Source organism: Ahaetulla prasina, chromosome 1 (assembly GCF_028640845.1).
Source record: "Ahaetulla prasina isolate Xishuangbanna chromosome 1, ASM2864084v1, whole genome shotgun sequence".
In the NCBI taxonomy this organism is placed as follows: Eukaryota; Metazoa; Chordata; class Lepidosauria; order Squamata; family Colubridae; genus Ahaetulla; species Ahaetulla prasina.
The window spans coordinates 113,809,947-113,882,035 of record NC_080539.1 but is presented as its reverse complement, the minus strand read 5'-3'; the positions used below and the strand labels follow the sequence as shown (position 1 = coordinate 113,882,035).

The 72,089-nt window shown below is 38.4% G+C and overlaps 2 protein-coding genes and 1 non-coding gene across 5 annotated transcripts in view; 1 reads left to right on the top strand and 2 right to left on the bottom strand.

Moving 5' to 3' along the window:
- KPNA5 (karyopherin subunit alpha 5) overlaps nucleotides 1–29,221 on the top strand; it is a 30,358-nt gene extending 1,137 nt beyond the window's left edge. For 2 of the 3 annotated variants that reach the window (XM_058173261.1, XM_058173270.1), the window contains exons 2-14: nucleotides 5,320–5,453; nucleotides 7,630–7,731; nucleotides 7,816–7,915; nucleotides 10,526–10,620; nucleotides 11,247–11,378; nucleotides 14,906–14,994; nucleotides 16,305–16,404; nucleotides 18,460–18,623; nucleotides 20,280–20,358; nucleotides 22,323–22,448; nucleotides 22,972–23,099; nucleotides 25,461–25,639; nucleotides 25,932–29,221. In XM_058173261.1, coding sequence (XP_058029244.1) covers nucleotides 5,320–5,453; nucleotides 7,630–7,731; nucleotides 7,816–7,915; nucleotides 10,526–10,620; nucleotides 11,247–11,378; nucleotides 14,906–14,994; nucleotides 16,305–16,404; nucleotides 18,460–18,623; nucleotides 20,280–20,358; nucleotides 22,323–22,448; nucleotides 22,972–23,099; nucleotides 25,461–25,639; nucleotides 25,932–26,119 — 1,616 coding nt within the window. In that variant the 3' untranslated portion in view covers nucleotides 26,120–29,221. The remainder of the gene's footprint in view (nucleotides 1–5,319; nucleotides 5,454–7,629; nucleotides 7,732–7,815; nucleotides 7,916–10,525; nucleotides 10,621–11,246; nucleotides 11,379–14,905; nucleotides 14,995–16,304; nucleotides 16,405–18,459; nucleotides 18,624–20,279; nucleotides 20,359–22,322; nucleotides 22,449–22,971; nucleotides 23,100–25,460; nucleotides 25,640–25,931) is intronic. The other variant, XM_058173279.1, reaches the window with a different exon arrangement.
- Nucleotides 8,443–8,549, bottom strand: LOC131189431 (U6 spliceosomal RNA). Its single transcript, XR_009153036.1, has one exon. It is a non-coding gene; the product is annotated as a U6 spliceosomal RNA (small nuclear RNA).
- Nucleotides 29,222–35,783: 6,562 nt separating the features above from the next.
- Nucleotides 35,784–66,812, bottom strand: GPRC6A (G protein-coupled receptor class C group 6 member A). The gene is made up of 6 exons (XM_058163855.1): nucleotides 66,619–66,812; nucleotides 60,077–60,380; nucleotides 51,773–52,603; nucleotides 44,489–44,701; nucleotides 40,415–40,538; nucleotides 35,784–36,916 (listed from the first exon to the last, which is right to left on the bottom strand). Exons 1-6 carry the CDS (start codon nucleotides 66,810–66,812, stop codon nucleotides 35,784–35,786), a joined length of 2,799 nt encoding a protein of 932 aa, XP_058019838.1.
- Between the last annotated feature and the right edge of the window lie 5,277 nt (nucleotides 66,813–72,089).

The window sequence follows — 72,089 nt, the reverse complement described above, 5'->3', positions numbered from 1 at the left end:
AATTGAAGTAGTCTTCAACAGGAAGGACATTGCAATAGATGATTCTATGAGTTAAACACGGGTCCTGTCAAAGGCAGCGGAATTCTAAGTTTTCTAAATTCAAGATTTCAAGTCTGGTGGCATAAGGTATTTTGTTGTATTCAGAGGAATGGAAAACTCTTCTTGTAAAATATTTCTGGACACGTTCAATTGTATTGATGTCTGAAATGTGGTATGGGTTCCAGACAGGCGAGCTGTATTCAAGAATTGGTCTAGCAAATGTTTTATAAGCTCTGGTTAGCAATGTAGTGTTTCTGGAGAAGAAGCTACGTAAGATTAGGTTTACAACTCTTAAAGCCTTTTTTGCGATGTAATTGCAGTGGGCTTTGGCACTTAGATCATTGGATATGAAAACTCCAAGGTCTTTAACAGGGTTGGGTCATCTGTAAGGTAATGACCATCAAATTTGTATTTAGTGTTTAGATTCTTTTTTCCAATGTGTAAGACAGCATTTGCTGGTTGAGATTTGGAGTTGCCAAGTTTTTGACCATTCTGACACAAAGTCAAGGTCTTTTTGAAGGGTAGCTGTCTTGTTGTTAGTGTTAAATATTTTGACATCGTCAGCGAAGAGAACACAATTACTTTGAATATGGTCACAAAGATCATTAATGTATAATATAAAGAGTGTTGGTCCAAGAACACTGCCTTGGGGAACGGTGCTATTGACAGGAACAGGATTTGATAGGGCACTGCCCATTTTGACTACTTGTTGTCTGTTTGAAAGGAACGCTGTTATCCAGTTGTGGAGGGGTCTGGAGATGCCGTAGGATTTTAGTTTTAGGAGAAGTTTATCGTGTACTACTGAGTCAAAAGCTTTGCAGAAGTCTATGTAAATTGCATCTATTATTTTGCATTGATCAAGATTTGTAGTCCATATGTTTTTGCAGTGAAGAAGTTGTAAGTTACATGATAATTTTTTTCTGAACCCAAATTGTTTATTAGAGAGTAGATTGTTTGTTTCTAGGTGTAGGGTAATGGATTGGTTAACGATAGATTCCATAATTTTACAGGTGACACAGCATAGAGAGATAGGTCTGTAATTTTCAACTAAGCTGGGGTCTCCTTTTTTGAAGACAGGGATGACCGTGGCTAGTGACCAAAGTTTGGGAAGGGAACTGGTCGTGAAAGCTTTTCCAAAGATTATGCTTAGGGGTTCTGCTATATTAAAGGAAAGCTTTTTTAAGAAGTATGCACATAGTCCATCAGGTCCTATAGATAGCTTATAACATAACATAATAACAGAGTTGAAAGGGACCTTGGAGGTCTCCTAGTCCAACCCCCTGCCGAGGCAGGAAACCCTACACTATTTCAGACAAATGGCTATCCAACATTTTCTTAAAAATTTCCAGTGTTGGAGCATTCACAACTTCTGCAGGCAAGTTGTTCCACTGATTAATTGTTCTAACTGTCAGGAAATTTCTCCTTAGTTCTAAGTTGCTTCTCTCCTTGATTAGTTTCCACCCATTGCTTCTTGTTCTACCCTCAGGTGCTTTGGAGAATAGTTTGACTCCCTCTTCTTTGTGGCAACCCCAGAGATATTGGAACACTGCTATCATGTCTCCCCTAGTCCTTCTTTTCATTAAACTAGACATAACGAGTTCCTGCAATCGTTCTTCATATGTTTTAGCCTCCAGTCCCCTAATCATCTTTGTTGCTCTTCTCTGCACTCTTTCTAGAGTCTCAACATCTTTTTTATATTGTGGCGACCAAAACTGAATGCAATATTCCAAGTGTGGCCTTACTAAGGCATTATAAAGTGATATTAACACTTCACGTGATTTTGATTTTATCCCTCTGTTTATGCAGCCCAGAACTGTGTTGGCTTTTTTGGCAGCTGCTGCACAATGCTGGCTCATATCTAAATGGTTGTCCACTAAGACTCCAAGATCCCTCTCACAGTTACTATTATTGAGCAAGGTACCACATATACAGTACCTGTGCATTTTGGTGTTTTTTTTTTGCCTAAATGTAGAACCTTACTTTTTTCACTGTTGAATTTCATGAAGAGCTTTTTTAACGTTTTCTTCAGTGAAATGTATATGTGTTAGGATGTTGTTGGTGCGGTTAGGGAATGTCGGGTATGAGCCATTACTGTTAACAAAGACTGAGCCGAAGAATGTGTTAAAGAGGTTTGCTTTAACTCTTCCATCATTATTTTCTTTGCCGTTTGATTCTTTAATGGTGGGATGGTTCTCGAGTCATTAAGTTTGTTGTTCACAAAATTATAAAAAGCACGATTGGAATTTGTGCACAGAAGGTCGTCTTCTTGCTTGGTGTGGTAATTGGTGCATTCACTTTTTATTTGGTTGCATCTATCTCTGTAGCGGTTTTTGAAATTAGCTACATGTCCCTTTTTGTTTTTTCTCCAAAGGGATTTTTTTTTTTGGATTGAAGCTTTTTTATTGATACGGGTAATTTGTTTTTCCTGATTTTGGTGGTGGTTTGTGGTACATAGAGTTTAATGACTCTATTGACTTCGAGTAGGAAAACTCTGTAATGGTCTTCAGCAGTGATACAGATTGAGAATAGATTTTGCCAGTCAAGAAATGAGATGTAGATGTTTATAAGATCATAGTTGGCTTTTTTGAAATTGTAGTTTGGAATACTATTATTATGATGATTTTTGTAAGGGCATACATTGAGACAAAAGTATGGTCTCTGTTGGAAAAGGGTTCTTTTATTTGTAGTTTATTTATTTGTATTTATTTATTTATTTATTTATTTTTATTTATTATTTATTTTATTACTTTATTTTTTATTTGTAGTCCATAAATTCTCAGCATACCTAGAAAGTATAGCCAAAGCCAGAGGGATGTTGGGAATAGTGGTTTAGCAGTAATCTCTTTCCCCCCCCCCCCCAAGGGGAAAAAAAATACAGATAGTCCTTGATTTACAACAGTTCTTTTAGTGACTAAAGTTACGATGGCATTGAAAATGGTGACTTATGACTGTTTTTCCATTGTTTTCCATGGTTGGTTAAAATGAGGACCCAGATTGTTGGGGTTAATATGCTGACACTGTAAACTGCTTAGAAAAGGGCTGTAAAAGCACTGTGAAGCGGTATGTAAGTCTTAAGTGCTGTTGCTATTGCTATGACCTGTGTAGCATCTCCATGATCATGTGGATCAAAATTCAGATGCTTAGCAACTGGTTCATATTTATGTCCGTTGCTGTGCCCTGAGGTCACGTGTTCACCTTTTGCGACCTGTCAAGTAAAGTCAATGGGGAAGCTAGATTCGCTTAACAACTGGATTACTAACTTATCAACTGCAGTGATTCACTTAACATCTGTGACAAGCCAAGTTGTAAAATGGGGCAAAACTCACTTAACAAATGTCTCACTTAATAATAGAAATTAGGGGCTCAATTGTGGTTTTAAGTTGAGGACCACCTGTACTAGCATAGCACCCTTCTTTGGAGTGCCTCAAATTCAGCTTCTATACATAGCATTCATAGACACAGGGAAGAGTTTTTAATGCTCCACCAACCCACCTTTCCTGCTTCTGCTTAACACTTTCAGGGAGCAGTACCCAGTTCTGTCTAGTTTAGAGAAAGGAAGACCAGTTAGGGAGAGAAGAGATTGTATATTTCATTGTAATGACAAAAGTTGTTCAAATGCTTTAGTCAGAATTTCCAGAGAAACATCCGACATACCTTCTAAATTTGAAAACAGTGAGCCTTGAAGACTGCTTCAGACTTAGAAGGGAGCATGACTGTTAACATTGAGGGTTGCATCCTTCTTGATTTTGAGAATTCATTTGTTGAAACTAGTCATACATAGATTGCTGTACAAAAGTTTACTCCAGCTTCTGTTGCTGTGCCTCCTAATCCAGAATTAATTTACGACATTGTATTACAGATATTTCAAGTCTATGCTTCTGGTTGGTGTAACATTGACCACTGTAACTGTGCTTGATGATTAGTTTCTGAAGTTTTCAATTGATTCAGTTGTATCTGATGAGATGCAAACATTTTCTCTTTATTTCCTATGCAAATAATAAAAAAAAATGAATTTCAGATAATCCTTAATTCTTTCATGGAGTTTTGCTGAATGTGCCTCTCTCTATATGTAGCATAATTGCTTCTCAGGAAGAGACCAGAATTGTAGAATCTGATACTTAGGGATGTGCACTTTGTCTTCATAATACTTCTGAACTGCTGATGCCCATTGAAAGTTCTGTGCATCAGTTAATTTGATTTTGTGCTGTATAAACAAGTCTGCTCTGGTGTGTTTTGATTAGTTTCCATCATGCTGATCAGATTGTTGTTTCTATGTTTTAAATATCAGTACTTTTTAGACTTTGCAAGGTGAAGGTGAATTGATGTTCTAATAATAATAGGTTTTTTTCCAATTATCCCATGGATTTTAAGAATTTTACATACAAATTAGGTTAATTAAGTATGTGGACAAGGTGAACATGTTATGTGGTCCCAGTTTGGATTTATTTAGAAGATGCATTTAATGGCACTCAGTACTGTATTGGTATGCTTGTGCAGAACTGAACTAAACAAGGGAAATAATTTGTATATGACTATACATTTTTGTGTCACATCTTTGACATACAATTTTATATCCATTTACTTGGGAGAAGACTCATTAAAAACTTCTTTCTTAGGAGCAGATTTATATAATATAAATAGTATTTGAATAATTTTTTATCAATTCCACAAAATAAAATGTTAGTATACATATAAATATTTAGAATATGAACGAATACCAGTGTTGCTGTGGCATTGTTAGTCATGAGGACAAACACAAAGTGCCATTCAAATAATAACATCAGTGAAAATTGACGAAACAGTTTGGGTATTGAGAGAAATTTAAGGAGTATTAATTGAAACTTTTTTTGGTGGGGGGAAGTATCTAGTTCAGCCTGTACAAGTAAGCACAATAGGGCAAGTGACATTTTCTGCTTGACATAAAAATCGATATAGCAATAGCATTTAGACTCATTTACTGACCTCGGAAGATGAAAGACTGAGTCAAATTTGAGCTGGTGAGACTCGAACTGTGAAACTGCAGGCAGCCGTCAGCAGAAATTCGAACTCTATGAAGCAGTTGCAGGTGCAGATGCAGTCTTCACATACTGTCATTTCATTTTAAAAAAATGTGTTCATATTTTGACATTCCTCTATTTATCCCATTTTACTTTGCACCTTTGCCATTTTTCAACATTTACAACATCGAATGTTTCTTTTCATCATTATCAATAAAAATTATTATTTTGTTTTTCCAGAAAATGCCATTGGAGATGTAAACCCTTTTGTTCTTTATTGCAGATAACATGGCAAGCCCAGAAAAAGATAATTACAGAATGAAAAGTTATAAAAACAATGCCCTCAATCCCCAAGAAATGCGAAGACGAAGAGAAGAGGAAGGCATTCAGCTTCGAAAACAAAAAAGGGAAGAACAAGTAAGTCCTCATTTAAATCACAGCTGAGCAATGACAGTCATAAAGCCCGTTAAATTGGTCATATTGGAGAAATGATTTAGGGTCCAACGCTGATCCCTGGCTATCTACCTTCCTTCCTTCTTCCTTCCCTCCATCCCTCCCTTTATTGTAAATAAAATGCAATATATTTTATTGAAAACAAGTTTAGACTTTAGGAGAAACTCTTCCATACTTCCACCTCTCACAATACTAGACAACACAGTATCAACAGTAGAAACCTTTAAATTTCTAGGTTCTATCATATCGCAAGATCTAAAATGGACAGCTAACATCAAAAACATCATCAAAAAAGGACAACAAAGAATGTTCTTTCTGCGCCAGCTCAGTAAGCTCAAACTGCCCAAGGAGCTGCTGATTCAGTTTTACAAAGAAATTATTGAGTCTGTCATTTGCACCTCTATAACTGTCAAACTATTTACTAAATCTGCACTACTATTAATTTTCTCATCGTTCCCATCACCAATCTCTTTCTGACTGTATGACTGTAACTTTGTTGCTGGCAATCCTTATGATTTATATTGATACATTGACCATCATTTGTGTTGTAAATGTTGTACCTTGATGAATGTATCTTTTCTTTTATGTATACTGAGAGCATATGCACCAAGACAAATTCCTTGTGTGTCCAATCACACTTGGCCAATAAAAAATTCTATTCTATTCTATTCTATTCTATTCTATTCTATTCTATTCTATTCTATTCTATTCTATTCTATTCTATTCTATTCTATTCTATTCTAAAATTCTTTTCACAAGAAAGTTGAGTTCGTAGTAATAGCCCCCTTGGATGATGCAGAGTGGTTAAATTTAACCTTTTCTTTAGAGATGTACTGTCATAACTTTTTTTTGCTGACAGAATAATTTTGTTTCTTATGTATATATGTTACTTTTTAACTTGAAAGGTTCTGAAAGTGCCCTCAGACTTAAAAGATACAATATAGAAGGAAATGAAGATGTAGAATGAAAAGAATTTAGGAAAAAAATAGATAATAGAAAAAGGGAGATTTTTTTTTTGTAATCATCACGTTAGCAATAACAATAGTACTTAGACTTATATACCACTTCACAGTGCTTTATCGCCCTCTCTAAGCGGTTTACAGAGTCAGCCTATTGCCGCTAACAATCTGGCTCCTCATTTTACCGATCTCAAGGATGGAAAACTGAGTCAACCTTGAGCCTAGTGAGATTCAAATTGCCAAATTGCAAACAGTCCTCAGGCAGCAGAAGTGGCCTGCAGTACTGCAGTCTAACTACTGCACCACCACAGTTCTTAACTTTGTATTTTTACTTGCATTTGCGACAAAGGGAATCAGAAGCTTCTTTTAATTTTTTCTTTTCTTTCTGAAAAATTGTTTTTTTCCCCTCTTTTCCCCTTTTTTCTTTGTTCTGTATTAATTTTTGGTAGTTTTATCTTTCCTTTAAAACTTTGATTAATAATAATATTACAAAAAAGAATGAAAAACATGCTGTGAAATGTATCTAGATGTTACTTTGCTTGTATTAGGCTATACTGAATTGGTTTTTCTTTTTTACACAAAGTATTATTTTAAGGGATATTTTTAGCCTTGCGTGTGAAAATATTAGAGATTAAACTGATTCTGCAAAAAATGAACACTGTTTAACGTATTTTAGAAACCCTTGTTTCTGCAGGAGCAGGAACAACTTTTTATGATATAGTTTTGACAAATTGATCTTTTTCAGTAACAATGAATAAAGATCAATTTGTCAAAACTATATCATAAAAAGTTCTCTCAGGTTTTTTTTAATCACAAAAGCACTCTTTTTTCTCTTCCACAATACTTCTCATTGTACTTATTTGTTTTTCCTTTGGTTATATAATATTGTCTGAAAATGCCATCATACTGAGTTAAAATAAACCAGTATTTACAATATATTACTAAATTTAGCACGTATTCCTAAATATTCATTAAGCATCTTGTTTGTAAAAGGATTCCCAAAGTAGAATTAGAGCTAATAGTAATGCATTGTTGATTGAGTTTTCATGTTTCAAGAGAAAACTTGAAGACTTGATCAAAAAGTAAGAAAGTAATAGAAAAAAATGATGTGTGTGATTGATGTAGTATCATCTCCTCCCCAAATAATTTCCAATACATGTTTTTCTTACATTTCTTTTCAGTTATTTAAACGTAGAAATGTTTCTCTGCTGTCCAGCGAAGAGTCAATGCAGGAGAGCCCAATCCAGGATCCTGATGTAAGCTCTACTGTACCAGTTCTGGAGGTAAAAAATTCTATCACATGCCTTAAAGCACATTTACAAATCTGGCTAAACCTTTAGGAAATTACAATGGTTTTCCATTTTTAGGAAGATGTGATTACGTGTGACATGGTTCAGATGGTTTTCTCAGATGATCCTAGTCAACAACTAGCAGCAACCCAAAAGTTCAGAAAATTACTTTCTAAAGGTAAATCAGCAAAACATGATTTTCTTCTTAATACTTAATAAATTTTAGTTTCAGTATTTGCGTTAAATTGAAAAATATTTTTTTTATTGAAAGAGTTTTAAAAAACAAAAACATTTTTCCCCCTTTTTTCCCCTCCTCCCAAAACCCTCCCCGGCTTCCCGGGTCAATCACAAGGTATTGTTATACATAAACCAAACATAGAATAAAATTTTCCCTTCCAATCCAAATAACCACATCCACAGCTTTTCATCTCCCAACCCCCTCCCCATTACATAAAATAACTTTCTAATTATTCAAAGGCAATCTGATATTTCTTAATCTGATATCTGTTTTGTAGATAATCAATCCATTTTTCCCATTCAATTAAATATCTTTCCTGCGTATTGTCTTTTAAAAAAGCTGAGATTTTAGCCATCTCAGCCAAATTAGTAACTTTCAGTATCCATTCTTCTATTGTAGGTATCTCTTCCTTCTTCCAGTATTGTCCAATCAACAGTCTTGCTGCTGTTATTAAATTCAGAATCAATAAAAATATGGAACGCTTCACGAATTTGCGTGTCATCCTTGCGCAGGGGCCATGCTAATCTTCTCTGTATCGTTCCAATTTTAGTATATGTGCTGCCGAAGCGAGCACTGATTGAAAAATAATTTTTAATAATCCATGTTAAGAGTTCTTAATTTGTTTTTTAATCTTAAATGATTGTATTGGTACAGGAATAATTTAATGTCAAATGTCCAATTACAAAACAAAAACGACACACACCCTCAGATGGAAATGAGCCACTTTGTACATTGTATGGGTTTCTCTCTGTCGTCCCACTAGTTTAGCTAATATGACAAAGCTGCTAATATCACTCAAAGTTGATTGTTTTTTGTGTTAAAATGGAAGCTAAAAGTGATTAAGGAACAGTTTTTAGAAATGTATAACTTATCCTGCTGGAAAAGACAATATTCTCTACCAGTCAAAAGATGAAGCAATGTATATTATAATTTATCATGTATTTGATATAATATTTATTGATATTAATGAAGCAGTGACTATTATCATTGTGCCAAAGTTTAATATGTAAGATAGAGTTTTATTTTGTTTAGTTTGAGATTTATTTTCTTTCCCTTTTCAGGTTACTATCTCTTGTTTTTAAAGAAAGAGTAATCCTTTTTAAGGATTCTTCAGTTTGATTTTTAGCTACTTTTTAAAGAAAAGATAAATGTGCTTGTTCCATGTTACATCTGTCCAGTGTTTTCAAATTATTTTTTTGATAAAACAAGCTATCAGCAAGCCTAGTTTGGAAAGAGGCTAATATAATAACGGCTTGATGGAAATAATTAAGGTTTTCCACTCTAGTAGGTATAATTATGTTTTCCCCGTCTAGTATGTACAGCAAGAGAGAGAGAGACTCTGCTTCTTCCCAAAAGTTCAGACATCTCTGCAGTACACTAGAACAAGTTCATTTTGGATTTAGTCCCCAAACACTAAGCCTAAAAGGTAATTTAAAAGGCTGAAGAATCATTGTCATTGTTTAATCATAAGTGCTTGAAGACACAAGTGCTTTAGTCTCTATAAAGAGTTTGGCCCCAAAGGGCACAATATATTTATGTCTATTTTTACAAATTAACCTACATGCCCTTCCTTATTTATAAATACAACTAGGAAAGTAAGTAAAATGTCTTTTCATTTTTAAGGCTTTTGTGTAAGTTGGAACTTGGTTAAAGGGAAGCATCTTTTGATTGCTTTCTTCTTTCAGCTGTTATTCAAGTTATTAAAGCATAGTTTTGATGGTGGTATACCTTCTAAACTGCTCTTGGTGTCTGCTAGTTCTTGAGGTTTATATGGAAAGGCTTGAGTGCATCATCCTAAGGCTTTCTTGTATCCTGCCTCTACCCTCAGTTTATAATTCTTCATTCAATAATGATTGATTTGTGGCAACAGGGCAACAGATGGCAGTAGCATTGCCTAAAAGTGAATTAGAAGCTCTGCTTTCATAGCTGTTATCATCATACCAAATGAAATCTTCCTAATCAAAGTTAATATGTTAACTGATTATTAAAGTTGGGAAGGAGCAACACAAAAGGAGCTATTGCTTAGGGACTTCTTAGAAGCATCACTGTAAAGCATCTAGGCTAGATAAATCTGTGGACTAATTGGGTTCTTACATATGAAACCATGAGAAACTATGCAATTCCTTAGTAAACATTTTTTGTCTGACAGAGAGCTTTGGTTTATTCCCTATGTATTGCAGATGGTTTGCATTTGTTTTTTATATTATTTCAGAGAGTTTTTCACAGCATTTTAATGTTGCGATACATCAGTGAGTTAGGTTAGATTTAGAAACAGAGTAACTTCCCTAAGAGCAATCAGCTTTCAAAGTTTAAAATGGGGTCTTTAATTTCATTCATCTGCAATATTCCAGCAAGTTCATTATGGGAGCTGTGCTGTTTTGTTTTGTTTTTTTGTTTTTTTTTTGTTTACATTTATACCCCGCCCTTCTCCGAAGACTCAGGGCGGCTTACAATGTTCAGCGTTCTTTATACTTCCTTCTTAATTGTTTTCCATTGTACTAAATTTACACGTAACTTATTTTTATTGGAATACTTTATCTTTCATTTCAGAACCTAATCCTCCAATTGATGAAGTTATTCAAAAACCAGGAGTTGTGGCGAGATTTGTCAAATTTCTAGAAAAAAATGATAATTGCACTCTTCAAGTGAGTTCCTGAAATAATATGAGATACATTTGGGAGGAAGGACAAGGAATTAAAATTTTATATCTTACCTTTGGAATAGGAGGGATGGTTTTGCTGCTCTCTCCCCTTCATTTGTTAAATATTTTAACAGTTCCATAAGTTAAATGGCCCGAAATCATAAATATTATGTCTTGTAGGAAGAACACAATTTAAATTTGGTTCCATAGTGAACATGTTATTCCCACAAGCAGATATTTTTTTAAAGATATTGAATAATATAAGAGGTAGATAAATTAAGGCAACACTAGATTGGGACTTTTGTTTGCTTGTAGTGCTGCCGTAGTTTTCCATTGTTTCTCCCAAAGTTTCAACTGTAAATTTTTCTCATTTGTTGAAATTATTTAAATTTTATTGAAGTATAAGAATATTTTACTATTCTGCAAGACTGCATTTAAACTCTTGCTAAAATCATGTGAGAATGATTAATTTGAATATTCCACACAAATACTAAACTGTTATTTCTCTGCAGAGATGTACACAATACAATTGAAGGCTATATTCTTGTATGGAAAAAAAAGGCCCATAAAAATAAACATACAAAATTGATTGTAAAATAAAATCTTAAAAACCATATTTTTACCTTCTAGTTTGAAGCAGCATGGGCTCTTACAAACATAGCATCTGGAACTTTCCTGCATACCAAAGTGGTAATTGAAACTGGAGCGGTCCCAATTTTTATTAAACTGTTGAATTCTGAACATGAAGATGTCCAGGAGCAGGTAACTTTTTGTGAATTTTTTTATTATGCAGATTCAATTGCACTGTAAAATGTTAGCCTCGGAGAATTTTGAGAAGGAAAAAAATAATACATATTTGAATAAAAACAAATTTTAATCTAGATGTAATTCTAAACTATGGTTAACATTAAATACTTGAATCATATATTTTTGTGTTCTCCACTGTTTTGTCTTTAGATGGCACAATTCAGAAGATATCAGAAGTTTTTGCTTCTGTTGTCAATTTATTAATGATTCACAGGAAGCTAGAACTGGGGATTAAATATGTTTAGGTTTAGAAACGATACTTTGATAGAAACTGTTCTCCTAACCCAGTTGGGGGATATGCTACTCAACTCTCAATTACTTTGGGTGGCTTGTAAGCCAGGCAATGTCTATATCCATCACATGAAGGTTTTTGATGTTGGCCTTCTCCAAGTGTGTCCTTCCCTATAACTGTTGTCTGATGGCATCCAGCTCACCAGGATGCAAGATGGAAAGAATCTGCTGCTTGGTCATCTAAAGCATTTTCCCATTGTCTCAGATAAGCATTTGACTTAACCTCAAACGATGACAGTTTGGAGATACTGTGGCTAGTTTAAACTGGAAGCAAAAACTTTCAACCTCCTATTTGTAGTGTGCCAAAAGTTAGGATACAGCATGGGACCTTTACAAGTTCAAAATTCATACACATGATGTTGAACATATAATATTGTACGATCACATAAACTTTCAACCTCCTATTTGTAGTGTGCCGAAAGTTAGGATACAGCATGGGACCTTTACAAGTTCAAAACTCATACACATGATGTTGAATATATAATATCGTACAATCACTATTTCAACATCATAGACAAGTGCAGTACCGTCCCTATTTTAAAAAGTAAATGCTATTTTAGTTACATTGTTTGTGCATTGTATTTTCTTATTTCAGATGATTAGGCTGCAGTCCCATGCTGGCTTACTTGGGATCAAAACATACAGAAATCACTGATTTGTGTAAATATTGTTAGGCTTGCATTATTAGAAATTTACAGATGTAGCAGTAGTTTTGGATTTTGATATGAAATATTATTTCAGTATATTTGTTTCATATCAGTGACTGTGTACTTAGTGTGATTATTTCTTATGCAGATAAATTCATGGACGAGAATGAATTTATACTGTGAGATGGGCGACCATACAAATAAATACATGTTATATTTACTAAGCATCTCATTAATCATCTTTATATCCAAAAGATTAATAATATCCAAATAGAGTAAGTGAAGGTTTTCAAGTATCAGCAATTTTCCTAAAAATTTGAGTCTTCAAATGTTAAATTGCAGGACCAAGAAGCTTTTAACACAACAATCCGTTTATTCAAGCTACAAGGAGATAACACAGCAGTAATCCCATTATTCAAAGCCAAAGTTCCAAGCTTTCTGTTCTGTGACTAATGTCCGATGTACAAATATACTGCTACACTAGAAGCAGTTTGATCTAAATTTTGGAGATCTGCTTTTAATTACTTCCCCAATTAGGTCTTAAATGTAGGTCTTTTGAGGCTTAGCTGGTTAAAGTACTTGCTCAAATAAAGGCACAAATGTGAGACCTTGGCCTAGTTTGTATTGAGAGATAGTTGCATTTCCAAAAGGAAAAAAACAAATTATGTGCTATTTGCTGGTACAGCGAAATTATGTATTTGTCCCTTACTATCTCTAATTATAGGTAGTCCTTGATTTATGACAGTTTGAAGTTATGATGGCCTTGGAAAAAGTGACTTGTGACCAGTCCTCAAAGTTACCCCCACCATACCACTCACACAGTCACATGATCTCAGTTCAGACCCTCTGCAACTGGCTGGCGCTTATGATGGCTGCAGTATCTTGGGGGGGGGGTGTCACATGGTTGCGATTTGCAATGTTCTCAGCCAGCTTCCAACAAGCAAAGTCAATTGGGAAAGCTGGATTCACATAATGACTCTGTGATTTACTTATTGACTATGTGATTTGCTTAATGACCACAAAATGGTTGTAAAGTCAGACCTGGTCATGTAATGACTCAGTGACTAAAATTCTGGTCCCCATTGCGACTGTAAATTGAGGACAACCTGTACTTTTATCACATACTTATGTTCTACAGAAAGTTGCCTATGTAGGTGCTTTCGAATATGATGTTGGTACTATATTCCGTATCAGGAGTTTTAATGTATACACTCAGATATTGAAATTAAGTCAATTTGCACGGGTATTTTTGGATTGCCATCCGTGACAGTTGGAGCTAATGTCCCCTATAATTATAGACTATTTAGGTTGGTCTCATTAGGTAAATATTTCATACTTAATTATCAGTATTTTGAATTTCCAGAAAAGTAGCTGAATTCTGCAATAAAAAAATTGCTATCACTTATTTATTAGATTATTTTATTGGATTTGTAAGGCACTTAATCACCAAATGACTCAAGAACAGAACAAGTTGCAATTGCGATATAACACTAGAAGACAAATATCAGCTATCTAAGAGATACAGATATTAAAATAATCATAACCTATTAATGGATTCAGTGGCCCTGGGCCTGCTGAAAGAGCCTGATTTTCATAGTGTTCCTGAAGGATAGCAGGGTTTGGGTCTTGCAGACCGTTTAGAAGTCACCCACTCTGCACAAAATCCAATTATGCTTATTTTATATTAAGAACAGGGCTTTTATACTGGTTGCTTTGTATGAAACAGGTTTTTTTTTTTTGCTTCTTCCACTCTATGAATAAAATAAATCACTTTACTGTTATATATTGTTACAGATAGTCCTCGACTTACAACAGTTCATTTAGTGACTGTTTGAAGTTACAACAGCACTGAAAAAAGTGACATGACTGTTTTCACATTTACAACCGTTGTAGCATCCTCTTGGTCACATGATCAAAAGTCAGATGCTTGGCAACTGTCTCATATTTATGACAGTGTCAGTGTCTTGGAGTCATGATCCCCTTTTGCGACCTTCTGACAAGCAAAGTCAATACAGAAGTCAGATTCACTTAACAATTGTATTACCAACTTAACAACTGCAGTGATTCACTTAACAACTTTGGCAAGAAAGGTTATCAAATGGGTGAAAATTCACTTAACACATGTCTTGCTTAGCAACATAAATTTGGGCTCAATTGTGGTCGTAAGTTGAAGACTACCTGTATAGATATTTCCATATCTATAGCAACTTAACAACTATGCAGAGAAGTGAGAATTGGCAGATGGATTATTTCAGTGATTGCTCCTATCCAGGCCCAAATAGCCATTATCTTTTGCAGGGGTTCTAGCAGTTAACAATACAAGATGTTTGTAGGCTCCGCTGCAAACATGAATTCTCATGGTAGTAGTTTCTTTCATGTTAACATTAGCCATTTCAGTAATAGGATTATTTTTTTCTTTTGCACGCAGTTTATATACTTCCGCATAAATGATCATGTTGTTATAAACTAAGCATAAGAATTACGGATAAGTATTTAAAAGTCTTAAAATAATTATGAATATTAATTTACATCTTTGTTTCTAAGGCAGTGTGGGCCCTTGGCAATATTGCTGGAGATAATGCAGAATGCAGAGATTATGTATTAAGCTGTGGAATCCTTCCTCCACTCTTACAGTAAGTACAGATCATCTCAGGTAGTTAACTGAATGGTATGCATAACTAACCAAAGCATCCAGGTTATAACTTATAAACAGTATAAGTATTAACAGTATTGTTAACTTATAAATAGTACGTTAATAATGATAAATTCAGATTCCAAAAAAGGTGTTTTGGAGTGGGTGGAATTAGAAACATAGCATTTATCTGCAAATCTTTTTAAACATCTAACTCATTTCCCAGAATAATCTGGTAGGCATGTGATCTTGAGAAAAGGCACAATTGCTTTACACAATTGCAAATATATTGTATTATTTCTAAAGCACTGCCCAGCCCTTGTAATTATTTCTTTGGAGTTAAGCACCATTGGACTCAATAGAACGTCTGAATAGAGATGCATAGGTTTGAAATGTCAGTTATATACTTTTGGTGTTAGTTTGCTGACATAAAGCTTCTTGGTGCTAGAATATGCCTATTTTAAATAACAGTTTTTATTTGAATAAAAGTTCTAATTATTTGTCTAAAAATTATAAAAACACGTTTCTTCTAATTTATTCTCTTTTTCCAAAAATAAATGATTTCTATGGATTATATCCAATTTTGTATTCACAAAACAGCTACTCCTCTTCTTTCTCAATTCTCTTCCATGCATTCCCCCAATTTGCTCAGATAAGGTCACAAGTAAACCAGTTTGACTGGCCAGGAGATACAAATAAAAAGAATCTGTTCTGCAGCTGAAATGCTACTCCATCATTACATGATTACATTACACAAAAACCACTGAATCGGGTGAAATGCTCTCGGTTCGGATCGGATCGCCTGATCCGGTAACGATGGCGGCAGGTGGTTTGGAGAACCAGTAGCAAAAATCCCCCCCCCATGCCCAGCTGAGTCGCGCGATCGTCAGAGCCTTTTTTTTACTTTTAAAAGCATTTTTTACAACCTCTTTGGCCAAAAAAAAATGCTTTTAAAAGACTGATGATACCAACTGAACTGCGTGATCATCAGAGGCTTTTTTTTTTACTTTTAAAAAGCAATGCTTTTAAAAGTAAAAAAAAAAAGATTGCGCGCCATAGCTGATCACACCCCCCCCCACGCGCTGTTCTACTTATTGCATGCCTCCTTTTGGCATGTACTGCGTGCGCGCACCTCGCATTTGGTGCATGGTGCGCACTGCATATGCACGCACAGCACGCATGCGCAGCCAGCGAAACAGTAGTAAACTTGTTCAGATTTCACCACTGCATTGAATATTAATTAAAATGAAGTTATTTTCATGTACATGACAAAAATAATCATTCAAATTATTGTTGTTATTGTCTTGGCAGACTCCTAACACATTCTAACAGGCTCACAACTACCAGAAATGCAGTCTGGGCACTTTCAAACCTCTGTAGAGGCAAAAATCCACCTCCAGATTTTAGCAAGGTAAGGCCCATGATTCACTCTATAAAAATGCTATAATAATAAAATGCATACGTTGTGTTGTTCCAATGTATCTTCTTGTATAAATTAAACTTTTTCAAATGTCAACTATTTATGTCCAGATAAAGATTTCTTTTTGTCATAGAGTGGAACTGAAAATACATTAACTTTCCTGATGATATTCGCTTTCAGCGTAGACAATCAATGAAATTAAATTAACATTTGGCTGTAACAGAGCAAAGTAGTAATGGTTCTGCACAGTATCTGCTGGAAATGCATAACATAAAAGTCAGTTCAATCAAAAAGTAATTTAACAAGTTATGCTATACTTGAAATATCCTTAAAGTGGCTATCTATAATATTTTTTTGGTTCAGTCCCAGCTAAAGTTATTTTACACTGGTCTCCGTTCAAGAAAATTCAGATTCAGCATGTATGTTCATGTGTGTGTGCACGTGCACACACACAAACCCAAAGCCATCTCAGTTCCAACATAACATTATTACATAATTGTAATAATGACCATTTGTGAAATAGTAGAATATGCTCATAGGTTTTTAAAGAGGTACAATAATATCAAATACCCTACGGTTTTCAATTTACTGATTCCTCTTTTAGGGAATCAAATTTGAAATAATTCCTTACTGTGTTGACTTGTTTCACACCTATTTGGAAATGGGACATGCCATTGATCTGTAATAAGCAACAGGAAGAGTCCAGTATGTTCAAATGAAAGAGCCATATCTTCCAATGGGCTCACTTTCCTATTGCAGACTGCCCACAAACTGTGTATGTATGTAGATATGTTGCTTCATGGTCCAAGTTTCCCTTGCTGTCAATCTCACATGCCCTATTTTGGTCTTATATTAGAGATACCTCTTTCAATTAGTCTGTATTTAGCCCAGAGCATTATACTATTCTGTGACATAAGAGAGTGTTCAGAATATGTTTAAGCTCTTAGGAATTCTTTTTTTCTTGAGCCAGATGGATCCCATTTTGACATTGCCCAACTAAGGTTTGCTTTGGGCTTCCTGAGCCTGGAAAAGTTTTTCATAGCTTGTATTTTCTCAAGGTATAATCAATAGGCTGTAATCTGCTCTACACATACCACACAGACTTACCTATCACAGAGAAACTGCCATTTTAAAAAACTTCATGTTCTAGGTTAGAGAAAAAACATTTGAATTCAAATCAGCAACATCTTCAAATAATCAAGCCTTCTCCAAGGTGGAATTTTTCAAATATAGTGGATTTTTAACATTAGAATTCCAGTTTGCTAGCCATGTGTCCTTAAGAATTTTGGAGAGTTGAACTCCAATACTTCCTACAGTTTAGGGAAATGTAATACCCAATTTCAAGGATTTAAACCTACAGTAGAAGAGTGTTACAGCAATAGTCTTATTTATTTGTGTGCTCTGCTACTATATAACTAAGTGCCTTAAAGAGGTGGCTGGTGCATAATCCAGTCCCCTTCCATTGATTTTCTTAAGACAGGAAAAAATAAAGGTTTCTAAGCCAATACCTTATAAGTCCTATCAGATATTGGATTTAATTGGAACTAACCATTCCATTTTATCCTGATTTTGGTGCATTTAAGTAAAGTATCTGAATTTTGTTAAATTGCTATTTTGAACTAGTAATCTTTTCTTTATCAATGTATTCCAATTGATACTTTAAAGGTGTCTTTAATTTAGAATTAAAGATTCTTTAAATTAAAGAATGATGCAGGTTTTGCTCCAGGTTTTTTTTAAAAAAACAACCTTTTAAGGTTTGTTTAATTTTTGTTGTAGTTCAGTTCCACTTTCATTCCTTTTTTGTATATGGTCAGATGCTCTGACTATATTTTAAGAATATTTTAGTTGACATTAGTATGGTTGCTGTTGAATAAAGTGTTGTGTAGATTTGGCATATGTATCATTGTGCAAAGAGACACGATTACAGGCATATTTTAAAAAGTATCGTATTTTTAATTTAATAGTTTTTGGTTTCCATCTTTGGAAAAATGCTTGCAGTAAAAAGTAAATTTACAATTTGCAATTCTCTCTTTCTAAACTCTTAAGGTTCGTCCTTGCTTAGGTGTTCTATCAAGGCTGTTGTTTAGCAGTGACTCGGATGTATTAGCAGATGCTTGCTGGGCCCTCTCTTACCTTTCTGATGGACCAAATGATAAAATACAAGCAGTTATTGATTCTGGGGTCTGCAGAAGATTAGTAGAACTTCTGATGTAAGTCTCTTTAAATCAGATAATTATTTCACCAGCAGAGTGCTGCAGAAAATAGTAGAAGACGTTAAATTAAATCAGTGTGTCAGATATACTTTCTTCATGCCATATCAGCACTACAAGTAAGCCTGCAGTGATATTTGTCTTTCTTGCCTCTATTCTCTTCTGTGAGACAGCAGGAATTCTACAATTGGCAAATTCAAGACAGGCCCAAGTATCCAGTTCAACTTATTTTTATCTGTCAGTTTAATTTGTGCCTGTATTAAGTAGTATATAGATACAAGGAGTCTGCCACCAAATGTTGCCATTCAGATTGTTCCAGTGTAAAGGTCTAGTCAGGGAATGATAATTAATTCCATTTGAACATTCTGTGTTATTCTCCTACCCCAAACACACGGGCACACTCTCACCGACACAGGCAGACACACCTGAAGCAATATTTTCCATTTTCTCCCCACAGCATGGTTTGACTTTGTGCCAGTGGAAGTGATTAGACTTTATTGAACAATTTAGAGAGATTCACTTGGTTTTCTTTTGGAGTTGATTTTATTGTTGATTTCTTTTTCTAGTGTAGAGGTCATACTCTTGACCATATAAAAAACATATTACTAAAAGCTCACTTGAATTATTTCAAGCAGGTAGACGTTTTCCATTTCATGTTATTCAGTTTCATTCTTTTTCCTTTCCATACAACTGGTACATTCAGTAGCATTCTGAAGGCACTGGTCACATTCCTTGTTGCTTATTGTTATTTTTCTTACAGATTTAGTGGAGGTAGCCTTTACTTTAAAAAAAAATCTATAGGTTCTGAGGGTTCCCCCACTTTTTTCCTTTTTTTTTAATTGAATAAAAAAGAAAGAAAAGACAAGCCATAATTCAGTAGTCCTCACAGCTAATCTATCAATTCAGACTCCTAAATAGTTGGAATCGTATGTTTGTCTCTCCAGAGTTGAATAGTAAGCCTTTTGGCTATACGTGTACAAAAAAAAATATCATTTTTTTTCAGATGTTCATTTTTATATAATAAAAATGAACTTCAAAAGAAAGCAAACATCTGAAAATATTAAGTTTCAAAGTTGAGTTAAGGCATATAATTTATTTCCAAAAAGAAACAATATATTTAAATCATTAATTTCACTCTATCTCTAATATTAAAGAAATGCAATGAGCTCATTTCTAAAATATTACATCTTGTTGAAAAAGACATACGTAAACTGTTGATTTCTGTTTAACATCAAAAGGAAAGAAAAATGCTCATGTGCAATCATATTTTGTATATGAATTTTGAAAAATGCATATATAAAATTTTGAAAAAGCTTTAAAAAGATATATATATTTCAGTTCAGAAGTGCTTCATGTAATACATGAGCACAGCATTTCTCTGCATTTAATTAAAGGAACCCAACTTTTTTTTCAACTTCTGTACCACAGTTTTAAGAAGTCAATTTTATCATTAAGTCCTGCCTCTTCAATACGATGATGCTGGGCTTTTGTTCTGCCCTGAGATAAAATATGGTGGAATTCTTTGATAAGCTGTATGAAAGAATTATTAGCATAGTGTCCCCAAACCCATATGAACAATTAAAAAAAGGTGATTGTATCAGGAAGAATACATCTATCTTTCTGTCTTTAAAATACTTCAACAATTCCGTTGTTTAGGCACAATGACTACAAGGTCGTGTCGCCTGCATTAAGAGCAGTGGGAAATATTGTGACTGGTGATGATATTCAAACTCAGGTAAGCCGATTTTTAAACTTATTTCAGTGATCTTTCTGAAAGATACAATAGAATCTTGTCACCTGAACTTATCAGATATAGGGGATATCGTAGCCTTATTCAGGCATTTACCCAGATGTTAAGAAAGTTCTTAGTGCATGGAGTCCAGTTCCCCCTCCTCTCCAATCTCTTTCCACCTATGAAGTCTGAAAGTCGTAATCCCTTGGAAGCGACTACAGATTCCCATGTAATCTGGAACTTCAGTAAAAGAGGGTCTTGGCTTGTTCTGACAGTTCTGCACAAACTCAAGCACACACACATCTCTGCCTGATTATGTAGAGGTTGGAAAGAGGTTGGAAAGAAAGCAGGACTATATGGATAAGTCCATTCTACTCCTATTTTGAGCTGTTTTCAACTTTGATTCCAGCATTTGTGCTATCCAGGTTTGTATATTGTGGAAGAGGAATATTTCTCTGTCTGAAAGCTCTGTTTTGAAATAAGCAAGTCTTTCAAATAGCGGAAATGTTTACAATATTACTTCCCTGCTTTGCTGACTTTGAAACTGAAGGAGAGCCAATGAACTGATACGATGAAGATCAGTTTGAAAGAAATACGTTGAGATAACTTGATCATATAGAGAGAATGGGTGAGGACGGGTCATAGAGAGAGAAATGGGTGGAGGAAGAATGTGGATTGGACTTTCTTAACAAAACTGATGGACACTGTGTGTGTAATAAACTTATTATTTTCGACCAGAAGACAACTGTTAAGAGATATTGTAGTTCAATTTGTATAAAAACCTTCTGAACAATGAGGTCTGTGGAGATCTATGACTTTGGAGAGTGAGATACAACTTTTTGGAGAGATCTCAGTTATAATTTTAATGAAAAGTTTTATTATTAAGAATCAGTTGAAGATATTTGATCCTGGACATACTGAGATAATAACTGCAGTGGTTTATGGTAAATTATGAGCTGTTGTGGACTTTCCACAAATAATAACTGCAGTGGTTTATGGTAAATTATGAGCTGTTGTGTGTGAAATTTTTCACACTATAGAACGCACTGGACCATAAGATGCACATTAGCTTTAGAGGAGAAAAACAAGAAAAAAAAATCTGCCTCTGCCTCCCAGTGTCCATCCAGTATTCATCTGGCTAGTATCCTTTCAGCAAACAGCCTGGTCAGCTTCAGCACATTATCGCAGCCCCAGCACATGGCTTGTCAGGGCTCTAGTCCATTGCGCCCACCACCGGTTAATTGAGCTAAGCTGCTGCGGCCCAGAAACACTGAAACCTTCGCTGCTGAGCAGCTGATTAACGGTTGGATTTGCCTCCCGGAATACCGCCGATCAGCTGTTCTAGGTAGCGGGGATCGCCTTCACTGCTGATCACTGTTCGCCGCCTATCGCCACCGCCATGTGCCATAGGTGTTATCGCCTATAGTAGTGTGCAATAATTCCTTGCACTGCAGGACTGCCTTTTGAATGTAGAGAGTATCTTTGGTACTCATCGTTAATTGGTTCCAGGAGGCACAATGAGAACCAAAAATGATGAGTACTAAACAATTTTTTCCCATAAGGAATAATGTAGTGACTCACAAGGCAGCCGACACTGACAAGTTCTAGTTTGTGTGTTGGGTACCAAAGTAACGGTTAATACTGGGACAAAATATTCATGTGAAAATGCATTGAGTACCAAATTCGATGAGCTTCAAAGCAGTTGAGTGCCAAGGTACCATTTTGTTTATTACAGTATTTCTTTTCTTTTTCTTCTGTTCCTTTTGTGTTGCATCTGTGTATCTTCACGCTTAGTTTTTTTGGGGATCTAGAACATATTTTTCAGAAAACATAACATGCCTTTTTTCTATGAATACGCTGTTCACTGAATAATAATTCAACATGTAAATACTGTTATATCAGCTATATGCAATGTACCTTATTTTACATTGTTTAGGCAGAACTTTTCATTTTTCAAATTATTTTAGGTAATTCTAAATTGCTCTGCATTACCCTGTCTCTTACATTTGCTGAGTAGTCCCAAGGAATCTATTCGAAAAGAAGCATGCTGGACAGTATCTAACATCACTGCAGGAAACAGAGCACAAATTCAGGTAATGTATTCAGTTACCTTTGTTATGTATTTTTACCCTTAACATTTTTTTTGGTCTTGTTCTGCTCCTCAACCTCATTTATTTTTGTTTAATCTATTCAGCACTCAGTGAATAGTGCTGGGTAGGTGGGAAGGGATGGGCAGCTTTATCTGGAGGTTACGCATTCAATACAATCTCATATCCATGCATTTAAATGTCCATTAAATGCATATGTATATTGCTTGTATGTATAATTACTGCAGATTTCTTATTTTTTTTCTTGTTTTCTTGTTTTTTGTTTTTTTTTACATAATTGAGGTAATTGTATCAATTTACATTATTTGTATGTGTTGCTATATAGATGATATAAATCCAGGCATTTTGTTATTTGGTGATCAAGTCCATTTTTTTTTCCTGGTACATCCAGAATCCATTGAATGAGTGTCTGCGAAATTAAGAGTTTATTGTAAGTTCAGTATTGGGTTAGTCTGTTGACTTAAAGAATTTCAGAGTTATTACAGTATTATATATTTTTTTCCTTTAGGCTGTTATAGATGCAAATATATTTCCAGTATTGATTGAAATTCTCCAGAAAGCTGAATTTCGTACTATAAAGGAAGCAGCATGGGCCATTACTAATGCGACATCAGGAGGGACTCCTCAACAGATTAGGTAACAGATTGCAGTTGTTTCAAAGCAATGCTGGTAGTTGAAAGAAACTTTTTCAATTAGTAAGTCAACGTTTCCCAACCTCATGCTCTCAGATAGTTAGGACTATTGCGTACAAATGCATACAAATTCAAATGATAACAATAGTTTGTTAAACTTGTATGCCACCGCTCCTCACTTTCAGCACCCAACACTGTAATGACTGAGAATTCTGGAGTCAATCTTGAGGGCACCAGCTTATGAAAAGCTGCATGAGGGAATCATAGTATGCCTTGAATATCTTTTCAGCAGAGTGTGTGTGTGTGTGTGTGTGTGTGTGTGCGCGCGCGCGCGCATATACACACATATACTTACACACATATATACATACATATAGGTAGTCCTCAACTTGCAATCATAATTGAGCCCCAAAATTTATGTTAAGTAAGAAATTTGTTAAGTGAGTTTTGCCCCATTTTATGACTTTTCTTGCCACATTTGTTAAGAGAATCACTGCACTTGTTAAATTAACAGCATAGTTGTTAAGTGAATCTGGCTTCCCCTTTGACTCTGCTTGTCAGAAGGTCACAAAAAGGGGATCATGTGACTCCGGGACCGTCATAAATGTGAATCAGTTGTCAAGCATCTGAATGTAAATCATGTGACCACGGGGATGCTGCAACACATATGTTTGAAAAATTGTCATAAGTCACTTTTTTTCAGTGCCGTTGTAAATTCAGTCACTAAACGAACTGTTGTAAGTCGAGGACTATCTGTATTGTATACTCACATTTCTTTATTCTAAATACCTGCAAGTAGCTTGTAACATAATTATAGTATAAAAATAATAAGTTTAAAAAACCAAAATAAGAAATGATGTAAAATATAAACAATTGACATAAAAAGTAATCAAATAAAATAAAATAAAAATAAAAAGTAGCAGCACGTTAATGAAAATGTTTCGAATGAAACATCTAATACTCAAACTTGCCAAAACTGCATGTTCTTAGATTTACTGATCTTAAAAACATTTTCAATATATGTCTGAAAACAGTGAGGCAACTGGTAGCCTGAGGACATCCTAGGAAGAATATTTTTGATGCTATCCAGTATCATGAAGGTCTGTCTGTTCCTACAATTACAGAACAGAGGACTTCTCAGATTACTCCTGTTGTTTCTCGGGAGTTCTGCTGTATAACAGTACAATATAAATAGAGTATTTTTCGGAGTCTTAAGACGCTCCGGACTATAAGATGCACCTACCTTGTTTGGGGAGGAAAACAAGAAAAAAATCTGCCTCTGCTTCTGCCTCCCAGCAATTTCCCTCCTTGCAGCAAACAGCCTGCTTTAGTTTCATTTTCATTTTCAAGACAGCCTGATTAGCACAAGAAAAACAAAAATCTGCTTCCCAGCAGTTTGCCTCCTTGCAACAAACAGCGGAGTCCCATGCAGCAATAGGCAATGTCAATCCCTGCAGCCTGAAACAGCTGAGGGTCGGGAAGCCGATCCAACCGATAATCAGCTGTTTGTCCTAGTTAGGCTGTGCTGAAGCTGAAATGGGCTGTTTGTTGCAAGGAGGTAAATTGCTGGGAGGCAAAGGCCAAAGGTTGGGGGTGAACAGGGCTACATTCGGTGTATAAAATGCACCAAATTTTCACCCTCTTTTAGGGGGGAAAAGTGCGTCTTATACTCTGAAAAATACACAATCCCCAATTGGCTAGATTTACACATTTTCTAACTCATTATTCATTTAAACCTGGAATAGAAACCTGGCCCATATGTAGTTATCTAAAATGCCATAGTTTACAAACCATAGTGCATCATATGAACCCAAAACCAAATTTTACCACCCTATATTTTGGAGAATGTGTGAATCAAACCTGTATATGCGAGTAGCCACAAAGAAAAGAAATCTTGTCTTTGGGTAGGCAAATGCTATTTTTCTCCTCCAGTGTTTTCATGAACAATAGTTTGGTAAAACATGTAATTTCAGAAAAAAAAATACGGTAAATGTTTTGTTTAATTTCTCACCTTTACATGCTTGATAATATGTTTATTCATTTGGAACAGTGTTAATGTGTTAACATTTTCATATGAATAGAAATTATATAACATGAGTTCATGTTGGAAATGAAAGTTTGTTCATAGATCATTCAGATTTCAGATCATTCAGTTTTTTAAAAAATTCATTGTTGGTGTTTGGGATGAAATTATACGTAATCATATAAGGAGTGTGTTTCTTTTGATAGCATAATGTTTTCAAAATTATATTTTAAATATTGTTTATTGAAAGCATCCTATATATAGTTTATTACAGTCAACAAAAATAAAAACCTGATTAGTTATTTTCCATCCTCTTCCCCCCCCCCCCTTTCTATATAAAAGTTACTTAGTGGCATTAGGTTGTACCAAACCTCTATGTGATCTTCTGACTGTGATGGACTCTAAAATAGTCCAAGTAGCCTTGAATGGACTTGAAAACATATTGCGACATGGAGAACAAGAATCAAAGCAAAATGGAATTGGAGTGAATCCTTACTGTGCCCGTATAGAGGAAGCCTATGGTAAGAAGTGATAACTTAATGCCACAGCAAATATTTGCAACATTTCTATTGAAAAATTGTCAACTCTGCAATGCAGTGCTGTAGACTTCTATGTAGGCAAATGATTCCTAATAAACATAAGATATACTGTTAACTAACAAAATATATGTCTCTTGTTTGCTATTCTGGGAGTTGTCAAGAAATGTCTTTCTTTTACCTGTTTATGGAATTAAGAGCTGTGTATTACTGAGCAGTGCTTGACTATATATTGATCACTATAGATCTTACTTGTCTTTCTCTCTCTTAATTCCAGGACTGGATAAAATTGAAATCCTTCAAAGTCATGAAAACCAAGAAATCTACCAAAAGGCTTTTGATCTCATTGAACATTATTTTGGTGTGGAAGAGGAAGATGCAAACATTGTGCCCCAAGTGGATGAAAGCGAGCAGCAATTTGTGTTCCAGCAACAGGAAGCTCCCATGGAGGGGTTCCAGCTGTAACCCTTGGCTCATAGGACAGGAGCGCTTTTGTGTTGGCCTTCATTTGCTGCCCTGAGGGGGAACGTTTTGCTGAAGAAGATAAAGGAGCAACTCATGAACTCAACATGTGCTTATTTTTCCCCCTATTGTGTGTTGCCATTGTCTCGTTCCTAGAAATACTATTCACAAGTTAAAAAATAATGTTGCATAGCTTGAATTCTCACTTCAGAACAGACGGCAGATTCTGAGTTTTCAAGCAGTGGCTAAAATTGCACCATTATCCATAAACAGCTGTGATATTTTGGATTTTGGCAGTGTGGTTTATATGCCCGAGCTACACTAAAATCTACCTCTATTCCTTGGAGCAAAAAAGGTATTTCAGAACTTCAGACATGAGCTCCTAGTAAATGTTAAACTTAGAATGTGAAAATTATTTATTTAAATAGTGAAAATATAGTTTTGTGTGTGACACTTTGAGACAAACTGGTGAAATATATTTAAAAACAACACTTCTAGGAGCAAATTGCTGGTTACATACCATAACATTAAACGTTATGTCAAAAGTACAGTTTTTGTGCTGTTTGAAAAGAGGTAGCCAGTTTCAATTTGTAGTTTATTTGAACTTGTTCCTAGTTATGTAAAGGAAGTTCCTTCATCCATTTAATTTCTGTGGAATTGCAAAAGTTGCCAGTGCTTGAACTAATTACTACAGCTGATTTCTTTAATGACAGGTTGATGACATGATGTGGAAAGCTTTATCTGCTGATATTTGTCCATTAAATTGCTGGAGCTTTTTTTTCCTACCTACTATGAACTTCTCAATTAGAAAAGTATGTTTATATTGTATGTAAAGTATGTAATGATTATTGTAAGGGAACTTTCTATAGTTGCATACTAGGAATTCTGAACTGCAATATCCATGTTTAACTTAAAAGTACTAAAATGTGTGAGGCTGCAACATACCATTTTAAAGAACAAAGTTAGATTATTTATTTACACAGTGTATTGTGTTTGACCAAATATATGAATGCATTATAAAACCCCTTTTTTAAACGTTTGGCAATTTTTCTAACTTATTGAAAACAGATCACCAAAAGTATATTTTCTAACAAATCAGCAGTAGCACTGGGAAAAACCATTTTCCAATTAATTGAAGGAAAGCACTTGAATATACTATTATTTGTGACAACATATGTAAAATAAGTTTATATAATACTGGTTAATTTTATTTTACACTAGAATGAACACTTGAGACCATTTGTTTTAGAGTATGAATCTTATATGAATTGGGAGAACTATAGCCCAGTTCAAGTACTCTGATAATTTTGCTTATCAGAAATATCTTGATCTGTATAATACTTTTTAAAAAGTGATGTATAATACCTACAAGTGATTGCCTTTTTAAAATACTGTGTAAATTTCAAATTCATGTGCTCAAATTTTCAAAAAGGAGTTTGCATTCAATGAAATACATGTTCATTCACGAACATGTATTTGAGTTAAAACACTGCTCTTTTTGTCATATATATTCAAGTTCTCCAAGAATGATCTGCCAAGGAAAATAAGTCATAATTGGCCATTGTGCCATGCATCTTATGTCATTGTTATAGACACCCCTTTGTTTCAGTGCTAGATCAATATTAGGGTTTTTGGAATGAAGCTGTTCAATTACTTAGTAGTTTCAGTGTGGGTCAGGAATAAAAGGCTAAAGTGTTCAATATAGCTGCTTCCTGTATTAACTCTACTGTCATAGCCTGTGGAACTTGTTCTGTATTTCCATTGTAGTAGCTGACATACATATTTCTACTACGTACAAGGTTCACTGCAACATGGCCCATAGCCTTCACAAAGGCAATATAACAACAATATTTACTCACTAAGAATTGTGGAAGTGCTGCTTGCCTTGGAAAATATAAGCTTATTAGTTAAAAATAGGTATGGATGAATAGAGGATCATAATTGAAGAAGCCACCTCATTTGGAAATTTGCTGGAAGTCCAGTGCAAGATATAAGACGTCTATTTAAAGCTAGATGTCCTATATCTATCAGTGGCTAATGGGATAATGGAATTTCAGTATTGGGGAACGTTTTATATTTATACATCATTCATTCCAAGTACAGTTTAAATTTGCCAATTGAAAACTGAATTTTATCGGAATTACTCTAGAATGTTAAAAAAAGAGAGAAAAAGGTAGTGACAGGGTATAACCATTGTTTGTTTGTTTGCTTGCATTACACAAATTACCAGTTGTGCCTGCTCTTAATTTCCGAGTGAATAAATAAATGCTCTCATCAAAGCATTTTTATCTGAACAAAAATGTAAGATTACATATGATTTAGAAAAAAACATAAATCTCAAATGTGAATTAACACAACTGTTTTGAAAGGATAATTTCATCGTATAAATCATGAGTATGATAATTTCTGTATATTGCTGAAGACATAATTTTGACCTTAATTTTGAATGCTTAAGTATTAGTATTGGGTCAAATTCTATTGCAAATGAGATTTTAAAATGTTGCATGATTTAGAAACATTTCAGGAGTTGGCCCTTTAATAGACTTGATATCAACAGCATCTGCAGGATGTGTAGGATTAAAGAGAAAAAACAGTCCTAAATAGTACATCTTTGAACAATTTAAAAAGTAGTTCAGATTTAAGAATTCCTTCCTAATTCAAGTTGACATATTCTCATGTAATGGCCTGAATTTGACAAGACTTTAAACTATGCAACTATGCCAAGTATGTATTTCAGATACAAAATATAATGTGCTTTTACTCAAGCAGGTTTACATTTAGAAAATAGATGGATTATGGTCTTAAAGCAAAGTACAATTACTTTTACTTATTATCTCAGTTGGATTTATTTGCTGACGCCTTATTTACATTTTGTTATATTAATTAACGAAAAATGTATTTAGAAGATGTGTATTATGAAACCGCTAAAAGAATTGAGATCTATAAAAACACCACATTTTTTATTGTGTTTCAAATGATCATCTGTAATTTATTGCATCTTTGACAAACTACAGACTCCAATCTGCAAATATCAACAGTATGCAATATTAGGGAATGTTACTACTCAACACTACAATGCAAAATTAATAAATGTATTTTACATGATACACATGGCGTATATTTATTTTGGCTGGCAGACTCAGATTCCTGTGCAAACTTTTGTGAGAACCCCTGATTGATCTTAGTAGAATTTAATTGCAGATACATGAGAAAAGAATTTCTTACTCTGCAGAGCAAGAGTAAGAGTAACTGCACAGTTTTCCAACCCAAGTCTTCCTCTACCTTAGAAACTGCCTTAGAATCAGGCTTGCGGTTGGCAACGCAAAACTTTCCAAATTAGATTGGACACCAGGTAGCAAATATCTCTGTCTATCTCCCTTCCCCTCCCTCCCTCTCTAAAAGATATATAATTATATTTGTTGTAGAATAGAATAGAATAGAATTTTTTATTGGCCAAGTGTGATTGGACACACAAGGAATTTGTCTTGGTGCATATGCTCTCAGTGTACATAAAAGAAAAGATACGTTCATCAAGGTACAACATTTACAACACAATTGATGATCAATATATCAATATAAATCATAAGGATTGCCAGCAACAAGTTATAGTCATACAGTCATAAGTGGAAAGAGATTGGTGATGGGAACTATGAAACGATTAATAGTAGTGCAGATTCAGTAAATAGTCTGACAGTGTTGAGGGAATTATTTGTTTAGCAGAGTGATGGCCTTCGGGAAAAAACTGTTCTTGTGTCTAGTTGTTCTGGTGTGCAGTGCTCTATAGCGTCGTTTTGAGGGTAGGAGTTGAAACAGTTTATGTCCAGGATGCGAGGGATCTGCAAATATTTTCACGGCCCTCTTCTTGATTCGTGCAGTATACAGGTCCTCAATGGAAGGCAAGTTGGTAGCAATTATTTTTTCTGCAGTTCTAATTATCCTCTGAAGTCTGTGTTTTTCTTGTTGGGTTGCAGAACCGAACCAGACAGTTATAGAGGTGCAAATGACAGACTCAATAATTCCTCTGTAGAATTGGATCAGCAGCTCCTTGGGCAGTTTGAGTTTACTGAGTTGGCGCAGAAAGAACATTCTTTGTTGTCCTTTTTTAATGATGTTTTTGATGTTAGCTGTCCATTTGAGATCTTGCGATATGATAGAACCCAGAAATTTGAAGGTTTCTACTGTTGATACTGTGTTGTCAAGTATTGTGAGAGGTGGAAGTATGGAAGGGTTTCTCCTAAAGTCTACCCCCATTTCTACGGTTTTGAGTGTGTTAGTCACGAAGTCATGTCCGACTCATCGCGACCCCATGGAGAACGTTCCTCCAGGCCTTCCTGTCCTCTATCATCCATCGGAGTCCATTTAAGCTCACACCAACTGCTTCAGTGACTCCATAATTATCATATATAATTATATGTTCTATAAAATACAAGATCTGCCATGGGCAGGGGATTGGACTAGACTCCAAAGCCCCTTCCAGCCCTATGATTTTATTCTATAGTTCTCTGCGCTTTCTAAAGTGTAAGATAAGAGCAAGGGTATTTCTTTCAGCCTTTTAAAAGCCTTGCAACCTATGTTGGACTCAGATTCTTCCCTGAAAAAGCTTGTGAGTAAATTTTTTTGCTACTGGTTCTGTGGGTGTGGCTTGGTGGGCATGGCATGGCTTGGTGGGTGTGGCAGGGGAAGGATACTGTAAAATTTCCATTTCTTCCTGATCAGCTGGGACTTGGGAGGCAGAGAATAGATGGGGGCGGGGCCAGTCAGAATGTTTACTACCAGTTCTCCAAACTACTCAAAGTTTCCGCTACTGGTTAGAACCTGCTGAAACTCACCTCTGATCCCCACCACAGATTCTTTTTTTTATTGCCTGGAGTGAAATGCTGGGATACCCATAGCCCTAGAACTATTGAAAGCAGTCAGTTCTCTGCAACTAACTTTCAATTCCACCCTATTTGATTTTTTTTCTTCATTGTTTAAGGTTTAATGTATACCCACTGCTTTGCATCACCTTGGTGTTGCCTGATGCATTTTCCAGATATTGTTTGGAAATAGGAGCATAATGAACCATATCTACTTGCAAGATAAGGTAATAACTTTCTGTTATTTGTGGGTCAAGAACAACCTCATAATTTGAGACCCATCTTGGATGGTTCTTTGATCTAAGAAATAAAGGCAGCAGACTTTGAGGAGAAAACCAAAGGGGTATATAATCCAGAGCAGGGGTCTACAAACTTGGCTATTTTAAGACTTGTGGACTTCAACTCTGGGAGTTGAAGTCCACAAGTCTTAAAAGAGCCAAGTCTGCAGATCCCTGATCCAGAGGGTTTATCAGGGTCTTCCAAGTCTCAAATCCAACAACCTTTAACACTGCACCACACTGAGTCATGGGATAGTTACTATATAAGAGTAGATAAATGTGCAGTTATATATGCAACTTCATCCAATTGTTGCTATTTCTTATAAGCAATGGAAGTCCAATATTATTGTGAGCCACTAGAGTTGTGTTGCATAAAATAGCATAAGTCAATATAAGTCTATAAAAACACCACATAACTTTTTTTTTTTGCATTTACTAGGAATGTAGATGGAACCACAGGCCAGATTTTTACTTTTCATGGAAGCTTCTGTCTCAATGAAGTACTAGAAAAGGGATAGCTGAGACTGAAATACAGTAGAATATTATGACAAGTATCTATAAGCATAAAAGACAAGTGGCAACACAGAAGTACAACTTTTTCCCACCTCCAACATAGCAGCAAATTTGTGCTTTGACCATAAGAGGGCAGTGTTTAATAAATCTTGCAGTTCTTTTCTGCTACAGCCCTTCACTTTTGGGTTGTAGAGAGTTGGTTGTGTTTTGGTTTTGCAAACCAGACCTCACTGTTTCTTACATCTGAAGACATTAATGAAATTCCTGTTAAAAAGGAGCTTGATATTAAATATTGACCCATAAAAAGAGAACTATAGTTAGTAGCAGGTTCAGCTTGCACTTGTATTGGCTGCTGCAAGTTTGTATGGGAGCTAGGACAGTTATTGGGGTGTGGGTAGCTGTCCATCCACTGAAACGGTGGCTATAGTGGGGAGGCCATTTGGAAACAAATCCATCAGGGAGTGTGACATCAAGAGACGTACCCCAAACAGTAATGAATCTGCACAAACATTTTTTGGGGGGCGGGGAATTGTGTGAACAACCTGTACAACCCATTCTCTTCTTACAACTTAAACCTTCTGCTATAGCTCATTTTTTCTAGTGTGAAAAGACAAAAAATCCCATTGTTGACCCATTGGACATATAGCTCTTTATTGATCCTATGCTGTCCCCTTATGGCTCAATCAAATTCCTTGATCTTTCAAACATCTTGCTTTTAAAGAGATGCCTATAGAACTCCCAACCACCGAGTTGCTCCACAGACATTTCCAATTTAATCTATTTTTCATCCTCAAAAGAGATGGGGATAAAAACAATACATCATCTCTTCAGAGTAAAGTATTCCAGAAGAAGATAAATTCAAATCTTTAAGGGGCGTGTAATTATACTCTTTCTTTTACAACGAGAAGTTTCTGTTCACAAAAATATCCATTCCAACATTGGTGAAAGAATAGCCATTTTATTAAACATGAGGCTCTGTTCTGAAGCCCTGTTCAGATTTCAGGCAGGTTAGCTTTCAACAGCAAATATTTAACACTGAAGACTTGTGAAGTATTGGTAACAGCATTTACAAATATTTACAAGCATGTACATTCAAATGTTTCTGTTTATGTATCTGTATGTAGAGATAAATAAAAACATACCTATGTATGTGTACCACACAAATGGTACACATTATGATTTATATTGATATATTGATCATCAATTGTGTTGAAAATGTTGTACCTTGATGAACGTATCTTTTCTTTTATGTACACTGAGAGCATATGCACCAAGACAAATTCCTTGTGTGTCCAATCACACTTGGCCAATAAAAATTCTATTCTATTCTATTCTATTCTATTCTATTCTATTCTATTCTATTCTATTCTAAATATGTATAGAGAGAGAGAGAGAGAGAGAGAGAGAGAGAGAGAGAGAGAGAGAGAGAGAGACCTTTTCAAAGGTGAAAAGAATATGCTGACAGATATTCACAGTGTAATCCTTTCCAAAAGTAAATCCCTTCGACCTCCATCCATATCACCAAGTAACTTCTCAACAGAAATTATATAAATTATTTTATAAATATTAATCTCTCTGTGTGTGTTTGTGTTTGTGTGTGTATTCTTGACAAAAAAGAAATGCGTGGTTTTACACCAAGACTAATGGGTATAAATCTGGCATCTGAAAAAACCATGATAAATACCCTTTTTTGTTTCATTAGTGAGGTCATTAGTTCACTCTATTGTTAGATATATTAGGCTACTGCTAAAGGAGATATCCATCTGTTAATACACAATTCCAGCCATGTTAATATAAATTTGACAAGGAAATAGCCTAAGTATTTTAGTACATATTATCTGCAGCTACTTTCCAATCACTTCTTATATTACAGAATGACATAATAGGGATTAGCTCAGCAATAATTTCCTGTTTTAATTGCATGAAAGGTAAATTCAATACCTCCTGAGTCCTCCTGATTTTTATGCATAACAATGAAAATTCAGGAATAATATCTATGCAACTCTGAGAGTACAGCACAGTGGAAAGAAGCAGAAAACAATATTGCTTGTGGTGCAATTCATTCAGATCTTTGGAAAGACAGCCTTCAAGCTTGTGCTTGAAACACAGTTCCATTACAACTTTAAAAGCAGCCTTGTTTAGTTGTACTCGGGGGTGAGAACACATCATTTCTCTGCTCATTTCAGAATTCAAGAGAACTCTTCCTTGCTTAGACATAATCTTTACCTTCAGCACTCTCAATCCAAAGGAGAGTTAAAATTACTTGAATTCATGAAATACTTGTACCAGTGGTGGGTTTCAAATTTTTTTACTACTGGTTCTGTGGGTGTGGCTTGGTGGGCATGGCATGGCTTGGTGGGTGTGGCTTGGTGGGCGTGGCAGGGGAAGGATACTGTAAAATCTCCATTCCCTCCCCACTCCAGGGGAAGATTACTGCAAAATCCCCATTTCCTCCCGATCAGCTGGGAGCTGGGAGGCAGACAATAGATGGGGGCGGGACCAGTCAGAATTTTTACTACCGGTTCTCCGAACTACTCAAAATTTCCTCTACTGGTTCTCCAGAACTGATCAGAACCTGCTGAAACCCACCTCTGACTTGTACTTAACTCCATAATGTGCAGGGGGGGTGGGGGCAAGGAGAGTGCATTGAAGAAACATGCTCTGTAACATCACAAAAACATTTTACCCTTTTGCACTTAAAGCAAAATTTCATGTGCAAGTACATAACAAGTGGACTTACATTATGACATTATGATGTACATTTCATTACTTTGATAACATTCTGATTTGCAGATACCCCTAAGGATGGAATCACTGCTGAAGTTCTGCTCAGTGCTGTAGGAAGGTTCCAGCAAACATCAATGCAGCAGCAAAACTATCCTATCATTGCTATCATATCGTCATTTTTTGTAATCACTGGTGCACCTAAGTCAAAATTGGCTGCTCTTAGGATTGATTCAATTTCCAACTTCATTATAACAATCATTTCATAAAACAATAGCCAGCTAAATGATTTCTTCCCCTGCTCCAACATAAATTCCTCTTCTCTTTCATTAATCTGGTTTATGTGTCACACAAACCTGAGGTTGGACTCATTGTGGTTTGTTGAAGTACCATCTACATGTTGTTTATATAGTCTTTATGTACCTATTTTTTTTAATGAAAATAGTCTTATTTACAGCAGGTGAATGCATGTTTCACATTCTGCTATGCCATAAACCATGGTTTGCAGACCACAATAGCTGGTATACACACCACATTAAGCCACAATTACAATGGCTGAAATCACATATTGTTCTTAATAAAATGTGTGGACCCAAGGACTCTTTCTCTTAACCATGATCAAGTACAAGGATGAACAACCATGGCTACCAGAGCATAAACAGACATTAGTCTTATTGAATGTAGCTGTCCTAATTTTAAAAGGCCTTCACAAGTCAAGGAAGCCCTTGTGACTCTGGGCCAAAGTGATTTTAACCTACATTTAGCAAAAGGGAAGGGGGGGGGGAGAGAGGGAGGGAGGCAGGGGAGAGAGAGAGAAAGAGAGAGAGAGAGAGAGAGAAGAAGAAGAAATTCAGAAAAAGAGCAAAAGAAACCAAAGAAAAACCCAGGAAGCAAAGGGGGCCATAAGGCAAAACCATGGGATTCCCACTCTCCTTTAGCATTGTCTGTCTCTCCCACTTGCTTCACCATGGCCTTCAGGTCACAATAGTCCTCCACAGGAAAAAGAAAGAAAACATGTTAGCTACAATAGAGGCTAACTAGTTTTTCCCTTAGCCCAGGATTACAATTCTACCTCAGGCTGATCTTTTGACCTCTGATTTCAAATCCTTGGTAAACTGGGAATCACAGTTAGGCAAACGGGAGAAGAAAAAAATCATAGGAAGTCAACATCATGTCTTCAGAGACCTGCATCTCCTGTGTGTTGATAGGTACTTAAGGGTTGATCAAATGACTTTATCCTGAAATGAGATTTCCAGAAAACCTCCCCTCCCCCACCCCCACACTTCCAATCTCCCTTCATATGCTAGAGAGCCTTCTCCTTGGTATTGTGGGCCCTGCTGTGTTTTTGATGTGGACTTCCCCTCTCACTTCTCTGGGCCCTGAGGCCTGCAAATGGCAACTACCATTCAGCCAGTTTTTCTCACTCTTAACTTTACAACAAGCATTTGTGCTAGGAACCGGAGGGGTCCCGCTCTTAGAGTCCAGAGAACTCTGATTGACACTAATACTCCCTGCACTCTTGGACGAGTAATTGTACAGCATTTTAAGGAAAGCGGATTTAGTATTCGCTTCTTGCTTATACAGGATGATGTAGCACTTGGGGAAGAATGTACAGCACAAGATCCCATAGTTAGATATTAAAATGACAATGATTTCAACTGCGGGCAAGTACTTGCCAAAAGTGGTTGTGTAGACAGGGATGAATATAATCCATGCAATGAAATAGATGAGCATGCCAAAGGTAATGAATTTTGCCTCATTGTAGTTTTCGGGGAGCTTCCTGCCTTTAAAAGCACAGATAAAGCAGATGAATGCGAGGAGCGCAATGTATCCTAACATGATGCCAAGGGCCACTCCTGAACCTTCATTGCATTCCAGGATGATAACTCTCCGGATGGAGAAGTTCTCCTGCACGAAAGGGCTTCTCACGGTGATCCAGACCGAACAAATCAAGATCTGAATCCCTGTACAAAAAGACACAATGGGGATGGGTCTGTAGAGGCCCTTTAGCCATTTTTGTAACTTGGGATCGAAACTGAAAGCCAACAAGATTTTCAGGGACTTAATCAAAATACATGAAATGCAGAGGGCAAAGCTAATGCCAAAGAGAGCTTGTCTTAGTTTGCATTTATATGGTTTGGGCTGGCCAATGAATAAGCTTGTGCTAACAAAAGCCAGGAAGTGACAGAGGAGTATAACGTAGCATACAGTTAGGCCACCTGATGCCTTTACGACAGGAGTGTCCACATTTCGAGTAAATATTATGAAAATGGCACAAATCAACACAATTCCAAGGGCAGAGAGCACCACTAACAAAACAGCAAACCAGTCATTCCAGTTGAGGTATTCAACCATCTTCCTGTAGCAGGTTGAACTGTTCACTGGGGCCCAGTGGGTTCTGTTATTGCATAAAATGCAGTAATCCATATCTATGCATAGAAAAACAAAAACATCACTTATCATTTTCCTTAAGTTGTTGAAAGTTTAGAAATGCATCAACTTGGTTCATTCAAATGAATTGTTTTTGTTTATAATTTGAGAGATATTTGGCCTGACAAAAGTCTAGGCACAAGTTTAGGGAATAAGAATGGAACAAACATTCTGAACAGCATATTAGAATAGCTTCCTAAGCCATTTCAAATCAACCATCAGTGCCATCTGCAGTAAATTACAATGTTATTAAAATGAAGATGTCCACTCAGTGACAGTATCTTTGAATGCTGCTATAACATACTTGCATCCTGACAACTGACCATTTGTAGGATGCCTTGACATATACTGAATATCATATCTCTTTACCCCACACCTCACCCTTCAGAGACTCATGTCTGCCATAGCTAATGGAAAAGGAAGGAGCATGGGGGTTCGTGTGATTAGGATGAGACCCAAGTGCTGCTATGTGACAGGGTGAGCTCCTGTCCTTGCTCTAGCTGCTGCCAGAGACATGAAAAGTCCCCAATTGGGTATTCCCCAGGCAACAGTGATGTCACTGTTTAATCCTTTCAACCAGTGGTGGGATTCAGCCAGTTCGCACCTATTTGGGAGAACCGGTTGTTAACTTTCTAAGCAGTCCGGAGAATTGGTTATTGGAAGAAATCTTATTTTGTTTTTTCCCCACTTTACAGGGCTAATCCTGTAAGGAAGGTAGGAAGAAAACATTCTGGTGGTGTTTCTAGCCTGATCTTTATTGCCCTGCTTACAGAAACTGCCTCTCTGGTTAACCCTTATTACATTGTAACAGCTAAGGCTACGTGTCAGCTACCCCAGTACCTGGATGAAGCTGTCTATCTAGACCCGTTCCAGTCCGGCTTCCGGCCCGGATACAGTACGGAGACAGCTTTGGTTGCACTGGTGGATGATCTCTGGAGGGCCAGGGATAGGGGTTACTCCTCTGCCCTGGTCCTATTAGACCTCTCAGCGGCTTTTGATACCATCGACCATGGTATCCTGCTGCGCCGGTTGGAGGGGTTGGGAGTGGGAGGCACCGTTTATCGGTGGTTCTCCTCCTACCTCTCTGATCGGACGCAGACGGTGTTGACAGGGGGGCAGAGATCGACTCCAAGGTGCCTCATGTGTGGGGTGCCGCAGGGGTCGATTCTCTCACCCCTCCTGTTCAACATCTATATGAAGCCGCTGGGTGAGATCATCAGTGGTTTTGGGGTGAGATACCAACTGTACGCTGATGACACCCAGCTGTACTTTTCCACCCCGGGCCACCCCAGTGAAGCTGTCGAAGTGCTGTCCTGGTGTCTGGAAGCTGTACGGGTCTGGATGGGGAGGAACAGGCTCAAACTTAATCCCTCCAAGACGGAGTGGCTGTGGATGCCGGCACCTCGGTACAGTCAGCTGCAGATGCGGCTGTCTGTCGGGGGTGAATCATTGGTCCCGATGGAGAAGGTACGCTTGGGCGTGCTCCTGGATGGTCGGTTGTCCTTGAAGACCATTTGGCAGCCTCTCAAGGAGAGCATTTTATCAGGTTCGCTTGATCCGCCAGTTGCGCCCCTTCCTGGACCGGGATGCCTTATGCACAGTCACTCATGCTCTGTTACCTCTCGCCTGGACTACTGCAATGCTCTCACATGGGGCTCCCTTGAAGAGCACCCGAGACTTCAGCTAGTTCAGAACGCTGCCGGGTTATTGAGGGAGCGCCTCGAGCTCCCACATAACACCTATCCTGCGCAGACTGCACTGGCTACCTGTTGTTTTCCGGTGCGCTCAAGGTATTGGTTACCACCTTTAAAGCGCCCATGGCTTAGGACCGGCTATCTACGGGACCGCCTACTGCCGGCTTCTATCTCCCATCGTCCGCACGCTCCCACAGAGAGGGACTCTCAGGGTGCCGTCAGCCAAACAGTGTCGACTGGCGGCCCCCAGGGGAGGGCCTTCTGTGGGAGCTCCGACCCTGTGGAACGAACTTCCCTCGGACTTGACAATTACCTGACCTTAGGACCTTTCGCCGCGAACTTAAAACTTATTTATTTCGTATGGCTGGACTAGCCTGATTTTTATTTTTATTGGATGGGTTTTTAAAATTTTGTTATTTTACGGGGGAGTACGTTTTTTAACATTTTTGGGCATTTGAATTAGTTTTTTAAGGGATGTTTTTAATTACTGTGTGTATTTATATTTTATCTGCCTGTTCACCGCCCTGAGTCCTTCGGGAGAAGGGCGGTATACAAATTAAAATATTATTATTATTATTATTATTATTAAGGCAAGGCGCCCATCAACGTGAGTGACATTGAGTTGACCACACCCACACGTTCACATGACCACCAAGCCACACCTAGCCAGCTAGTCATTAGGGCAGAGAACCGGTTGTTAAATTATTTGAATCCCACCACTGCTTTCAACCTGAAGGCACCTTGGTGCTTCTGACACAAATGTGATGCGAATGGAGAAGGGAGAAAGAGATTTTCCCCACCTCCAGTTCTCAGTGGCAGATACAGATGGACCCCTACTCCTGTTTACCACAGTCACATGAGAAGTCCACAAACAGAAATTTAAATATGCAGCCAAACCACTTGGCTCTAACTTTCAAGGCTCTTCCCGTGAAATGTTTATCAGGAGATCCCTTGTTTCAGGAGATGACCCACACACTCCCTTCTGCATTACTAGATGTGGTCCTTATAATAATCCTACATATATTCCCAGTTGCACAATTTCTATAGTGTTGTGTCTTGCCCGCTCTCACCGCAGCCGGGGCCTTCTTATCTGCTTCCGAACGCTGAGGAATGTCCTAGTATGCCTCCGGCCCCAGCCCTGGCTCCATGCCCAGACAGGAGGAAGCACCTCCCGGCCCCAGCCCTGGCTCCATGCCCAGGCAAATGGAGCAACTAGTCCCCTCCCCCTCCCCCACAGCATGTGAGCCCGAGGGAGGTCAATTACCAACAGCTGCCGACTGGAGTGACCCTCGCTTCAGAAGAATTGATAGGCGGCGGCGTCAGAAGGAAGGGAGGGGCAGGCCTGGATAAGTGCTGAGTCATGGAGCCACACCCCATGGCCTATATAAAGGACCTGCTTCCTTGCATTCTCTGAGTCAGGCAAAGTCTAAACATATCTTGCTGAAGTCACTTTCTGGTCTCCTGCCTGCCCTGAGGACTTTGCTAGGACTTTGGCAGAGCTGCAGAGGCACGCCTGATTCAGATTTCCCTGACCCGGTCGTCAGCGGAGGAGTGGGACACGACATATAGAGAGGTCCCCAACACTACCAATCAGCTGGTTTTCTGCAGCCGTTTCATATTTTTCTGCTAATTTGTGTTGTGTATGAGTGCAGGTGATTGAGGCAGAGCAATAAAAAGTCTTTTCTGAAAGCACCAGGGGGAAAAAAACCCCATCTATTATTGTTTTTTCTGTGAGGGTTTCTTTTAAAAAAACACCACACAAATGTTCCATCCTTCAATAGATTTAACCTTGAGGCTTCTCACCTGTCTGGTTTGTATAGTAGTTTTCAGGGCAACTGATGCACTCGTAACAGCAAGTATGTGGACTAGCAGAAACTTTCTTCACTTGTCCTGGTCTGCATTTCCTAGAGCATTTGGACTGGACATTCTGCAAGAACAAAAACACCAGGAAGGGGGGGGGAAGCAGTAATGATAATATATTATTAACTGACATGTCTTCATGGTAAATTTACCAGGAAAATTATTCTGTAATATGACCCTTGGTGTAAATAATCCAAATCCAAGGTGGACTATCACTGTCAAATGTCTATTATTCATGGCCAATCCTAAATACTTAGGAGCCCTGGTGGCACAGTGGTTAGAATGTAATATTGCAGGCTAATTCAGCTCATTGCCAGTGCCAGCTCACCGGTTCAAGCCTTCCATCCTTCCGAAGTTGGTGAAATGAGGACCCAGATTGTTGGGGGAAACATGCTGACTCAGTAAACTGCTTAGAGAGGGCTATGAAACATTATATAAGTCTAAGTGCTATTGCTATGGCTCATGCCCACACACTGTGGTGGAAGTAACTTGCCTATGTGCCATCCATGACAGACAATGCCACTGAATGGCCATACTGAAATTTCATACTGCCATAGACTTGGAAAGAATGTTGTGGAGCTCCTCCCTTGCTCTCTTCTACTTTCTTACAGATAGCCCTCAGTTTATGACTGGTTGCTTAGCAATGAACTCCCACAAAAGCAACTTATGACCCATTTTTGGAGTTTTGATGGCTACGTACGCTTCTGGTGACATGACATGGGCATTTAGCATCCAGCTCAGCTTTACTACTGGTGGCAGCATTCCATGGTCATGTAACAACAACTTACTATGTGTGTTGTTGTTGTTTTTTTGGGTTTTTTTGCTGGATTCCAGCCTTTTTGCGCAGTTTATAGCAATACATGAATTTGCTTAACGGCTGCAGTTTTACTTAGCAACCATGGTGTTCACTTTAACAAGCACTGGAAACAAGTCATAAAACCAGTTCTAATCACATGGACACCTTGACTTATGACCATCATGACGTATGATTAAAATTCCATTATGATCATAAGTCCAGGACTATCTGTACTTCAAATAATAGACCCCTCTTTGCTACTCTGAAAACCGTCAATGATTGTTCAGAGTTTCAAACCAGAGGGCATATTTGGAATGTAGAGATATGTTCTGAATGCTCTTCATGAAATGACTACTATAGCAGGGAATTAATTTTCTAAATTGATGTCATGAAGCGGGCCGCATCAGGCCCTAAGCCCCAATTGACAAATTTGGGAAACTGTGAAGTTCCTTTAGCACAATGCAATACTTTTGACAATCTGTTATATCTTTCTTTTTTCCCTCTAGGATGATAATGGTGTGAATACATTTCTAATCAAAGCGCTGGGCAATTGCCTTCTACCAATGAAACTTTTGGGGATGACAATTCTATGATGTTTAGAAGCAGTCCTGTAAGGAAAGATTATGTCCGAGACTGGCACTTTGTAGCATGCCAAATTCCCATTTGATTTCTTTCTAAGTAAAAGTTGGTTGGAGCAAAAAACTTGAGGGGACCAAAGGGTTGTTGATGGGCCCACTGCAGTCATGTGAGTGAAAAGCACTGAACACACTATTGCATGAAAAGCACTATCTATTTATTAATAGTGTATTTACTGTGTTCATTTTATGTTCGCTGGGCTGTTTACAGAAAAAGAGAGTACGTTTATAAGAAGAAATGCACAAAATAAAGTAAAAATTATCAACAAATTTAAATTTCAGAAAGTATGGTAGTGGTATTTTCTTTATTTTTTAAAAAAATCTATTGCTGGATATTAATAAGACCGACAAACTTGAGGATTTTTTGTTTAAATGACCAGAAGCGGAAATGACGAATATCTGGGAGCTGAAACAATGTTTGCACCAGATAAGACCTTTCACAATAAGATACCTCCAATGAGAAGATGCTGTAGTGGCAAAGAAAAGGCTTCCAGCACATTTTAACATCACTTGCCTATACCACTTATTTAATTGGAATCTAAATTTAAATTCTACTAATTTAATCTAGGTCCTGCTCACAGGTTTTTTATTAACTGAGAATTGAAGCATGTGAAAAGACTAACTGCTGTATGTGGCATAATGTCTTAGATGAAACTGATCCCTTGTATCTGTGGGTGCGATGTGGTGTCCCTGATGGATCAATAGAGAATTGATAGGGACATCATCGCCTGTTATTTTTCTTGGAGCCTTCATTGACCTTCAGTACTGCTGTCATATCTTCCAGGTGACCAACTGATGTAGGACCATGAATCATAATAGCTCCATTCCTTTCCAAACAGACCTAAGTGGACGGTGATCCTGTGGCACTCTTAAATATGGACAGTCTTTGGGATTCCCCAGAAATCTTGCCAGCTGGGCTAATATGTCAATAGCTTTATTTGGAATTCCCTTCAATAAGTTCTAGTGAGGGAATGGAAATCTTCAGGAGGTCTTTGGAGGGAATTTATAGAAGGCCAGCTGAGACCCAGAGCAGTGGTGGGTTGCCCCCGGTTCAGACCGGTTCTATACAACCGGTAGTAAAACCGGCGGGAGGCTCTGCCCACTGACCCAAACGTCATCAAAACTCTTCTGCGCATGCGCAGAAGAGCGCTTGCGAGCACGATATGAACTGGTAGTAAAGGTGAGTAGAACCCACCCCTGACCCAGAGGCCATAAGAGATATAAATGGGGACCCATATCATCATAATGTAGTTGCGACAACAGTGTTTAAAGGAATTGCATTCTCTTCAAAGGGCCATGTGTACAACCTGAAATTCTCTAGGTGTATCACTGTTACCAGAAGACTATTAGTGTCACCTTTTACTGATTCACCTGCTATATTCCTCTCTGGAAAAGAACTTTACTCTCATCTGTGCCCTGACATTAGACCATTGTTTAATTTTCTATTTTTCAAGGTCACTAGGGTATTCTCAGTTGCTCTTCTGGGTCAGTGGGCAGAGCCTCCCGCCGGTTTTACTACCGGTTGTATAGAACCGGTCTGAACCGGGGGCAACCCACCACTGCTCTGGGTCTCAAAAATATATCACACCTATTACTCAAAAGATTGAGGAAAAATTAGAATTTAGCTCCTGCTCTGGTGTTGATCTTTTAATCCCTAAATGCCTTCTGAATCTTATTTGAAGAAGTCCATGCACCTCTTGGATCTTCTGTTAGGACACATAAACATAATTCATGTGCCTGAAGGTACAATCTGTTAAGTTGTTGGGCAAAAGAAAATGTCATCATTACAGAATATCTTCTCATGGAATGGAAATATTACTCTTTCTTCAGACATCTGTAAAAGGACTATCACAATCTACATGTGTTTTCTTAAAATAATGAATGCCCAGTTTTGTTTTGCAATTTAGAGTTCCTACTACAATTGTTAGTTTGATTTCTTTATGCTGCTGTTTCAAATAATTACCTTATTAAAATGTGTTAATGTATTATTATTATAAAATTATTTATAATTTTAGTACTTTTGTGGTAAGGAGGTTTTGTTTTAAACAACAATATGAAATATTTCAAAGAAAGGCATAAAGGTACTCTCATCACACTTATATCTCTGGCAAACAAGTTGTAGAACTGTTTCAAAAACCTGTTTGATCAGAGGTGACAATGGGGAAAAACAAATATTTATTTTATGTTTTAATGACAGGACTTTAGGGCTCTACAGCCCCTCACATTTGAAGGTGAAAATGTGCTTCAGAGGGTCTGGGAGTGACAATGAAACACTTCTCTTGCTTTAACTCCTTAAAGCAGCTTTTTGACTTGCAAGGATAATCAGTCTACAGTCTTCTGGATATTTTGAAGTACAACTTATACTACCGTAGTTGTTACCAAATGAGACTTTTGGATTGATATTCTAAATGTCGGGATGGGATCCATGTGGGTGATGCATAATCCATTAATCCAACATTTCTTGCATTTTTCTTTCCCTATTTAGTGGCAAACTTAAAGCATGTATCCAAGTCTATACAAATCTCCTGTAGAGATACACCCACGTGTATTTCAGTTCCATTGTTTTTTCAATGGGCCTTCAGATACCTTTAGATTCATGAATTCAATTTCATCTTCTTTATCTGCAAAGATGAAGTCATCTTTCTCCAGGTCATACTCTCCCATGTTGGTAATCACCACTCTTCCATCTATTTCCTTCCAGAGCAGGACATCATATCCTGTGATAATGTCTCCTTGAGAGTCAAAATAGACCTCCCGCTCATTGTCAGTGAACTTTATCTCCTTAAGTATTTCGAGCAACTGCAATAAGGAAAACAACAAATGATGAAAAACAATATTGCTTAAGGAAAGCGAATTCCAGATAATAGCAACTAATAGCATTACATACTTCAGGATTGTGTTAACTATAGATTAAGAAGAAATGTTTAGTGAAACCATCTAATCAAGGGGAGTAGGTGGGCAATTAAAATGTGAAGAAAGGATCATGGAATGAAATAAAAATAAAGAAACCTTTTTCTGGTTACTTTTTTTCAGCTTGAGCTCATCTCTAAAATAAAATAATTTGTTTTATTTGCTAAAATAAAAATAAAATATTAACTTAATCTTATTTCCGTTGGAAACAAATAAGCTATTAATAATATTACCAAGCTATAGAAAGTTAATAATGTGATTAACTTTTGCAAATGCTATGAAGTCTCCATTATAGCTTCCTGTAATGTGTTTATCATTTCAGGAATAAGCAGATATTGGCTTTTATTCATCATAACTGTAATTGAGAAGGACACGGTTAGTGAATGTATGGTTGATGTATTTAACATGGGACAATTTGGTCTTCAATGACTTTTAGCAGTAGTAATACTATGAAATACAGGGCCTGGATTATCTTCCTTGAATTGAAGGCCACAGTTGGCCTTTGAGTAGCATTCCAGGGACCACTGAAGAAGTCAGCTAATTCAGAAAAAAAGACTTGTAATATGAATCAATCATACAACTCAAAATATTAAACACAGTCCATGCAATTACTTCTCTGCAGCACTTTGGAAACACTTGAGGAAAAATGCTTTGCACACAAACACAATTCCTATCTGTAACTCTTTAAAGTAGCTTCTTCTTACTCCCAGAGTATGTGGCAGCTTTTTTGGAATTGCATTTGAAATATTGCATTGATACAAATATGCGATTAACTCTTACGATTTATATTGATATTGATTGTTTCCTGATTGCTTATTTGTAGCCTATGACTATCATTAAGTGTTGTATCATTATGTGTTAAATTTGTACCCTATGACTATCATTAAGTGTTGTAAGTGTTGTACCTTGATGAAGGTATCTTTTCTTTTATGTACACTGAGAGCATATAGAATAGAATAGAATAGAATAGAATAGAATAGAATAGAATAGAATAGAATAGAATAGAATTTTTATTGGCCAAGTGTGATTGGACACACAAGGAATTTGTCTTGGTGCATATGCTCTCAGTGTACATAAAAGAAAAGATACGTTCATCAAGGTACAACACCAAGACAAATTCCTTGTGTGTCCAATCACACTTGGCCAATAAAAATTCTATTCTATTCTATTCTATTCTATTCCCCCCTTCCTTATTAGAAATATAATTGAAATGATTCTCAAGGTTGTTCTCAAGGCTTAAAAGTCCACCTGTGACCTGGTCTGGCCAGCTGCCCATTTTTGAGAGAATTTCACAATTGCATCATTTTACCACAGTAACTTAAACCTGTCTGAACGAGATGGTTGAATTTTCAGCTGGGATAAACTACATCACTTTCAGACTGTGCAAGTTGACCTTAACTCACTACAAACAGAATAACAGCATAGCAGACAAAAGCCTAGGCTGTCATATTATTGTTCAGTTTATAATTTCACATTTGCAAATAACTTAGATTTTAAGTTTACTATAAGTTTAATTTTTACATAGAAGGGGATTCAGAAATACAATGCTTTCTTATGGTATCAGGCATTCTACCACTCCACTATAGCTCAGTCTACACAGGTAAGAGAATAGTAGAATATTGTGGTTGTAAAAGAAGACAATGTTGAATAAGCCCCTGTCCTGAAAATAAACGTTAACCCCTTGCAACTAAAATTCTAGCAGCTCAGGAAAGAGTCCAGTGGTGGGATTCAAATAATTTAACAACCGGTTCTTTGCCCTAATGATTTCTTCCAACAACCAGTTCACCAAACTGCTCAGAAAGTTAACAACCAGTTCTCCCGAAGTGGTGCGAACTGGCTGAATCCCACCACTGAAAGAGTCCTAATCCATTCTGTTCCCTTCATGTTAGTTTCATCACTCAAATGCAGTCCTTCAGTTTATCATTTCACACCTCATCATATCCTCCTCATTTGATCGCTTGGATATATTAGAAATGGATATGCCATTTGTGTATAGTTTTGCTTTTAATGAAACTGTTCAGGACACAGGAATACAGACTTGACAGCTTTAATAAAACTGGCTGCCTTTGTTCCTAGATATCACACCAAATGGAGTGAAAGGTTGTTGTGTGTGTATTTAATTGTTTTATTGGATGTCTGTAATATCAAATTATGTTATGTTTATGCGAAGTGTATGGCTCATTACCGATCATTGCTATCATTTCAAATACAACGTTTTCAGGTAAAGCGATGTGGGGATAAAGCTATGAATCACTGAATGTCAAAGCATTTGGTGATTTAGGAAAATGTTTATATGTTTGATGCTAGTACTCTCCCCAAAGGTTGCAAATTCAGTAACTAGCAACCTGCAATTTACCTTTTTAAATCAAGCCAAACTTCCGGTCACCCCCAAACCCTGCTTCTACCAAAAGCCAATCATATACCTCCAGGATGGAATCTTGTATAGTGCATGACACTAGCAATTTTTCTTGTCATCCCCTCACCCCTCCAAACGACATTGGGAAAGTGCAGTTTCACTAAACTACTATTAAAAAAAAACCACTGTTCGCATCAAATATTCCTGTTCTGTTGAGAAGAGCTTCCCATAGAAGCTGCATCAAATTCTTGGAGGAAAGACAGACTATTAATCAAACAAATTACTAATATAGATAAAATATTATTGGTACATTTGTTGTCCAAACTGGAAAAAAGCCACTCTAACCTGTGCCAATCACGATTTAGAATTCTAGAAGGGTATAATTGTGACTTGTGTAAAAAATTCCAATATCTCAGGTGTTGCCACAAAGAAGAGGGAGTCAAACTATTCTCCAAAGCACCTGAGGGTAGAACAAGAAGCAATGGGTGGAAACTAATCAAGGAGAGAAGCAACTTAGAACTAAGGAGAAATTTCCTGACAGTTAGAATAATTAATCAGTGGAACAACTTGCCTGCAGAAGTTGTAAATGCTCCAACACTGGAAATTTTTAAGAAAATGTTGGATAGCCATTTCCTGCCTGGGCAGGGGGTTGGACTAGAAGACCTCCAAGGTCCCTTCCAACTCTGATATTATTATTATTATTAAATTCATTTTTGAATTGAATACTTTATTTGGCCAAGTGTGATTAAGCACACAAGAATTTGTCTCCAGAAACACTCTGTATACATGCAAAACATCATCATCATCATCATCATCATCATCATCATCATCATCATCATCACAACAATAACTATAAAGGGAGAAGATAATAAGGATAAAAAATAATACTACAGTCACACTATATGAATAAATATACATGGGCATGAGACAGTACTGTTAGAAATTATCATTTAGCTTGAAGAAATTGTCATTTTCACAGAAGGGTTCCAAAACTGTATTTTCAGGAGAGAAGAAAAATATTTCCAAACTGATAGATGTTTCGACCCTTAGCATGTCCCCCACAAAGTTTTGGCTTTCCTGATAAGAGGATGATCTAAATTCCTGACCGTTTTTATAGATATTTTATGCATTTTCTCTTCTAGAAATACAATGCCCTTTTTGCTATAATTTGGAAGTTCACAAGCAGAGTATAAAGTTCATGGCCATACTTCAATTTGTCTTTAAATCCTAACATTTGATGACCAATCACATTACCTCCAAATGAGGAAAATCCCGTTTTGTTAACATGGCTAAAAACTGTAATACAATGAATAACTTTCATTTGGGGAATCTTTTGTCTCAGCACAAAAAAAAGGGTGTGTGTGTGTGTGTGTGTGTTGAGGGGGGTGGGTTCTTCAGCTTCCAAAATGCCCCTTTGCAATTTCTGAGAATTCTGAGAAGCTGAAGTTCACAAAAATTGGTGGACCCCCAGATTATTGATTTAAAAGGAGTACTGATTTAAAGAATGACCACATGAGTTTTTGCTAAAAAACAAACAAAACCATTTTAAACTCAGGTACACTTGCCAGAAAATTGAGATCCAGTAATTGTGGGGAAGCTCTTTTGGAAGTGTATCTCCACCAGAGGTGGGTTTCGGCAGGTTCTGACCAGTTCTGGAGAACTGGTAGCGGAAATTTTGAGTAGTTTGGAGAACCGGTAGTAAAAATTCTGACTGGCTCCGCCCCCATCAATTCTCCGCCTCCCGAGGCCCAGTTGATCGGGAGGGAATGGGGATTTTGCAGTATCCTTCCCCTGCCACGCCCACTAAGCTATACCATGCCAGGCCCACCAAGCCACACCCACAGAACCAGTAGTAAAAAAAATTGAAACCCACCACTGATCTCCACCCAAAAAACAAGATAAGTTGACAGGGTACTCCCCAGATAACAGCATTAATGTTAAGTTCAACACATTATGTGAGAAGCAGGTATAACATATCAGTGGGCTTGGATTTCAAAAATCCCTTCAACACATGGACACACAGACACATAGGCAGATAGACAGGTAGGCAGGCAGACACACACACAGAATCTAGACTGCCCAACTCCAAAATGACAAAATGAGGGCGTTCAGAAGACTAGAAAGCAAGAAAAACCATTATAGAAAGTCCCTATTTATTTGCTCCGAGAAAACTGATAAAAACACTCACCTACAATATCCCCACTTTGACTCTTTGACCCCAAACTTTGCAAACCAAATCTTGGAAAAAGAAACAGGTTTTTAGGATGGGGGTCGTTATGCAACTATCTGGGGGAATGTTGATCCATAGAGTAGGTGCTGTGACAGAGAAGATCCAATCCTAAATAATCAAAGCTTGGATAGGTTGGTAGAATGTGTGCAACTAATTCAGATATACTCATATATATGTCTATCAGAAGTTTGTATCGATTGTCTAGGAGGATTATTCAGGGTTACACACACTTGCAAATATTTCTTCAGTTACAAGATCAAAAGAAGGTTGGGCCATGAAGGGTGCTTCGGTATTTGCCTTACAAATAGATTCTGCTGTATAAGGGAAAAAGAAAAATGCAGAAGAGAATATTCCAGCCCTGATATTTAGATAAAAATGTCAATTGGATTCCATTTGATTGATTATTATAGCTCTACACCTGTTTTTTGCCTCTCTTAGAGGAAGATAAATGATTTTTGGGTAGTTATATTTTGGGTACTTGAAAGGCACAAAACTTCTTCTTTTAAGTCAGGAGTGGTTTATTTATATTTGATCTTGAGTGAAAGGGCAAAGTTAGAGAAAATTAGCTGAAGTAGAAATCTCTGCTCAGGCTGATACTGGAGAAAGAAGCTAGCAAGACTCTTTTTCCTGTTTGAAAGCCATTTTCTAGAAAATTGTTAGGTTAGTTTGCTAAGAGATGGTTAAGCATTAGCGCAGTGTTGGTTGTCTATTAACTAAGTAAACATGGCCATTATTTAGAGTCAGACTAACTAAGGACTTGCATGAAAACCGGCTGCATTGAAATGGATGAAGAGTATATGCTAAGCACCAGTTCTTGATAATCTCAAGAGTATCTCTCACTGAGATTATCTCTTTATTCTTTCATCTCTTTATTCTTTCATCTGTGGGAAAAACCACTGTCAACTTGCTTTCTATGATGTTTTGCTTAGGATTTTTTTAAGGAAAGGTACAGCAAGCATCTCCAATGACACTTGGAAACAGCATGATGAAACAACATATTGTTGCTGAGATAGGAGCAAATTACCATAGATCATAATGCAAAATGTTTTTCTTAAAAGTAAGGATTTTTCTTTCAAAAGAATTAACTCAAATGTGATGTTCAGAATTTGGAAGGGGGTTTGCTATTGGGGTTTGATCTAAATCCCTTTTGCCAGGATTCATTCATGACATCTTGACTGGGTTACTTTCTGACCCACTCAGAAATTATAAAAGAATCAATATGGAAAATTTGATGGGAAAAAAGGGGGATATATGGACTAGTAAAGGTGTCTATTTGTATTTTTATTTAGGAGCAAAGATGAAGCTTCCCCCCAAAAAAACCCTTACATTTCAATTAACTCATTCTTATTGGAGTTAAATTTTAATGGTGGAAACTGATCTTGTAAGTGGCTCCTCGGTTTCAAATATGATCTGTTTACCCCCCAAACAAAATGAAAACAAACACAAGAGAATCTGAAGCATCTAATATGCATATATATATATATATATATATATATATATATATATATATATATATATATATATATATATATATATATATATATATATATATATATATATATATAGGTCTTTAGTTGTTCGGGTTTTCTCCGTGTAAAATTGGAAGTGTCTTGGCGGCGTTTGACGAAGTCTCATTCGTCATCTTCAGGCTTCAGCCGTGCTTCTGGGAGCAATGTTTCTGGGAGCAATTGCTCCCAGAAGCACGAAGCTGAAGCCTGAAGATGACGAATGAGACTTCGTCGAAACGTCGCCAAGACACTTCCAATTTTACACGGGAGAAAACCCGAACAACCAAAGACCTATATACAAACACCCGTGAAAACCTCAGAAAACATATATATATATATATATATACACACACACACACACACACACACACACACACACCTGTTGCTGATTATAAAATTGTGCTGTCTCTTAAAGCACAGGGCACAGTCACATATTATCCTAAGTCATGATGTGGTTTGTCTGGTTTTAGTTTAGCATGTACTACTATGAATCCAGCTGTTTATGGCTTACTTAACGAGACGTGGGTTGGCATGTTTGCGAATCCAGTGAGAGTGGATGCTGTTGTATGAAGTGTAAGGTCATGTAAGGTTTCTCCAACTACCATGAGAAACAAAGATCTCAGGCTGACAGAAGCAAGGAAATGAACACAATTTCAACTGCTAAGAAACCAAAACACCACATGTGGAACGTAACACAACCTTATGTTACACTCGAGATGTTTTAATCTTCCTGATAGATCATCCTTACACCATCCTGAGTAAATAACAGAAATAGGCCCTCATATTAATATGTGTGGACTAATACACAAGGAAGAAAGAGATGCAAAGCAGAGCTAAAGGAGCATGAAATATATGATCTAGCCTACCTCCCAAGGAGCGAAAGCATATGGATCTTTGCAGTCCCTGTCCTTGCACTGTTTCTGGATGGCCTTGGCAATGGCGTGCACTGCCAGCATGGTGCTGTGGATAAATCCTGGTTCAATATTGGCAATGAGAAATTCCTCTCGCCAAAGACTGTTCGTTGGGCGAGTCTGATTTTGGAGCAAACTCTCTGCCGAATGGTTTGAAATGCACTTACTCAGATCTCTATCATTTATATGGGAGCACGTTGACATTAGCATTGTATATTCCCTTAAGAATGTGTTGCTGCTCCTGGGTGTGGTCGGTAGATTGCTCAGAAACTCATGGAAAGAGGACATGTTGCCACTTTTGAATGTAAATCCAACCACTTTCCCCAGGCGACTGATATTTGGAAGGGTGCTAATCTTCACAGCCGCTGACCAGTTATCACTTGCAATCCAGGTTTTATTTATGTTCCTTTCTATTGCTTTTCTGAAAAGTCTCATTACGTGGAATTGCCTCAGAAAGACGACGATGACATTTACCCTGGTTTCCTTGACAATCTTCTCAAGCGCTTGATTAATTTTGCCATGGATCGTGCTGTCTGAGAGATAAGCTGGCAACATTTCTTTAAAGGCAATGCAGACGTTGTTGGCCATGGCCTGTAACCCAAAGCTTTCCACAGCGAGCCGTCCAAAGTCATCATCGGTGGCGATGATTCCAATCCAGTTCCATCCTGATTTGTGGATTAATCGTGCCATTGCTTTGGTTTGATAGGAATCGCTGGGCACGGTGCGCAGAAAAGAAGGAAAACGCACTTTGTCGCTAAGGATTTCTGCAGTGGATGCATGACTGACCTGCAGAGAGGGCAAAACAGTTCAGTTATGGAGACAGGGAGATGTTTTGACTAGGTCACCAATACAGGCCATTATTTAAGGGTTATACTCTCAGCAAAATGAACTCAGTGATGCCATGAAACCATCATGAAGTGATGTGACTTCATGATGGCGCTAAAGCAGGAGCCACCCAAGCTCCGTTTTCACTGGCAGAGGGCTGGCAAAACAAACTAAAAGCAAAGCAAAAGGAGAAATGTTTCCCCTTTTGCATTTGAGCATGCAAGAAGGGACAGGAAAGGAGAAAGGGAAAGAGGAAAGACAAAGAAAAAGAAAAAGAAAAAGAAGGAAAGCTGGGAAGAGAGCAAGGAAGGAAAAAATAAGGAAAGAGTGGAAGGAAGAAGAAGGGAGAATGAAGAGGGAAGGAAAAAGAAGGAAGGAAGGAAGGAAGGAAGGAAGGAAGGAAGGAAGGAAGGAAGGAAGGAAGGAGATTATAATGAGAGTGAGGGAGGGTCTGAGGGAAGTCCGGCCTTAGCACTTGGCCACCACAGGTGCCCCCAACATGAGTGACATCAAACTGGCCATGCCCCCTGGCCACCATCCCACCCCCACCCCCTCGAGGTCAAACACCACCTTGATGTGGCCCTCAATGAAATTGAGTTTGACATCCCTGCTCTAAACCTTTCATTTTCCATCTCTGCATTTTAGGCATATATATAACATTTTTGAAGAAAATGTAAGCAAAGTTGGTTATTGACTTCTTAGAGGGAAATCTGAGAGAGGATAGTAGTTCTCTGAAATACTCTGCTCCATATATGAATCAATACAATACGTTTACCTGGATGGAAGTCTTGGATAATCATCATTCAGGCAAGAGCGCTAGTGTTCCCTTCTATGTTTTTGAATTCCTTTTCTAAGATTTCTTCCATGTTTTCTACTTTTCCCTTATCAGCCATTTTGGGCTCAGTAAAAAAATCACAATTTTTAAAAAAATCATAGAGTGAATTTTTCATAGAGTGATTTGGGTTCTATGCTGCAATGGAACCACTGTAGGATAAACACTAACTAGGATAGAGGCTAGCCACCATTATCCACCCCAAGTAAAGCTCCATGATGAGTGAATTGAGCTATGATGGATAAATATTTGGGGGGGGGGGAAAGGGGGAGAATCATTACCTCTAGCAGGCATGAAATGTGGCCTAACCAACAGGCAGAATCTTTTAAAATAAGTAGAGATTATATGCTAACAAAGGTAGGCAGGAAGGGTAGATATTCCGAAAAATGCTAATTTTAACAAGTGAAAACAACAGAGCTATTTCATTGTTTTGTATTTGACATAGCTACCCCACTTGATATGGTCAATTGAAACTCTTAAAAATACCAGTCACGTTGTCAAAACATTTTGACTATTTAGGTAGAAGGTTATATTCACCCAGGGCTGAAAAAATTCTTATAGCTGCCAGCACACAGTGGCTCATTCCTTGCCAATAGTTTTGCTCAACTTCTTCAGAAGGAAAGCTTCTTGTGTTCAAGGAAATGTCTGCGTTGCTAAGTGGGTATATATTTCTAGCCCAAATAACTTCATTTACTGCCAAATATTTCTTACTGCTGGATTATTTTCTGTCTGGGAAAGGAAAATTTCTAGATTTCAACATGCGCAGCATTGCACAGAATCCAGTCTGATTGTGTGACAGATACAAAGTGGGATGATCTAAAAAATATGCAGGTTGTACAATGTTGAGAATATATTCCTTATTTAGTTACATTCACTCCCTAAATTTTTGTAGCTTTAAATGGTAATTTGTGAAATGTAAATAGGTTCCATTTTTAAAGAAAAAAGATGACCCTGAATTTAATATGACATCTCCTCAATGGAAGAGGAGATAAAATGTAACAATGTCATATAATACCCAGCTACGTATCTAAGATTTCACACTCAAGTAGAAACCCATTCTTTTTACCTAGAAAATGAAAAAGTATATGTGTGTATGTATGTGTACACACAGGTAAAGCACACCTATTTATGTGAAGGCATACATGAATAGTGAAGAATATATGAACACTAGGAGGAAAAAAGAATACAGGTAGTTCTCAACTTACAACCACGATTAAGCCCAATTTCTGTTGCTAAGTGAGACAATTATTAAACGAATTTTGTCTCATTTTACGACCTTTCTGCCACAGGTGTTAAGTGAAACACAGCAGTTGTTAAGGTAGTAATATGCTTCCCTATTGACTTTGCTTGTCATAAGGTCACAAAAGACACTGCAACCATCACAAGCATGAATCAAAGGCCTGAATTTTGATCATGTGACCATGGGGATGCTGAAAAAGGATCACAACTCACTTTTTTTCACTGCCGTTGCAACTTTGAATGGCCACTAAATGAACTAAATGAACCAAGGTTTTGGTAACTATCTTCAAAGCGCTCCATGGCTTAGGGCCGGGCTACTTACGGGACCGTCTGCTGCCACCGATTGCCTCCCACCGACCTGTGCGCTCTCACAGGGAGGGACTCCTTAGGGTACCGTCTGCCAGGCAGTGCCTACTGGCAACACCCAGGGGAAGGGCCTTCTCTGTGGGGGCTCCCACCCTCTGGAATGAACTTCCCCCAGGACTCCGTCAACTTCCTGACCTTCGAACCTTCCGCCGCGAGCTTAAAACACATCTATTTATTTGTGCAGGACTGGACTAGAATTTTAATTTTAAATTTAATTTTAATGGGGTTTTATTATTTTAATTGTAATTTTAAATTTTGGCCTATTTAAATAAGTTTTTTAATTAGTGTTTTATCTTGTCTTATATTTGTATTTTTATCGGGCTGTAAACCGCCCTGAGTCCTTCGGGAGATAGGGCGGTATAAAAATTTGATTAAATAAATAAATAAAATAAATAAACTGCTGTAAGTTGAAGGCCACTGAATAAGTTTGTGTGTGTACAGCCTTTGAGGCAGTGTTGTGTCCTGACAATTACCTAGGCAGATCCCTGCAATTTTCTTGGCAAGATTTTGGAAGTGGTTTGCCTTTATCTCTTCTCAGGGCTGAGAGAAAATGACTAGTCCAGGTCACCCAGCTGACTTTATGCCCAAGGCAGAACTGTTAGAATAGAATAGAGCTGGAAGGGACCTTGGAGGTCTTCTAGTCTGCTCAAGCAGGAGAGCCTATACAATCTCAGACAAGTGACTGTTTGGACGCTTCTTAAAAACCTCCAGTGATGGAGCACCCATGATTCCTGAAGGCAAACTGTTGTTCCACTGGTTAATTTTCCTTACTGTTAGGAAGTTTCTCCTTAATTCCAGGTTGCTTCTTTCTTTGATCAGTTTTCAACCCTGCCCTCTGGTGCTTTGGAAAAGAATTTGACCCCATTTTCTTTCTGCCAGCCCTTCAAATACTGGAATACTGCAATCATGTCACCCCTAATTCTTATTTTCTTTAAGGTAAAGTTAAAAGTTCATCTTGCACATATGTGCTAGTCGTTCCTGACTCTAGGGGGCGGTGCTCATCTCTGTTTCAAAGCCGAAGAGCCAACGCGGTCCGAAGATGTCTCATGTGGCCAGCATGACTAAATGCCAAAGGTGCATGGAACGCTGTTACCTTCCCACCAAAGGTGGTCCCTATTTTTCTACTTGCATTTTTTACGTGCTTTTGAACTGCTAGGTTGGCAGAAGCTGGGACAAGTCATGGGAGCTCACCCTGTTACGCGGCACTAGGGATTTGAACCGCTCAACTGCTGACTTTTGATTGACAACTCAGCATCTGAGCCACTGAGCCACCGCGTCCCGTGTTTTCTTTAGCCAGACCCAAAATTTGCAGCCGTTCCTCATATGGTTTAGTCTCCAGGCCTTTGATCAACCAAAACTCAGTGTCTCTCAGTTTCTATCCTGAAGCCTTAACCATAACTGTAACTCAGAAGGGAAACACAGGTTTGAATCTGAGAAAGAGGGCAACGATGAAACAAACACTGGGCTGTCCCAGTGCACGTTTTGTCCCAGGTATTGCAACATCTCACACACGTAGGAAAGGGGCAAAGCTTGTGTCATGCCTTCGCATTGGTCACTTCAGCATTTTGCTGAAATGGCTGGATTCTTTGGATTCCCTTCTGGTTTCAGGGAACACTTTACCAGGAAAGGACAGAAGAGCGAGAGAAGCCCTGTTTATACATCGCAAATGTTAAAATTCCCTCAGGCGAGCTTTCTTTCCCCTCCGAGGCATCCTTGCTTTTCAGCAAAACAATCTACAGTCACATGTATCTCCTGCTTATTCCTGTGCTTTCAGCAGCCTCTTCACCTCTTACCAGGGAGTGTATGAGGACTCCCTCAAGATAAGATATCTTTCCTGAGGTCCATGACCAATAATGAAGCTTGACGGTAGAAATAAGTTACACAGAAACAAAGGAAATAAAACCCCTAAGAATAAAACTGGGTAAGCATATCCATAAATCGGCTACACATTTCACATATACACAGGGCTGGGCTTCAAAAATTTTAGCAAGGGGTTCAAGGGAGCCTCCGGGAGGGCAACAAGGCCGAACTTCTGGTAGGCCCATTTTTCACCCTCCCCAAACCTCCACGCGTGCCCTGCACTTGTCTGCATACAAAATGGGCTGCGTGGGGACTCCTGGGAGGGGAGGGGTGGGGTGGGCAGGGCGGGGCCAGCCAGGATTGGGATTTGGGAGTTCTCTGAACTGTACAGAATTTTAGCTAGAGGATGTCCCGAACCCCTGTGGACCCCCAGCTGCCCACCCCTGCATATAAATAGCAAAACCTGGCTGACGTTTAAGTAGCGGAATCACAGCTGTCTGAGAGTAAGCAAAAGCAATTGAGGGGACCAGATAATTTGTTCAAATGTGACAACATCAGCTATGACTACGTATCAGCATAAAATGGACAAACGAAATGTGATTTATAATTTCAGCCGGTGCACGTAGGCAGAACCTTAGTCAAATGGAATTCACTTTGCTTCCCTTCTAAGAGCGACCACACTGAAACATGTTGAAGAGAAAATATTTATGGATTGTGATTTGATTTCAATATCTGGCAGGTCTAAGAAGACTAAAGGAGTGTTGTGACCCAGGTTCCCGGACTCAGACTCCTGGAGGAGGATGATTCAGAGAGTGAGGAGGAGGAGCTGGCAAGGCCTGCTTCCCCTGCACCCTCTCCCTCCCTGGCACCGACCCAGGAGGAGGAGGAGGGGCTGGCAAGGCCTGATTCCCCTGGGCCTCCTTCTGATTTGGCAATGCCCCAAGAACAATCTTGGCTTGATGCGAGACTGCGCAGACATGACCGGTGCGCGCAACAGAGGAGGCGTTGGGACAGGGTCAGAGAATGATGAGTCGCGGAGTGAAACCCACAGGGGCTATAAAGCAGGAGGCGGAGCTTCCTGGTTTTTTGTCTTGGAGAAAGCAATGAATTTGCACGGGCAAACTGTGTCATAGATAGAAGAATCTGTTCGTGAGTGAATCATGCTTTATCTATAATTTTCTGGTTATCTCCAGGGATTTTGGCAGGCGTGTGGGGAGACATGTCCAGAACATCTCTGTGCCAGAAGGAATCCAGCCAACTGGGAAAACGCCTTTGACTGACTTTTTGTTGGGAGTGGTGGGAGGGGGAAACAGAACAGGGAGCTAATCCCTATTTCCATGGGAAACTATGCTAAATTTATCTGTACATCCCCGTCATTAATCTGTTGCCTCAAACCTTCAGTTGCATGCTCCTGTCCAAGTATGCGGAGTTCAAAGGGTGGGCAAAACCCTTCAACTTTTTAATTTATTGTATTAGAGCAGAAGGCGGGAAAATTCTCTGTAAGAATTTGCGGGATCAAATCTACAGGTACAAAATACATGTACAGTGTGAAAGTAGATATCCAGGTGTTGGTCTCAATGCTCACCTTGCAGCAAAGAATCAGGTTTCAGGTATAGCAAAGAGTTTGATTGAGACTTTTCTGAGGGGAAAAGAGGATCTGCATAGGCCTATCTGGCCACTGAGTAGCCACTGTGCTTTGACTGGCCAAATACATATGCAGCAGGGAGAAAGAATGCCTTGTTAGTGTAGAATGGGCCTTCTGTACTACATAATTATCCTACATTTGCTGTACATCTACATGTGATCATGGCCTGAAAACTATGCCTAGGTATTTGAATGATTTTCTCAATAAACAACTAGCTAGAAGACCTCCAAGGTCCCTTCCAGCCCTATTTCTAGATAATTTAAAGGAAAAACCCAAATTTGTCTAGGCACCAACTGTAAAAAATGAAGGTTTCTTTTCAAGATCAGTAGGCATGATGCAGATGAGGTATTAGTGGAGAAACAGTTTTGTTTAAATTTGGTTTACATTACTTCAGTAGTGGTATTCACTTACCTTCACTATTGGTTCTCAAATGTGAGTGCACGCTCCCTTCGCTTGTGCGTACCACCTCTGAGCATGTGCAGAGCCTTCTGTGCATGCGCAGAGCATCCATGATGACATCCTGTCACCACCACTACCGGTTCTCCCGAACCGGGTGGAACCGGTAGAATCCCACTGCGTTACTTCCTATTTACAGTTGCCTCTCCTCCCCCCTCCATATTTACAGTCATGTTCTGGCAAATTCATGGCTGTGCTGTCACAATGAATGAAAATGTAGCAGAAAATGAGATGTATGTGAGCCTCTAATCCCAAGTGACCATTCCAATTAGAATATGTAAAACAGAGTTGACAACCTGGCCTTTTAGATATTGCTAAACTACAACTAAGAGCATTTTCAGCGAACAGGAATAATAGAGAAGGATGTTAATCTTTTGTAATACATCAGATTGTAAGAGGAGATCAGATTGCTAAATCGTCCTGCATATTCATAAAAATGCTTTTCTCTATGAGTAGTCCCAGTTGGGACTGAAACTTCTGTTGCTAAGTGATGCAGCTGGTAAGTAAGTCACACTTCCTTTTATTGCCATGGTCATTAAGTGAATCTGGCTTCCACCATTGATTTTGCTTGTCAGTAGCTCCTTGGAAAAGTCACAGATGGTGATCACATAACTCCAGGATGCTCCAGTTGCTAAACATCCAAATTTTCATCAGATGATGATGTTGCAACAGTCATGAGAGTAAGGACAGGTGGTAAAGTCGCTTTTTTTCAGTACCACCATAATTTTGAGTAGTTGTTTAAAAAATGGCCGTAAGTTGAGAACTACCTGTATGTAGAAAGGTAGCACAGCCAGGAGAAACCTGAGTAATTTTTACCTGGAAGAATTTGCTAAACATAATTTCCTACTTCTCAAGGTTTGAGGGTGCAACATCATGCATGTGGAAAAATATGCAGCACAGAAATACTTTTATAAAAATACAGATACATTACTCAATTCTGTACAGAATTGTATTCTAAATCCAGAAAGTTGTTGAAATGCAACTGCCAAATGCGGCTCCTTCTTAACTATATTCAGCTTCCAGTTATGCCATTGAGATATTCACTCCTTTAGATTTTGCTGACTGAAAATAAAGATACGTTTCCAGAATGACCTACCTGTGGTATTAGCTGCAAATTCAATATTCTTGCAACTGACATAGACACTTCCGAATAAGTGGCTCCTATGACAGCTTTTACTCGGGGTGTGTAATCTGAATAGTTGCATTTGAATTCTACCAGATCTTTGGAAGCATTAAACTTGGATAGGAACCTCAGAGCTGCAGCCATTGCCCTGGTAACTTCTGCACAGGTGTCATAGATTTCATAACCCAGCTTAATTCCTGGTAGAAGAGGGGAGTTGTTGATGATTTCTATGGCATGGACCATCGCAAGACTCTGAAGAAACACTTGAACTTCAAAGCTGCCAAGAAATACAGAAATAATTGTTAGCTTTTTCAACGGAAGCTGTATGACATTATATAAAATCAGGATGCATGTTGCCTATTTGCTTACAATAAACTCATAGTGATGAGCTCCCTTCAACTTATAAGACGGATAATGCACACCTTTGACAGAAAAGTCAGTCCAAATACCTTGCAGGCATTTGTCAATATTATTTGAACTCTCCTCTATAGATGTATACGGTTAGATTTATCTCTGATTTCCAGAAAACAATAAAAATGCCATTCTTCAGTGGTTGCCCAGAATAAATAACCTTTGAATGTTTTCTAGGATTTTAGAACAGATGAATGTATTTACATACATACTAGATTCTTCTAGGTCTCCATCTACTGTATGTTGAAATTTATTTATTTATTTATTTATTATTTAGATTTTTATACCGCCCTTCTCCCGAAGGACTCATGCTCCATCTCTGACAACTAATTGCGCTGTTCGGGTCAGACAATTGACAAAGGCAACAAGCTATCTCCACTGCTTTTAGGTTACTGAGCCCCGCAATGTTCTTTTTCTTTCTCCAGATGGGTTTATCATGCTCAAAACTAGTTCATCTAAGTTTTAAAGCAACTAAGATGATCAAAGGCCAGAAGACTAAAACATATGAAGAACGGCTGCAGGATCTCAGTTTAGCTAGTCTAAAGAAAAAAAGAATTAGGGATAACATGATAGCAGTATTCCAGTATTTGAGGGGCTGCCCAGGGGTGAAACCCAGCAGGTTCTGACAGGTTCTGGAGAACCAGTAGCGGAAATTTTGAGTAGTTCGGAGAACTGGCAAATACCACTGCTGGATGGTCCCAGAGTGGCGTGGAAATGGAGATTTTGCAGTATCCTTCTCCTGCCATGCCCACCAAGCCACGCCCATCAAGCCACACCACGCCCACCAAGCCACACCCATAGAACCAGTAGTAAAAAAAAATTGAATTTCACCACTAGGGCTGCCACAAAGAAGAGGGGGGTCAAATTATTCTCCAAAGCATCAAACAGCAGGACAAGAAACAATGGTTAGAAACTAATCAAAGAGAGAAGCAACCTGGAATTAAGGAGAGACTTCCTAACAGTGAGGACAATTAACCAGTGGAACAGCTTGCCTTCAGAAATCATGAATGCTCCATCACTGGAGGTTTTTAAGAAGAGACAGTCATTTATCTGAAGTGGTATAGGTTCTCCTGCTTGAGCAGAGAGCTGGACTAGAAGACCTCCAAGGTTCCTTCCAATTCTATTCTATTCTATTCTATTCTATTCTATTCTATTCTATTCTATTCTATTCTATTCTATTCTATTCTATTCTATTCTATTCTATTCTATTCCCATTCCCATTCCCATTCCCATTTCTATTTTTATTTCCTGGAGGAAGAAGATTAAGTACCTTACCATTTCCTAGCCTTCTTTCCTAGATCCTAGGACCCCCTTTGAGGGAGAGCAGCATTTAACATAACATAACATAACATAACATCAGAGTTGGAAGGGACCTTGGAGGCCTTCTAGTCCAACCCCCTGCCCAGGCAGGAAACCCTACACCATCTCAGTCAGATGGTTATCCAACATTTTCTTAAAAATTTCCAGTGTTGGAGCATTCACAACTTCTGAAGGCAAGTCGTTCCACTTATTAATTGTTCTAACTGTCAGGAAATTTCTCCTTAGTTCTAAGTTGCTTCTTTCCTTGATCAGTTTCCACCCATTGCTTCTTGTTCTACCCTCAGGTGCTTTGGAGAACAGCCCAACTCCCACTTCTCTGTGGCAGCCCCTGAGATATTGGAACACTGCTATCATGTCTCCCCTAGTCCTTCTTTTTGTTAAACTAGACATACCCAGTTCCTGCAACCGTTCTTCATATGTTTTATCCTCCAGTCCCTAATCATCTTTGTTGCTCTTCTCTGCACTCTTTCTAGAGTCTCAACATCTTTTTACATCGTGGCGACCAAAACTGGATGCAATATTCCAAGTGTGGCCTTACCAAGGCATTATAAAGTGGTACTAACACTTCACGTGATCTTGATTCTATCCTCTGTTTATGCAGCCCAGAACTGTGTTGGCTTTTTAACAGCTGCTGCACACTGCTGGCTCATATCTAAATGGTTATCCACTAGGACTCCAAGATCCCTCTCACAGGTACTACTATTGAGCAAGGTACCACATATACGGTACTGGTGCATTTTGTTTTTGGCCTAAATGTAGAACCTTACTTTTTTCACTGTTGAATTTCATTTTGTTAGATAGCGCCCAATGTTCAAGTCTGTCAAGATCTTTCTGTAACTTGAGCCTATCTTCTGGAGTGTTGGCTATTCCTGCCAGCTTGGTGTCATCTGCAAATTTGATGAGTTCCCCATCTATCCCCTCGTCCAAGTCATTGATGAAGATGTTGAAGAGTACTGGGCCTAAAACAGAGCCTTGGGGTACTCCACTGCATACTTCCCTCCATGTGGATGTAGTTCCGTTGAGGACTACACGTTGAGTGCGGTTGGTCAGCCAGTTACGAATCCATCTGGTGGTGGTGCTGTCTAATTTATCCTTTGGACATGATACTGGTGAATAGAATAGAGTGGATGATGGTAGTGAAGCAAAGGTCTGCATGGGCACCTAGGACCTCTGCATAAGCTTCTCTTTAATGGTCCAATTCTTTAGAAGTGTCAGAGTCGGGATACGGTAATTATCTCAACACTGCCAATAGAAGTACAGGTAGTCCTCGACTTTCGACCACAACAGAGCCCAAAGTTTTTGTTGCTAAGTGAGACATTTGTCCAGTGAAATTAGCCCCATTTTATGACCATTCCAGCCACAGTTGTTAAGTGAATCACTGTAGTTGTTAAATTAGCGACAGGGTTGTTAAGCGAAACTGGCTTCCTCATTTTTTGCTTTGCTTATCAGAAGTTCGCAAAAGGGGATCGCGTGGCCCCAGGACAATGCAACTATCCTAAATATGAGTCAGTCGCCAAGTGTCTGAGTTTTGATCATGTGACCATGGGGATGCTGCAACAGTTGTAAGTGTGAAAAAATGGTCATAATTCACTTTTTTCAGTGCCATTGATATCTACGGTAAAATGTATTGGTAACTGCTATGGGCTCCTGAAAAACTATAGTAATAATAATAATAATAATAATAATAATAATAATAATAATAATAATATAATTTGTATACCGCCCTTCTCCCAGAGGACTCAGGGCGGTGAACAAGGCAGATAAAATAAAGACAATACATTCAATAAAAACAATATTTTAAAAAACTTATTCCAATAGCCTAAATTTAAAATACAATACGAAATATAAAATAAACCCCAATAAAATCCATATTTAAAACCCTATTAAGCCAGTCCTGCTCGAAAGAATAGATATGTTTTAAGCTCGCGGCGAAAAGTCCGGAGGTCTGGAAGTTAAGTCCTGGGGAAGCTCATTCCAGAGGGTAGGTGCCCCACAGAGAAGGCTCTCCCTGGGGTCGCCAGCCTGCACTGTCTGGCTGACGGCACCCTGAGGAGGCCCTCTCTATGAGAGCGCATGTCGGTGGGAGGCATGTGGTAACAGAAGGCGGTCCCAAGATATCCCGGTCCTATGCCATGGAGCGCTTTAAAGGTGGTAACCAACACCTTGAAGTGCACTCGAAAACCACAGGTAGCCAGTGCAGCCTGCGCAGGATCGGTGTTATATGGGAGCCACGAGTGGCTCCTCTATCACCAGCGGCTGCATTCTGAACTAACTGAAGTCTCCGGGTGCACCTCAAGGGGAGCCCCATGTAGAGAGCATTACAGTAGTCCAGGCGAGAAGTGACGAGGGCATGAGTGACCGTGCATAAGGCATCCCGGTCTAGAAAGGGGCGCAACTGGCGGACCAGGCGAACCTGGTAAAAAGCTCTCCTGGAGACGGTCGCCAAATGATCTTCAAAGGACAACCGTCCATCCAGGAGAACCCCCAAATTGCGCACCCTCTCCATTGGGGCCAATGATTCGCCCCCAACAGTCAGCCGCGGTTGCAGCTGACTGTACCGGGATGCTGGCATCCACAGCCACTCAGTCTTGGAGGGGTTGAGCTTGAGCCTGTTTCTCCCCATCCAGACCCGTACGGCCTCCACACACCGAGACAACACTTCAACAGCTTCATTGGGGTGGTCAGGGGTGGAAATGTACAGCTGGGTGTCATCCGCATACAGTTGATAACTCACCCCAAAACCACTGATGATCTCGCCCAGTGGCTTCATGTAGATGTTGAACAGGAGAGGCGAGAGAACCGACCCCTGTGGCACCCCACAAAGGAGGCGCCTCGAGGTCGACCTCTGCCCCCCTGCCAACACCGTCTGCGATCGGTCGGAGAGATAGGATGAGAACCACCGAAGTACGGTGCCTCCCACACCCAATCCCCCCAACCGTCGCAGCAGGATACCATGGTCGATGGTATCAAAAGCCGCTGAGAGATCAAGGAGAACCAGGGCAGAGGAATAACCTCTATCCCGGGCCCTCCAGAGGTCATCCACCAATGCGACCAAAGCTGTCTCCGTGCTGTACCCGGGTCGGAAACCGGACTGGAACGGGTCTAGATAGACAGATTCATCCAGGTACTGGGGTAACTGGTGTGCCACCACACTCTCAACAGTACTCAATAGTACTCCTGCTGACCTCATTAACTCTTTCCTTGTCTCACAAAGGCACCTAGAAAAACAGCCTGCCATGGTTAGAATGAAGTACTGCAGGCTAAGTCACTGCTCGCTGTCATGATTAGTGTCAAGCCTGAATTTGATTGGGGTGTGGTATTGTTTGTATCCTTGGGTATTCTGACATGCCCACATCCTAATCAACAATTCGATTCTGACTGGCTCAAGGTTGACTCAGCCTTCCATCCTTTCGAAGTCAGTAAAATGAGAACCCAGAGCAATAGGCTGACTCTGTAAATCTCTCAGAGAGTCCTGTAAAGCACTATGAATCGGGATATAAGTCTAAATGCTAATTGCTAATTGCGTTAATCCAGCAATGTTTTCCTTGGCTTAGTGACTTCTACTGACTTCACAGGGGTTGTCCAACCCAGAGGATCCTAGGCTGTGCTACCTGAGAATTCCATTTCCACATATTTGGAACACATCAGTTTGGATAGGACTTTTAGATCTGGGCTGCAAAATTGTGGTTCTACACCAGATGGCAAGCTTTAGTATTTTCTGTATTTCTTTGCTGCTCTCTAGTGGTCATCTGGCCAAATTTGGTATCTTTTGAGTTGGGGGGAACAGCTGTTATGAATAAAGGAAGGAAGATAATTTAATTACCCTTTGAGATGCACTTTGATAATGTTGACTGACAGGTAGCGATGATGGATTGCTTCACTATTAATATATAATATAGAAGTCAGTTCTTAGGTAAAGTGACTTTATTTTGTGAAATTCTTGCTATTCCAAGCATGGCCTTTATAAATTTTTGAGAAGAATGATAAAATTAATGGACTGTATTCATTGAGGCTAATGCAGCAAAATTCTGCATGATCACTAGATGGCAGTAAGGAGGCAGAAATTGATGTACTTTTTTGATGCTATCTAGTGGTTGTCCAGATTATTATAGTCTGGATCTAGTACCTTAATCATCTTTAGATCTGATATCAATTCCCAGACTCTCAATGTGGTTGCATCTGAATCATTATATAAAAGTTTCTATTTCCAGTTACTTAAAAAAAAAGTTATATACAACACTGCAACACAAAAGATATTGTATACTTGGTCTAGATTCTGGTCCCATAATGTGTTTAAAGTCATATTGCTGTGTCATGGAACTAAATATTAAAAATTTGCAATAATTAATCATATTGCAAAAGAGATATAAATCAACAACATACGGTACTTCTTTCTGCATCCGTACTTAGAAATAAGGCTTGTTGAATTCAATGGATCAATGTAATACCATAATTTACAGATTAGTTTTACAGCACAATCCTACAGTGTTGGCATAAAGATAAATTCCATTAATTTTTATTTTATAACATCTGAGTAAGATAGATGTTGAAGCTCTCCCTAATCCCTGGTACTAGATTTTTATCTGCCTATATTAGTATAGCAGTCCTCTAGTCATGCAGTCCCTTTACCTCAACTGACAGATCAAACCCCATCTTTTAAGTAAGAATCATTTAAAAATCAACTAAATTTCCAGTCCTCTCCCCCTTTTGAGTTAGCCCTGTTCACTTTCATGTCATTTTCCTCGTAACACTTTTATGGCAGAAAGCCGGTCGTTGTTACTCACCCAGCACAATTGGCAATCATAGGTTTGAGGGGCTTCTCTCCAGAATGTAACATTTTGCTATGAATTGCAAACAAGCCTCCAATGACAATATCTCCAGGAGAACTGGCACCCACAAAGTCATCAAGGCTCCGGCAGGAGTCACCAAGAGAAGAGCAAATCAGGAAGACAGCTATTAACAGACCAAATATTGCCATCGTTCTCTTGCATTTGATCTTTAGCTGCCTTCAGTCAATTAAGCAAGCAGCTCGGCAAACAACACCATTCCTATTTCACCTGTAAATAACGTAAAGGGAAAAGGAGCTGTTCTGGAAGGCAGACACACGCCTTAACCAAATGCTGGTTACCAGCTCTGACAGGTCTTGTTTAATAGACCACTGGAGGAGCTATTGGGGGTGGTGAGTGTGTGTGTTTGTATGTCTGTCTCTCTGTGTGTGTGTGTGTGTGAGAGAGAGAGAGAGAGAGGAAGGAAGGAAGGAAGGAAGGAAGGAAGGAAGGAAGGAAGGAAGGAAGGAAGGAAGGAAGGAAGGAAGGAAGACCTTTCTGACCAAACAGGCTTCCTTAAGGTATTTTTTCAGATACACTGAATTATAACTTCCATCATCCTCATCCAATGCAGCACACTTCCCATTATCCCCTGCTTGCATTTCTGGAGGTTTCAAGGCTGCATTGGTTGTGATAAAGGATAATCTGGGAAGCAAAAAAGGTCTGAGGGACCTCCAGGATTGGAGGAACCGAATATGTACAGCCTGGAGGACAGAAGACGGGGTGGTGGGTGGGAATCTGGTTGTAACCTTTAAATATATTAAGGGTGTATGAATAAGGTTCTAGAATAAGGCAGTATTTTCAGTTTTAAGGAAAAACCAGGCACTACGGGGGCATAACCTCAAACTGACAGGAGGGAAGCTCAAAAGTAATGTCAGAAAGTAATACTTCATGGGTAGTGGAAGCTCAGAACCAACTTCCAGCAGAGGTAGTGGGTCAATTATCTGTAATTGAGTTTAAACATGCTTAGGAATAAACACATGTCCATCATCTGACAAAAAAAGAAAATAAAAATAATTAAACAATAATAAATTTAAAAAATGAAAACAAACAATAACCCAAAAAATCCTCAAAGGACACACTCAATGGATCACTATGGGTTTTTCTGCTGTCAGTTTTCTGTGTTTCTAATGCTATAAAAGCAGTTTTGCTGTTTTGTGGAGATCCAAGTGAGCAGTTTCTCAGCTTGGTAGGAGGTCCTGGTTTGCCTGCCAGAATTTCCACGGTCCAACCTTCAGTAGTGGGTTCCACTTATCTTCGCTACTGGTTCGGAATTGTGAGTGCGTGTGTGCGCACACTCGCTTTGCTCACGGTGCTTCTGTGTATTCTGAGGTGGTATAATTTTTTCATCTCCCATAACAATTTGAACAGGTGTCAGTTTTGTCCCATCTAAGATGTTGTGCCCCAAGTGTCTTAAGTTATTCAACATATTACTCCAATCCTTTAGTCTGTCTTCTCATGCTTAACAGTAATTGCCCCATTCATGACAAACATTCCAGAAGGAGGTTTCTGATAGCTAAAAATCAGAAAAAGTCTGATTAGTTTTTTCAGATTAATATTTACATTTTAAAAAGGCATACATATTTTGACCAACGTAGGCCATTTAAGAACAATTGTTGGTATGACGAGATGCTACAAGATTGCTTCTGTTTTTGCCTACTCATGCCGAAAACTATAAGCATTTGCTTAAATGCTAAAATCCTTTGGCACTTAGCCAAAGTTCTCTTCAGGAACCAGACACTTGGAGAATCCTTCATTAGAAAGATGAAAAACCTTTGTATTCTTTCCAACCCAACTGAATATTGAAAATAAATTATGTGAAGGGACTTAGACTCTGTCTTCTTCCTTAGCAGGGTTCAACAGAACTGGATTAGTTCTGGTATGTAGGGTGAGAATCAGAGGTGGTATTCAGCAGGTTCTGACCAGTTCTGGAGAACCGGTAGCAGAAATTTTGAGTAATTTGGAGAACTGGTACCTCTGACTGGCCCCGCCCCCATCTATTCTCTGCCTCCCAAGTCCCAGCTGATCAGGAGGAAATGGGGATTTTGCAGCAACCTTCCCTTGGAGTGGGGTGGGAATGGAGATTTTACAGTATCCTTCCTCTGCCCGCCCACCAAGCCACACCCACCAAACCATGCCACACCCACCAAGCCACGCCCACAGAACCAGTAGTAAAAATTTTGAATCCCACCACTGGTGAGAATACAGACACACACTGGCTGAGACGCACAAAAGCATCACATCTGCACGTATCTTACTTATTGACCCACACAAACATAGAGGCAACATGTATCCACAAGTATGACACATTCACATCACATTTTGATAAAAACACAAGAGATAAAAATACAAAATATGAAATATAAAATCTAAAATATTATAAAAGTATGCCTAGATTATAGATATAATTATTGCTACATTTTCCCAGCCAGGAAAACAGCAAAGTTTCCACTATAGGTTCTATTTGGCACTCTGATGCTAGATAGAGAGAGAGCAATGGCAATAACACTTAAACTGATATAGCACTTCATAGTGCTTTAAAGCCCTCTCTAAATGGTTTTACAGAATCAGTATATTGCTCCCAACAATCTGGCTCCTTATTTTACCAACCTCAGAAGGATGGAAGGGTGAATCAATCTTGAGCGGGTCAGAATCAAAGGAATTGAACTCCTGGCAGTGTGAGCAGAGGCAGTCTATAATACCGCTTTATAATGACTGCACCACCATGGCTCGAGATACATAGATACATGATAATAGATAAATAGATAGATAAATAGATAGATAGGCAGAAAGAGAGATAGAGAGATAGGCAGGCAGGCAGGCAGAGAGAGAGAGAGAGAGGCAGGCAGAGATAGATAGATAGATAGATAGATAGATAGATAGATAGATAGATAGATAGATAGATAGATAGATATAGATTGTATATATATGTATAATGTATAATGTGTGTGTGTGTGTGTGTGTGTGTGTGTGTGTGTGTGTGTGTGTGTGTGACACATACCAATGTAACAGATTGCTTTGTTACACAGAAAAAAAAAGAGTTTCTTACGGCCACTGCTGAAGAATTCCAAAAACCATATTCTGCATATTTTTTCTGACCTGGTTTACCTTATGATTCCTTGTATTCCATATGAACTGTCTCTCATTTCATCATCTTCCTTCTCTCTGCAGTCAGCATCCATTTTGAATGGAAAACATCTTCCTTTGCATTTTGCTATACCTGAATTAATCCCTTTATCTTATCCTTGATGTAAAACAATGCACCTATTTTGGACTGTACATTGGGCTGTAACGAGCTAATCTGCCTGTTAAATTGGATTCAAATGTATTTATTTTCACTTCACCAGAACAAAGCTTAAGGGCTGTAAACAGAGTGAAAGCTAGCAAACAGAGGTCAAGGTTTTCAAAGATACAGTGAAGAGAAAGGGCAAAATTCTTTGGGAGGTGTCACCAAGTATGCCAGCATAAATTTGCCATGTCTGCACAGCCAATCTCTACTTGGGCTTATTTTAAAAAAAACAATAACTGGCAAAGAGTGTTTTTCTAAGCTTCTACTGCAGGTTAAGGTGCAGCAATTGGTGGATATCTCTGCAGACAAGAATATCAACTGCTAGTCATTCTCTGTAAAATAGACTAGGGTTAGAGGAGGAAGTGAATTTTGACAGGTGGCTGGAACAGTGCCTTTATCCTCTGCCAGATGTGTATTTGCAGTTGTGGGCGGGCGTTTTCAGCTCCTGCATTACTGAGAAGCACCCATCCATGTGTGGATCATCTACAATGCCTGATTCAAGTTAGTGGAGCTACCAGGTAACCTGAATCATCCCATGCCCAAGTATCAGGTACAGGAGACGAGGTTCTCAGTAAATAGGAGTTGAAAGTTTCCACTCACCATATTTTCCGGCATGGTTTATCTTGCTTTATTAGGAAGATCTTGGGGACTACGTGCAAAACTTGATCCATCAGGGATGGAGTAACAAAAGCTGGCACTTTTCCTGGCCTTAACTTTCTGGATTAGACATTTCAGGATGGGCAGGCATTGTCAGGCAGAGAGTTAAGCAGGGTTGGTGTTGTGCTTTGCTGGCAACAGCTCATTTAATGTGATGTATGAGCTGTAAGCAGCAAAAGCACCCAAGGAAATCACTCAGGGCAGCAGATTAGTCGTCAACTTGGGGAAAGTAGCCAAAAAGAACTGAGCAGATTGTACCCTCTGACTGCTCATGAGCATTGCACATTGTTCACATAGGGCTGTTAGAACATGGAAAGCACCCCTTTCATACTGGATCTGAAAATCCAAAATGGGATCATGGGTTGAGATAACAAGAGGGCTGCAATGGAAGGACATGACCTCAAACCACAGTTATTGAGACAACCTTGAGATAAAATTAAAACGATGTGCCCTACATCCAACTGAAGAAGTTTAGAGTTCAGATAAGAAGCTATAGCAAAGCTCAGGATTCCCAAGGTACTGGGAACAGGTACTACAACAGGTACTGCTTTCCATATATGTTTAGTTGTTTAGAGCAGGGTTCTCCAACCTTGGCAACTTTAAGACTTGTGGACTTCAAGTCCAAGAATTCTGGGAGCTGAAGTCCACAAGTCTTAAAATTGCCAAGGTTGGAGACCCCTGGTTTAGAGTATTTATATGGCCACCCAATTTACAAAACTCACTTCAAGCAGTGTACAATAATAAAAGAAGTGCAATACAGAAAACAACGACCAAACACACAAATAGAATAGAATAGAATAGAATAGAATAGAATAGAATAGAATAGAATAGAATAGAATAGAATAGAATAGAATTTTTTATTGGCCAACTGTGATTGGACATACAAGGTATTTGTCTTGGTGCATATGCTCTCAGTGTACATAAAAGAAAAGATACATTCATCAAGAATCATAAGGTACAACAATGATAGTCATAGGGTATGAATAAGCAATCAAATCATGTTAGAAAACAGTCAATATAAATCGTAAGGATACAAGCAACAAAGTTACAGCCATACAGTCATAAGTGGAAGGAGATGGGTGCTGTGAACGATGAGAAGATTAATAGTAGTGCTGATTTAGTAAATAGTTTGACAGTGTTGACAGAATTAATTGTTTAGCAGAGTGATGGCATTTGGGAAAAAACTGTTCTTGTGTCTAGTTGTTCTGGTGTGCAGTGCTTTATAGCGTCATTTTGAGGGTAGAAGTTGAAACAATTTATGTCCAGGATGTGAGGGGTCTGTAAATATTTTCACAGCTCTCTTTTTGACTTGTGCAGTATACAGGTCAATGGAAGGCAGGTTGGTAGCCATTGTTTTTTCTGCAGTTCTAATTATCCTCTGAAGTCTGTGTCTGTCTTGTTGGGTTGCAGAACCAAACCCAACAAGACAGACACAGACTTCAGTTGGGGGAATGCCAACAAATACTCCACCTTGCAGGAAACT

Excerpts from the sequence above, each read along its gene's own strand:
- GPRC6A (XM_058163855.1), bottom strand. The coding sequence starts at position 66,812 with ATGGCAATATTTGGTCTGTTAATAGCTGTCTTCCTGATTTGCTCTTCT. Across the intron at positions 52,604-60,076 it reads ATTTGCAGCTAATACCACAG|GTCAGTCATGCATCCACTGC; the intron begins GTAGGTCATTCT and ends CCCTCTCTGCAG. Across the intron at positions 44,702-51,772 it reads ATGCTTTCGCTCCTTGGGAG|TTGCTCGAAATACTTAAGGA; the intron begins GTAGGCTAGATC and ends TCCTTATTGCAG.